Genomic DNA, 72,089 nt, shown 5'->3' with positions numbered 1-72,089 from the left:
TGAGCATTTCGGTTGCTTCAAAAATTTCAGGAAGTGTATCAAGTCTGGATGCAATGGTCACTGCTCCATCTGGATCAGTATCACCTGATGCTGGCCGCAGAATCTCCCTGGCATTGGAGATACCACTTCAAGGCCTTGGACACCTTATTGTCAGAGATGGAGGCTATTAGAGGATGGAGAATAATTAAAAAAACTATGGCCTGAGAAAAACCTAGGCCATAAACAAATGTGATATATTTTAAATCAAGATTTTCTAAGTTTATAATATATCTAACTTCATGGGTAATTGCTTGTTCTTATTATCGGATGGAAAGTTTTATGTATCATTTTTATTTGGGAAAAGGACTAATAATCAAATAAGTTGATGCCCATAACCCCAAAGGAAAATAAAGTAAGCCAAGGTATGATCAAAAAGTATCCAACCTTGGCTCATAAAAACAAAAATATTTAACCTATTTATTCAATGATTTTGTCCCCTTTAAAGTAAACTCCTTCTGATTTAACATACTAATCCCAGTGATGTTTCCAATGTTGGAAGCATTTTTAGCGAGCACCATTATTCCTCTTGTCTCATTTCTTTTGTTACCTTCTCTTTCCTCAAATCTTTCTCCTTTAAGCTGAATTTTAAGCCTAGAAAATAACAAAAAATCCACACAAAAAAAAAATCAGAAAAAACATGAGCCGTATCTGGTGAATAAGAAGCCTGCTGAAGTTTTGCCAAGAATAGATATTCCATGTTTATCCATGTTTTGCCAAGAATTTCTAGATAAGTTTTGATGCATGAGCTGGAATGTTGTAATAAATTTTCCTATCATCATTTTACCAAAGCTGTGATCTCTAGAATTGAAAAGAATTTATTTCTTAGCTTTAAATATTTTTATTTTTATGAGCTTAGGTTGGATACTTTTTGATCACATCTTGTATTTTTTTGTCATATTATAGAAAAGTAGCATTATCAAGAAAATAATGATGACTTGAATTGGATTTGGCAGTAAAGGAACAATGTAGCCAACAATACAGTAATTGGCATTCTTTGTTGAATGGCTTGTAGTGTTTAGTATGTGTTTTAACACTAAGATATAATTTATTGTAGAAATTGTTTAGTTAATGTTGATTCACATTAGAATTATAAATCTTGAATTAAAATGGTACTGTACACTTAGTACAATTTTGTCCACTTGCACTTACAACTTAATTTAATTCAGTTTATTTAAAGTAAATAAACTGAATTAAATTATTTTATTCACTTTTTAAGATGACTAATTTATTACACAACTTAAAACTTGTGCATGAAAATGCGATATGAAAATTTTGTAGTGTATGAAAAAATCTCATGCTCAACCAAGATTTTAACACTGAAGTTTCTGGATGAAAGGCAGACACTATCCCTCTATGACTGATGTCAGCGAAGCTGAAATTAGCTTTAGAAAATCACAGAAGTCTCTATAACCCACATAAATTTTATTTTATTAAAGAGGTTTGAAGCAATATGTGGAAATAATCAGGTTTATAAGTCATTTGAAATTAGTGTTCTGGCGATTGTAAGGTGCTTTGAAAATTATAAATGTAGTATTACTTATAAGATTAGATATTTTTAAATTTTAGCTCACCATGATCAACAAGCTCTACAAGAAAAAGTTGACTGCTTACGCCGTGAATTAGAAAAAGAAAGGACTTCAGCAGATAAGTCAAGACGTGATGCTGCAGGACGAGCAGAACAAGATAGAGTGTCCTTGAATCAGTTAAGAGAAGAATTGTCACGCTTGAAAACTAAAATGGAGGAAACCAGGTACTGCTTTTATTATTTTATATACTTTTATTTATTTTTTGTTAATCTATTTAACATAATTTATTATAAATGTCAAAATTATTACTGAGTTTTTAACTTTTTTTATAATTTAATGTAGTAATTAAACTGCTTATAATACATAAATACAACTTACATGTTTATATACAGTTCTGTTCACATATTACACTTTTTTCTATGGGGAAAACATTCAGTTGTTTGTTTAGAAACTTTTTTATATGATAAATCTTAAGAGATGGAAGAATAAAATGAAATATGTAAATCTTATCACAGTCTTTCTAATCTCGTATCTGTTTGATATTTGTATCTGTAGGAACAGTGGTGTCCAGTTTGCTTGGTATTGTAATTAGTGCAGTTGTTGCAGTTTAATTTGCATTCTTCTGGGTTTCTTTATTTACCAGTGTTTGCTGCTATTACATTATGCAATCTTGAGTATTTTGGTTGTGGTTCTGAAACCAACACAGTAAACATTATTTTTTCTGAAAATAGTGATAGTTTTTAGATAAGTAATTACAAAGAATACATCCAACTACAACACACAAAACAGTCATAGATACAGTACATACAATCACATCAAACAATCAGGGCCCATAAATGATAATAATTATGAAATGCAGATTTTAAACATAGCACATACAAGTCATTAACTCAACACAGTGATAAAAAGTTATCACCCAAAATTTGACTAAATTAACACCCTAAATTTCTTAGTTTGATGTAACATGAATATACACTTATTGATCACATACTAGACTAGTCTCCTTACAAGTTTATTTTATTAAGAGTATCACTGACAAAGTTGCAACTGCAGTACCAGTGAGAAGAGAATACTAGTTCTGAAATGAGTTTCAGAAAGTATATTTTTATAAGTTTAAAAATCTGATTTGGACACCATATGACTTCCTTGTACACCTATTAAATTGCATATACACATTTTTTGCTGCACCTCATTTAAACTTATTTCATTTGAAAGTGAGATACATTTCTCTAATTATTTAATGAAGTGAACAATTACACAATTGCTGAAATATTAGTTTTTATTAACATCAAATATTTATATAATGATTAATTCAACAATCTTACATGAAATATTAGGATAGAGTAAAAGTCCCTTTATTACACGTATTACTAGATCAGAAAATCTTAAAACCAAAGAAAGAATAAAAAGGAAGAAAGTGTTGCAACCAAAAAAATTATAACAGGAAGAAAATGTTGCAAACTAAGGAAGAATAAAAAGATTAAGAGAAGATGATAAATATAAAGAAGAAGAAAACATTAAGACCAAGAAAGAATAAAAATATTAAGAGAGGATGATGAAAATAAAGAGAAAGAAAATTTGAAAACTAGAGAACGTGTACACATTAAAATCAGAAGAATTATATTAAACCAAAGAGCATTTAAATGTGGCAATAAAAAACAAATAAACAAAACTATCATCAACTCCAACTTAGGGAGAAATTTATTTTCTAACAATATCAGATTGAAGACAAGAATTTGATAGAAAATATCAAATATTTACAAATATCAAATAAAAGATAAGAATTTTTTGCTACTTATTAAAGATCAGGCATATGTGCCTCAGTGCATATGTTGTTCTTGTGAGGGTCTATTTTACAGTCATTCTGTAATTAACTTTAATGTAGATAAAATTAAATAGGAATTCCAGAATAGTTAAATAAAATTAAACTACAAAAACCAAAAATAATATGATTGTAAATTATAATTTTCAATTAATATTAAATAATCAAATGTTTCACCAAATCAATTACATATACATATATGTAATAATGCCTATTAAATTGCATATATACATTTTTAAAAGTACATGTACATACATACATACGTACGTATAGACGTTATGCCAAAACTAGTCAAAATGGATTCAGGGATGTTCAAAATAGATATTTCCGTTGAAATCTGAAAACCAAAATTTTTCATGATCCAATACTTTCTTTACTTTGTGCAAGAAAGTAAAAAGCAAGTCATAATTAATTAATTTTATTGGTTTAGATGAGATAACTCTTAATCCTTTATAAAATTTGTGCTGTGACTATTTAATTCATGAAATAATACATTCTGTGTAACTATAAGATGTCAAATTGCATGCAGGTTATGGCTGTGAATTTTGGCTCCAAATCAATATTGGAGGAGTTGGGAGAGTAAGTAGTGTAAGCCTGTTTAACCTCTTTTTTCAAAACAAAAAGTTTTACATTTGAGTTCTTTTTGTAATTCTGCTTTCAAGAAAATGTTTTCATTACTTATGTATTTTAAGAATAAACCAATGACTGAAATACCTATTAGACCAAATGTGAAATATATGTGTCATTGAGTAATCAATCGCTTACATGATTTCAAATCTTATTACACATTTCAGACAGTAGCAGACACAATAATCTTGTAAATTATTAGAACTGAAACTGAAGCCGGTCACTACTGTAATTACATAGCGATTATTGTCATATCTACAACTTGCTTAATAAGAAAATATGACTATCAACATTAAAACTAAAAGTATCACTCATGGACCTCATCACTCAGATTATATCAAACAGACATATTCAATGTAAAAATAAATATAAACTGTGTAATGAAATAACCATCTTAACCAGTTTTTTAAAATTTTTATTAATTTTGTTTTTATTGTCATCTGGGTAAGTATCTTAAAAATGTTTTAAAACTATTGCTTTTATGATTTCATCACTCATAATATAATTCTTTCAATAACCATTTTTTAATTTTAAATCTACCTGAAGCGGTCTTAAAATAAATGATGTGTAACACAGCTGTCCCATAATTATTGAAGTATATATATTATGTATTAACTATGGACTACTTGCAATTTAATGGTTTAATATTTACACTATTATCGTAATATGCATTTGGCTTTGGATTCTTATCTCAAAAGTACTTCATGTACATTTGCTTTTGTTTGTTTTGTATATGTTGCATTTGTTTACATGCTAATATATGTTGCTAATGTGCTATGTGAGATTTCAAAAAGTCTAGACTTCCAAGCAAAAGTTTAATTCTATACCTTAATAAAGTGAGCTTTTTTGAAACAGTATTGTCTTGTGGAATAGTATATGAAGTTTCGTTTAATTTTTTATTTATTTATGTGCAATTTTTCATTATGAATATAACATTATTTTATACAATAAACAGACACACATTTACAGAAATAAATTTTGTTGCTTTTTGTGCAAATAAGACAAGATAAATTATTATATCAGAAGAATAGTGAGTGCATGAAGTACTTACACCTGGCCAGAAAATGTTGTACATTCTCTGCTAGTTAGTTAAAGTTAGTTTCTCCACTCTTACCTCCATTGCATATAGAATTAGGGCTTTACAAAAACATTAAGAGAATGGATTTCATTATTTGAAGAACAAATTTTCTTATTGTTTGTGACACTAAAATCAAAGAAGGAATTTATATGGGGCTCAAATAAGAACTTTGATTAGAGGTGGACAGTTCAAAGAACTGTTAAGCTAAGTTAAAAAGTCAGCGTGGAGGTCATTTAAAACTGCTCGAATTTTAGAAAATAATATATCCCCCAACTTCCATGACATTGTGGGTGAATTATTCCCTCATTCAAATATATGGGGTCTAGTATGTCCCTAAAAACTCAATTCTTAGATTCACACCTGGATTTCTTTCTGGAGAATCTTGGCACTGTCAATGACAAGCATCGGAACATTTCCACCAGCAAATCTCAGTTGTAGAAAACTGATACCAGTGATAGTGGAGTGCAAGAATGCTTACATATTATCGTTGGGTGCTAAATTTGTTCCAAATGCCAAATACAAAAGGAAAACAACTAACATGTTTTTAGGTAAGTTGAATCCTAATAAAGGCAGTTACTTTTATGTGGATTTGAATATTAGATCGTGGATACCGGTGTTCTTTGGTGGTTGGATTTCAATTAACCACACTTCTCAGGAGTGGTCAACCTGAGACTACACAAGGCTACACTTCATTCAAATTCATACATATCATCTTCATTCATCCTCTGAAGTAATACCTTATGGTGGTTCTGGAGGCTAAACAGAAAAAGATAAAAAAGGTAAGTTGAATATTGCCTTATGTGCATGTAAATTCTTTCATTTCTTTCAAATTTTTCTATGAATCACAAAAAAAACAGTGGGTAATGGAGAAAATCTAATTATATATTTAAATTCAGCATGTAAATTTCTATTATTTGTTATTTTGTTCTTTGACCGAAAAAAGTTCAATTTTGTTGCTTGTGTAAATTGATCACGCTATAATATTGACTAATTAATTGTTTTAACTTAACTTCCTAATAAAGGTTGCGAGCTGAAGAGGATAAGTCAAAATTGGAAAGTAGGATTGAAGAGCTGAAAAAAGAAAGGGATTTAAGTTTACAAGAATGTGAAGAATTGAAAGTGCAGCTGCATTTGACTGAAGATCGTGTTGATGGCCTACAAGTTCAACTTCATGAAACAACTCGCCGATTAAAAGAAGGTATTTCCTATTATACTGTAAATACTTTATGAATAAAAGTGTTAAAAGAAATCAGTTAGAATTTTCACTCTTTTAAAATGTTAGCGAATACTTACATTGCCAGTAACCTGTGATTTTTCTGAAATCTTTATACTAGAGTTACTTTATAGTTTATCATGAGCTTTTAATATATTGTTTTGATTATTAAAAATCTACAATCTAATTTTTCCATTTTAATTTACTTTCATTGTTAACAGTTATTAAATATTAATAAATTTGTTATTGACCACTAGTGTAATGGCATCTACCAATGGTTTGTCATTAAAGAGCTGATTGCAGTATGTATTATATGTACTCCACATTTATTCTTAAACTAAATCTACTTGCAGATGCTCATTTTGTTTTATCAAGATATATCTATGTTCATGTTCTAATATATTTCAAGCTTTTTATACATTACCCATTTATTCTTTTATCATCATTTATTTATTTTTTAAATAAGAATTTCAAAATAATTAATATATCCTATTAAAATTACTGAGGCTTAAAAATTTCGAATTTTTTAAACATTTTTAAGTTAAAAAATAGGCAAATGTCTGTTAATAGATGTTTATGTAAATCATTGTACTTCTTCTCTTACCTATCTTATAAAAAGGTTTTACAGATATTGGTTTTTTAAATGTTTAAATAAACAAATAATAATTAATAAAATGATAATTGTTAATAAATAATTAAGATTAAATTATTTTAATATAATTTCAGATAATGGAAGTTAAAACAAGGTTTTTGTGTTTTGTTGTTTTAAATTATGAATAATATATTAAGGCAAAAATTTCATCTACACTGTTAAATGTAAGCTTACTATAGTTTTTTACATATTCTGTTATTAGAGATTTCAGCTCTAAATCTGCTGTGAAAATTTTTTCAGCTAACTATTAAAATAATATAAATTATAATTTGCATAATCTCATTAAAAATGATTGAAAAGTAACTAATAACTCTCATGTGTGAAAGGAAGAGTATACTATTGGGTTGTTGATGATTGAAGGGCTAATCTAAATAGCCACTGATTTAAGTTAGCAGGGCTAGTTTGTTGATTATATCCATTTATTGTAATAATTGGTAAACTTTAATATTTAACTGCCTATTTTTACAATTTGTAGTAGGACATGTGAGGTAGAGTCTATTTCCTCTGCATACAGGTGCAAATTCTGAAAGATGTGGAAATCTTTGTTTCATATTTTTAATTATATCAGCTTATATAATTTCTATTTATTTGATGTTAGATTCATATTTTTATCTGTATTGAAAATAATAGCATTTTAGTATACAAAATAAGAAAACTGTTTATGCTTCATTGTTGGAAAGGTAACTAGGATACTGATGATGTCTTTGAAGAATTTCATTGAAGATCTAATTCCCCAATCAACTCATCATTTGGTGAACATACTAATGCAGCACACAGAATACAATCCCTCAACATACGAGGGAAATAATTGTTTTTATGTAGGTATATAGTTATTTTTCAAATGCAATGATGTTTTAAATTGTCAGGACATGCATACATATAATTTTCATTATTAAGATATGTAAAATAAAAATCTAAAAATAAAATCTAACCTAAAAAAATATGTTTAATAGTCATTCACTAACAAAATATAGATTACGTAATCTTATTTAGATTATATGAGATGTAAGAGTATAGTTTTATGCAGGTCCAACAATCAGTGGTAATTGGTAGGAGTAACATCTAAAATAAGAGTCGCTCCATAACTGAAAAGATAGAAATGCTGCTAAGTGATAACTTTTTGTAACAAATCTTCTTTAAAGTAATTATTCTGATTTGGTAGGCCAAATTATGTGTTTTGCTAAGAACATAAAACAATACTTAAAGATTCAGAAAAATAGGAGTATACAGAAAAACCTTTAGGCTGGATCTGCTTCTTAAATTTAAATGTAAAATAAAATCTATAACTAAGACTTTCAAGGTATTTTGTAACCTTTTGAAGAAAGCTAGTTAAATTTAAGGTGCATTTAACTCTTAAACAAAAATTCTTTCATTACACATAGATTTTCATCATCCATGAACACTCTGTTTTAATTAACACAATGGCAAAAAAACTTTTAGGAAATTAAAATTGAAAAAAATATGTACCACTAGTTGATTAGCAGTGTGATAAGTAAAGGTGAAATTAGATCCAAAACACATATAAATATAAACAATTTTCCATTGTATGTAATTAGCACTAACACTGCTGGATAAAGCATAAAGTTTAACTTTTTTAGTTGAACCCAAGAGACTAATAATAATTAATAATTTTAATTATTAATTAATTAATTTTAATAATTTTTATTAAAATTTTAAAACTCATCTGCAATCTAAATTCCATGCTGAAGCAATTACTATGTTAGTTACCATATCAACTGGTATTATATCTGCTATAACATGAGGATCACATTCCATGACCCTTAACACTCCAGTTGCATTTCCAACTAAAACTCCAGTAAGGCCATATACATTGTCAATCCAACCTGGGACAGGTTCTTTATTTGAAGCTGTGACTGAAAAATATAAAACGTTTTCATTTCGTCTTTATTCATTTGTTTTTTAAGAGTTCTTTACAGACTAATTTAAATTAAGCCACTTCCAATGATAACATTTAAGATATATATATTGGTGGTGTAACCAGTCTTGATGCTTGGTGCTATGGCAGTGAAAGCTGCAATTCAAATCATTTTACTATCCTTTTAGCATAACATTTACGTCATTACTTCAATATCTGACCATTTTCTGCAAAAAAAATTGTTACTATGCTTTTCATAAAATGGTAAACATGACAAGAATTACAGAAGCACTTACATGAGGCTGAGAATTGTAGAATAGTAGCCCAAAAATAAAAAAACATAAAATAACAAAACATGCAAATCTTTAAAATGTATTACCTTCATTGACTGCTGGTGTTACATTAATGTAACAGATATTCAAATGTTAATGCAATACGATTAAATACACTAAATAATAGGATAAAAAATTACAGTAGAAACTAATTATTTTAAATATAAAAACAAAACAAAAACTATTTTAATTAAAGAGAGTGAAGATCATTCACTTTGCAAGAAATATTAGAATTTCCGAGATTACTGTCATCAGAATCACCATCGTAATCATCATTGTCACTTTTACTATCTTATTTTAAAGAAATAATAAATGATTCCATATTATTGCCAATATTGTGCTCTTGTTGCATATATTCAGCTTCTGTTTTGGTAACCTATCACTTTACACCTTTCAACTTTTTTCATTCATTTCAGCCACTTTATTTCCCCATAGCCTTTGAACATCTTTGTTATCAAAAGTTTCAGTGTGATTTGTTATGTATCCTTTAACTTCTGAACAAACCATCTTGATAAGATTTAATTACGGGTGATATGCAGGTAGTTGCAGAACGTCTTGCCCTTTTTTTTAAAAAAAATTCATCAAACACATAAACAGTAAACTTTTCCCTGATTGCTTTTATCAATTCATACAACTGTGATTTCAGCATCAAGGAAGAATGAGGAACAGAATGCTTCTGCAACCACTTTATCATATATTCTTTTCTTGAAGTGGAGATTGGTGGTTTTTAACATGGCATTGTGATAGGATGCGTTGTCAGAAATTATCACAGAATTATCAGGGAAATTTGGAATTAATATCCCTTCATTTAAAGTAATTTTCTGCTTTCATCTGATTTCTGTAATTGCCACTTTTTAATCTTGCTTGTGAAGTTAGTAAGGCGTTTGGTATAAAACCCATTTCTCCTTCAACCTGTACTTTGAAATAGGCTGCCTTTTGAAAAAGGAACTTTCAGCCTATCACCTAAATCACTACACCACAATCTATTTATAATGTGAGAAGACAATATATATGACTCGTCGAGGTACACCATCAGCCTATTTTCAGTTCTACATTTTTTTATGGCAGTCAGATATTGAATATTTAAAACTTATGTTGCTCTGTGAGAATCTTTCTGTTATTTTCAGATTTTCCCCATCTAGAGCCTAATTCTTTTAATATTTTTTCAAACTTGTCTTTTTTCCTGAATAACCAATGGCATCTTCAGGCACTAACATCTTTTTCATTGTTTACAAATTTTTGAAATTCATGTATAGTTCATCTCACCACACACTTGTCGTTCATCTAGTCCCACTGCAGGAATTACATGGGGTTTGTATTTTTTTTGGGGTAAGAAAGAAGTCTCTGCCGGATTTTTGGCTAATTTTTCTAACAACTGCTTTTTCTTGCTCTCTGGACTTTTTTTCTGTTTTAGCCTCCAGTAATTACAGTTCAGGTGACAATGTGTCACTAAATATGGCTCCAGTTTTCTATTACTTCACTAATAAAATTCATTGTGCTAATAAAAGCATATATAAACAAACCAGTTGTTTTGTTTCAAGCTAATCATTACACTCAGAAAAATATTACACACACACACATTCTCATTGCCTTGATTTAATATAGGAGGAAGGAGAGTTACTGGAAGCTGTACTCATAAAATTTGTCTTAGAATGAAAGATGTTGATGGTTGCGTAGCCATTTCACTAGTTTGTATATTCCAAGTGACAAAGAGGTACGGAGATGTCGAGTGCAGAATTCAGAATTAATCTGAATTGTAATTGTTTACAAACTGCAAGCTACAACTCTTGACAGGGGAGTGATATATCTCAGCAAGAAAACATTTTTTACCAAGGGGCAGATTTATGTCACTCTTAGTCAAGTTAAAACTTTAGAGGATATCGCCTTGTCTGATTTGGTCTCAAATATATTATTAAATAGACCACATAATGAGAAAGCTGTGACAGAAATGGTTAGGTTGTGTAATCTATCCAATTTATAGGTTTCATTATTGCAATTAGACATTTAGACAAGGTTTGCGAGTACCCAGTTAAAAAAAGTGTTCATAAAAACTATAGAATATTATTTATTGTGAAATTATAATATTTAACTCGATTCATACAGGTTGATGTCGGTTGGGACCTTGTTGTATGACTACTTAATAATATTGCAAAATTAGAATTTATTATTGCGTAACATAAATTTAAATATTTATATTATAATTTTGGTGCTAGTGATAATAAACTTTTTCACCACTTTATATAAATATTAATTGTAGGTTTAATATTTTATATGGAGTTTAGAGGAAAGTATCCAAGAAAAAAAGGAATGATTGTTTAAGGAAGAAAAATAAAGAAAGAAATGCAATGAATATTTCCACAGAGACTAGACAACAATAATGTAGACTGTTATTAATATCCTAGTCATACAGAGAACAGAGGAACATGGTACTGGTGTGAGTGGTCAGCAGCTAAAGGTGTCTGGCCATTCGGTTTTTTTGGTATTTTTCCTGAGATGATCATTGGATTTGATTAAAATTTATATGGGACTGTTATTAAAGTATCTCTTTTGATTAAAAAATTTTTTTTAAAATCTGTTAACTAATGTCATAGTTATTATGTGACATAGATTAAAAAAAATACAAATTGATAATCTACTTTCTTGAAGTTGGTTAAAAAATTTATCAAAAAAATCAAGGATGTTACCATGACTCCACCTAATGAGTTCCTCAATAAACATTATTTTGTTTGCACCATTTTTTAAATATGTCTACCAAACCATAAAAAATTCACGATCAGTAATAAAACCACCTGATGCCCATGAGAACAGCAACAAGAGTCACAGAAGATAGCTACACTAGTAATTGAATGTATTAAGAAGCAAATTTTTAAAAATTCAGTATTTAATTAATTTAGTTCGGATCAAAATCTTAAAAAAGTAACAATTTTAAAAAATTATTGATTTTGGGCCATCTCTCAAAAAAAAGAAAAAAAATGTTTTTTTGTAAATTTATACATATTAATGTTATCTTAAAGATGTTTTCTAAACACTTCAATGCTTAGGCCACAATAATACTAACCACCTACAACTGATTTTTTTTTATCAGCATCAGGAGCAATATAAAAAACAGAGCCATGCAATAGCTCCAAAAATCGTTTCTGGAGTACACATTTTAAAAACAAAGTTGTTTTTTAAACCATATTATCTTTCAAAAGTTTAATGACATTTTGTTAGCTTAATCGAAGATGCCAAGGTATTTTTATTAGTGCACAGGAGCAAGGGGAGAGGGTCAAAAAATCTGCACACTTCAAATACCTCTTACCATGTTTTTATATTAATTAAGAAGTTTAATATTAACAGATTTGTTATAAAGTATGATTTATTTAATAAAACAAAACAGTTTTCTAGATTATGTGATGAATACTTAATTAAAAATCTTAAAAAAATAATAACTTTCTTTTATCATCACTAGATTTCAAACATTTTCGCTTAACTATTCGATTACTGAATGCTGGGAAAGTGCTTCCAAAAAAATTTCTCAAGTGATAACATACAAAGGCAAAATGAAAGTAAAGGAATGTGAGGGGATCTTTTACCAAAGTAAAATCAATGCAGGTGTTAAAAATTCACTGAACCAAAAATCCGATTACGAAAAAGTACATTATGAGCAGATTTAGGAAAAAGAAAAACATTCACAAACTAGACAAAAGTAATAAATACAGAAATTTAAAATATCCTATAGATTCTGCAATCTGTAAAATACCACCAATTCTGCATACTAGTTTAAATTGGTGTTGCAAATATACACACTCTAGGAGAATTTTAAGAAACAACTGTTTGATAATTGAATCTAGAGAGGATATTGAGGCTTTACTGGATGACATGCAAAATCAGTTTATTAATCTAGTTTGTCCCAAGTGCAAATAACAAGGAATGACCTACTTCATCTTGCAATGATTATTTTCTCAGCAATAAAATAATAATAAGAGAAAAATAATAACTTTAAAAAAGTAAATGATAAAAATTGAAGTATTAATGACTTTTATCCTGCACACTGCAAGGTCATATCTCTAAAAAAAACCATTACAACCCATAAAAAAAAATATTGAAAATTCTATCAATCCTGATTGAGATAAAGGCTTTTAATAATAAATTTTTCAAGATATTTATGTTTGTACACTAAAATTAACAAAAATTATTTCAAAATCTCGTTAATGTGGATTGACCAGTATGCCTAGAAGATATGTGAAGCTATTTATAGATTTTTGTGGATATATAAATTCATAGGATAACTGAAATCTTACCCCTTAATCATAACAAAGACAACTGCCACTTCTATATACATACTTAAATTGAAAACAAAGTAAATCATTATACAACTGTAAAATGTAAACCATTGTTTTAATCATTTCCACATAATCATTGAATAACATTACTCAACAATTTTTATTCTAATGGAAAAACAATCAGTAAGATCACCATCATCATCCTAAACATATAATTTATTAATGTTGAGGCTAAAAAAAAAAACCACGATATTAATAAATAAAAATAAATTGGAAAAGTTTGCTGAAAAGATAAATGTTCATAAAATTAATTCTGCTAGGAATGCATCATTTGTTGTTTTTTTTTAATTATAAGAACAATATTGTTATTTGTTCTTATTGACCTAGCTTTAACTGATTGGTACTTCAGCCATAAAACTTATTAGACAGAAGCAAGGAACACAGTTCCTGTATAATCCACTGATACCCTCCCCTACCAAATACCAAGTCTACCAGATGCTCTGGCTCTTTAGGTCCTGACATCCTCAAAATGAAGAACTTAGCATGTCAAACCTGTACCCAGAGAACTGATAATGGCGAAGAAGGAATATAATATAGATTGAAACAAACATTGAAAAAATTCCTGTTAATACAGATATATAAATTTGTAAATATATACTGTATATAATGTGTACATTTTGCTTTCTAGGTAAATAGAAATATGCTTCCAGAAGGTCTTTTTAATGAACAACTGTTCTGTACTTTTATTAGTGATGTTACAGATGGTGTTGTTGATTTAGTATATTGTGTTTATTAAATTATGTTTGTAAAATTTTTATTGTTTGGGTTTGCATATCTGAATTTTATGTAAACAATATTTACAAAATTTGTTGTTTTTTGTGTATTCAGTTTTACGAGTTAAATCGTAAAGCTTGATTCTATTGTGTAGTGTGCTTACATGTTCCCTACACCTATGGGATCTGGTCTGTCCAATGTAAAATTGAGTACATTAATTCTGTTAAATTAGTAAAATTTTAATTACCAGCAAGTATTTAAAAAAAATACAATGCAAGTATCTTCTTTTTTAGCCCACTTGTGCAAAATTAGGTAAATAATTAGCACAGCATCCTTTATTTATAGTATCTGGAAGATAACTTACCTGATTCCTTGCTAATTAAAACAAAAATATTTATTAAGGTAATGTGATCAAATTCTATTTTAGACAAAGGAAATTGGTCTTACACCAGAAGACACCACAGATAAGATAAAATTAATCAAGGGAATCAAGAACAAAAACATTTGCTTCACGCCACAAGAAAAAACTCACAACATGAACATTTTCAACATTAGAAAGGGCTCAAAGATCGGAACATATGAAAAAGTACTGGGAGGACTGCAAGGCCCAAACAGTCCCATTGAAGAGACTTGGTTAATGGACTGACTAAAGTGATTTTATGTGGTCATAAAAGATAATAATAATTTTCAATAGATAATTTTTTAGGAGGAAAAAAGAACAGAAATGTATTTGCCAAATTATTGACCGGTAATAATAAAAAGAAAATGGTTTTCATATGCACAATTTTTGATGAAAAAGATCACAAAATGGTTTAAAATAAATTGACTACTTGCTGAATGGTTCCATAGTTTTCTATGATAATATCTGGAAGTCTTGCTTCAGCATTTTTGGTCAGAGGCACTGGTTATACCTGGTAAAGATAAATCTTGCCTCGCAAGTTATCGTCCTATCTCCTACACCAGTACCCTATGCAAGGTGATGGAATGAATGGTAAACTGTCATGTAATGTGGTACCCAGAGAAAACTGCCCTAATTGCCCTAGAACAATGTGGTTTCCACCAGGGCATATCATTTATTGATGATGTAGTTGCCCTGGAAGCTGCTATTCAAAACAGCTTTTTATTTCAACACCTGGTTGCTGTATTTTTTCATTTTCAAAAAGCGGCATAAAAGAGAGATATCCTAAATACACTTCATGAATGGGGTGTACAAGATAATCTCCTCACATTTATCAGGGAGTTTTCTCAGTAGATGGTCCTTCTGAGTTCGACTTTGAATGATGGTATCTGAAAGTTTCACACTGGAGAACAGAGTATCTCAGAATACCTAAGTGTTACTTTGTTTGCCATAGCCATAAATAGTATAATAAATTGCATGCGAAAACCGGTTATGCGTTTCTTTATTTGTAGATGATTTTTCTATTTACATAGAATGTAGAATTAGTTACAGGTGAGAGGCTGGTTCAAAACACAGTAACCCGCTTAGAATCATGGTGTAAATCTACTGGGTTCACATTTTCTCTGGAAAAAATGAACTGCATTTAGTTTTCCCGGTTGAGGGAACATGTTAACCATCAACTGTATTTACATGTGAACCAGTTGAGTCATGCACGCAAGTTAGATCTCTAGGAATGTGGTTAGAACAACGAAAAATGTGGGTAACATATTTGAAGGAGCTTAAGGTAAAATGTCTAAAAAATGTTAGACGTGCTGAGGGTTCTATCTAATACCCAAAGGGGAGCCGATCGTATATGCATGTTGGGCTTCTACTGAGCTTTAGTAAATTCCCAATTAGACTATGGCTGCTTGGTTATTTGTTGGCGCAGGCCATTGTTCTATAGAGCTTGGTGTAGTTCATCATATCATTCATTCATCTGTATTGCCACAGCTGCTTTTCGCTCAAGCCCCATGGTAAGTCTGCTGGTGAACAGTGGTGAACCATCTCTTTTGTAATAGACAGAAGCAAATGATATGCTCCTATGTGGCTCACATTAAAGCACAACAAACTCATCCAACCTTTTATGTGGTATTCTCAAAGCAGCATGTTAATCGATACTAGGAACATCCTAAATCTACTCCTCTGCTACGCATCAGAGCTCAGTGCCTTTTCTCAGCTCTAAATATAAAATTACCTCCAGCCCTTACTGTTTCTCCATGTTATTACCCCTCTTGGCAGCCTTCTCTCGTTAATTACTGCCTTGATCTTTGTCAGCATAAAAAAAGGAGATAAATCCAGTCATCTTACAAAAAAATTTTATAATATTATAAATAGCATGAATTCTGATGTTAAAATTTATATTGATGGGTCTAGAAACATTAATTCTGTTGGTTGTGGCTTTATGGTTAGCAAAAGAACAAACATGCACAGCCTTCCCAGCATCATCAGTATTTTCATTGCAGAACTATATGCCATTAATAAGGCCTTACATTTAATTAGCTCAAAATATTGACATGCTCTTGTTTGTTCAGATTTTATGAGTGCCTGTAAGGCACTCATAAAATCTCATAAAATTATTGTCTGTGAAAAGGATTTGTGAGCTGTTGAAACTCACAAGTGTGTTTATAAAAGAATGAAAAGTAATTTTGTAGTCATGGATTCACCCATCACTACAAATATAAATGCGTTTTTGCATAATGGCACTTCCTTATGATTCCAGTAAGATTACGTAAAGTAAAGATATTTCTTATATTTTTCATAGTGTATGTCTTAAGGTTTTTCATAAAATGAAGTTTGTATTAATTTTGAAAACAGTACTCATTGAACAGAAGTAAAACAGTTAATGGTTCAGTTAAGAAAAAAATTTCATTACTAATTTAATTTCATTCTTTTGCACTTGGGAGGCACAACCAGATCTTCAGAGTCAAAATCACTTGACTCTCTAATAATACATTTACAAAAGGTCAGAAAAAATACATATGGGTGTACATATCACCCCTAATACAGTAAAACTAGATTCTGTAATAACAAAAATGCTCCCCTTTATACATGCAAAACCAAAAAAAAACTTTGGATTTTAATATTGTCATTATAAATTAGAAAATAATGCGTATTTCATTACATTATTTAAACATTTATTTATTTGTTTTATTGCAGTTTAAATTTGGAGCTGAAAATTGTACCTTCTGATAATAATTTGCCCGCCACTTGCGGATCAGTTGTGACACATTCAAATAGTGAACTATCACTTTTACCTGATCTTTTCTTTAAACCTTCTTCAAACTTGCAAGATGAAAATAATGAAACAGTTTTATTACTTCAAGAACAAAATAATGTACTAGATGAAAGCAAATATTTTTTACAAACATTTTAACTGTTATTTTTAATCATTTCATTTCATTAAATACAAAAATGTGTTCAAAGTATTTTACTTTTTTTACTCAGTCTTTAACTCAAGCTTGTTCTATAACCATTGAAGTTTAGTTTTAATGAAAATATGTTTAATTGTTCAAAAAAAAAAGTGTTCCATGGGTAATAAACACATAAATTTTGTTGTACCCAATATCTCTTCATTAATAATTAAACTGAAAGGTTTGCTTCTGAAATAAGAAAACATTTTTGTTAATTGCCTAACAAAATCAAACTTCTTTGAAGATTGTAAATGATAAAATGATCCATCACTGCTAGTGGCTGTCTGTACATGAATAGTTTAACTTGTATGTAATACTAGTATTTATGAATATTTTAATTCAGGTCACTAGTTTTTTTTCTTAATTTTTAAATATCTAATTATTTATCTTTACCTTTATATATATATATATATATATATATATATATATATATATATATATATATATATACATCCATTGTTTATTTATTTAATTAAAATATTAATTAAAAATCTTCCTTAGCTTAGACACCACTTATTTTCATAAAATGTCAGTCTTTTTCATAAGATAAAATGGTCTATCACTAAAAAATATTTCTAACTTTGTCATAATTTTAATGAAAATCAATTAAATATAAAAAAATAAAATGAATAAATATCACAATAATGTTGATAATTAGCAATCGTTATTTGGGTCCAGTTATATAATAAACAAAACACCAGAAGATTAAAATTATCCCAAGGAAGTAATAGTAACATTCTTGAGGCTTGCAAAGGCTTTCCAAAATTAAATTAAATACCATCTAACAAAAAGTGATTGGAATGTATTAAAAAATAAAACTGCAATTTTGATATAAAATAATACAGTTAATTAGGGTCAGTAATAGAAAATAATTGTATTAAAGTTATATGCAGGAAAGCTTGCAAAATTAAATTGGAACTTTGAAATTAAAAACTTGATTATTCAATTTTAACTTTTTAAAGTTAAATTTAAAATTACCTATCAACTTCAAGTAAAAAATTATGTAAAGTTAAATTTAGGCTGAATGTAAACATATTATATAAACCTAAGATATCAATCTAGTCCTTTGTATAATTTGTTCATATGCCTAATTGCAATCTTTTTGTGCTCCTACCAAAAAGAGAATCCACATTTGCTGAATAATTTGTAGTTGACAAAACTTCTGGGAAGTACAAATTACATAAGTATAAGAAAAGAAAAAATAATAGCTTAAAAAAAAATTTGGCTTAAATAAGTGTTAAATTAACTTCTGTTGTATATACAGGAGATTAATACCTACAAAAGACCATATAACTCCAATTATGTACTACATTCATGGTATTCAGTACCAATTCCAATAAAAATTAAATTTAGCTAAAATTACATAGGTAGCTGCCCTTTGACGTTAGTGAATATATCTATAGCTTATTACATCAATAGAGACGTGTTGATAATTAAAAACAAATTACAGAATGGTGTCTGGGAGATATTACATAAGGGAACAAAAGCTAGAATGTAAATATGATAGAGCCTCACATCAGTTGCATTTTAATCAGTTCACATCCTCCTATTCCAACGTCAAACTTTATTAATTTTTATTTTTAGATAGTAACAGCAGGAATATTATTTTAACAAAGTAAATAAATACATAAAAATTACAATACAGTTTACTTCAAAATAAATTCTAGACACATAATATATATATATGAATAGTAAAGCTGGCATGTAGTATATATATAAAAATACACTTATAAAAAGAAAAAAAAAACCGTTTTAAACCATATAATATAGGAATGATTAAATAAACAAAATATATTTAAAAATAAAAGTGAATAATATGAAAGCCCAAGGTTTAATATTACGATTATATACATTACTTTAGTCCATCATGCAATTACGAAAATAAGAAAATCAGATTTATACATTAACATACTATGATAACATTTTTTTACTATAAAGTTTTTCCTCCAAAAATGAGCTCAGTTGGTAGATATACTGGTAATAAAAACAAAATGCCTTATTTATACTTGATCAAGGAATTTGTTCATAATTATGCATTTATTCCAAATAAGATTTAAATTTAATTTATGTTAACAAAGATATTAAATCTAAATTACAATGATGTTTTAACTGTTTAAGAATATAGATAAAAAATTCTGCCCTGATCTCTGCTCCAAGATTAAAAGTAACACTATTAAGTTACACTGGAATTCTTAAAATTTAGGTAAAGTTGATGAAATTGGTGGTTTCATTCAGTTTTTGATCAGAAAAACTAAATAAAACAAGTTCCAGTAAAACTAAGTAAAACACAAAAAGTTGATGTCATAAAACACAATATGTTATTTTTGATGTTCAATAACTTTGTTAAATTGTCAGTAAACAAATAAAATGTAACAAACATTTATATAGAATCTAATTTTGAAAAAAATGTGTGATAGTAACATTAACTTAAGATTTTATGAAATTTTACTTTTATTGTAAACAACGTACAGCAAAATGTGGAGAAAAGCATTTCATTATAGCTTTAAGCCGAAACTAGACTCATTCTAATATTGGAGATTAATTTAACTTAACCTACATACAACCATACAATTATTTTACATTTCACCAAAATTCAAGGAAAGTTATCTATTCTAAAGAATAGATGTAAAAACTTTTGTAGTTGTCAAACTGAATTTCATTACAGCAACTTGACATACGGTACAAGTTTCAGCAGTAGGTTAACTTCAAGATAAAGAATATTTTGATGTTACATATAACATTGTTCAAAGTGAACAATAGTATAGAATTAACATAAAGATAAATAACATAAAAGATATATTATTTTAGTTTTAACATTGAACTATTGAAATGCGAATTAAAAAATACTTTGAATTGTAAATTTTCTATTCTTTAACGTACTTTGCGAAGATAACTATTGACTGATTGTCAAATATAAGGAACTATAATTATCATTTTTGTTTGAAGTATTAAAAAATACTTATACAGGTACAATCTAAAGAAAATACTCTTATTTATTTTATGTGATTGCATTCTACTGTATTTTACATTTAGCATAAATGATTTTCCAAAACATAAATGGATAAAAATCAAATTCAAAATAATTAAAATTCTAAATATATAAATTATCAGTTGTTTTGGAAACTAATTTTTTCATACAACAACACAGTGTATTAATGTTGAACTGAAATAATACTGGCCAGTTCTGATCATTGTAAACTGGAGACAAACTAAAAATTAAGTTATTATTTTTCTGTCATATATTACCTGATGTTAGTATGACATTTACACTGTTCTAGAAGTTGTCTTCTAAAATATTTGTGATTAGTTTTTAACCAGCCAACATCAATTATTAGTGTTACATAAATATTACAGAAAGTGTAGATTGTACTTATTTATAGAACACAAAATAAGAAAGAAATAATATAATGTGGTAGGTCCTGGGGAAGGCAGTAAACTTATCTGGTGGTTCTACAACATGGGGATATTTCAATGATCCTTGAAGTTGAAGGTTAAAATTTGAAAAGTAATGATGAAATACGAAGATTCAGAGCTACATTTAAAAATTGGTTCCCATATTTCAGCAAAGTTAAAAAATGGCAGGTAGAGTGTCATTCTATGCTGTTAACATTTTATTGATAGGTAAACAAGTTATATTGAATGTCAATTAATATTTATAAATGTAGAAAATACCTTTAAATTTGTATATAATATGTTGGAAAAAATGTACGATTTATCGCCAATTTAACAACGTTATTGTACATCAAACGTAAAAAAAAGTTTTTTGACCCTATTTTTGGCGTTTTACATGGGATATCTTAGAAACTAAGAAAGATACAGTTCTCGGACCTATGTTTATCGATTTCCCAGCTCAAAAACCGTAAGAAACAATTGAATTTGCCCCTAAATTGACCTTCCCAGAATTTCAGAAAGCCTTAATTTACTCGGAGGAACTGAAATTCGGGCGAAATCTTTCACTCTGTATAACTAGTTAACAAAGCGTTTTCAGACCTATGTTTACATGAACGTTTTTCTTATTTTTAGCCTCTAGAATGAGCTGTCAAAGTATTGCCCTATCCTCCTGAATTACCCTGTATATACTTATATTTAGTTAATGTAAGTCACACATTCTTATTATTAATGAAATGAAATAAGTCATAATAAATTCATATCGATAACAAAGTATAAGTTCATATTGAATACACTAATATTGACAATACAAAACATTATAATTTACTTTATAAACAAAAATAATTACTAAAAAAATAATGTAAAATGTAAAACTATATGTAGGTTACTCTTATAAGAGAACAACTGATAATAAATAATTTACAAAACAAAAAGTAAAATGAAATTTAAGATATTAAAATGTCAATGCCTTACGTTGTAAAAATACTTTAAATAAGATGTACAAATGTACATATCCACTGCAAAAAAATTAGCGCACAGTTTTAAATATAATGTCCCTATCATCGATATCAAATTTGAACTACAGATATGTTTTAGTAAAAAATTTCTAACGTTAAATAAATTCTTATTGAAATAAAGAATACAAACTAAAATGGTAACAAAATATATTGAAAAATAACTTAAAACTTAAACAAATTTTCGTTCTAGGCGTAGTGCAAATCTATATTCTTTAAACATCTTAAAGCCATAGAATTCTTTAATCTTAAATAACGCCATAGAAATTTGCAATTTATAACTTTTCTGTAATTTGGATCACTTGCCGAGAAGTGAATTAAAAAAAAAATACATGTTTCAGTCTCTATTATAAATAATTACGTCCACTGCAATAAATAGAAGGTATACTTACGTTCTGTCATCTACAGATACAGATTCAAACTTAAAAAATTGAGAATTTTAATGTAAATTTTCATCATAAAACAGAATTTTAAAGAATCTATATTATATTAAATTTTAAAAAAATTTGTATTGGCCAAAAGCCAATATTTTTAAATAAATTAATAAAGTTTTTAAAATAAAATTTAATTTAACCCTATATTATTTTGTGAACATATTTTTATAACTGCCGTGGAAAACCAGGAAATAATTTGTTTACCGGTGAAGATATATAAATTTTTATCCTTCATCTTCACCAGTAAACAAATTATCAAAAAAGAATTCAATTTAATTATAAAATTTAATCTTTAAAGATTTGCAAATAGATTTTGACAAAATTTCCTGATCAAAACCGCACTAAAGAATGGGGAATCCAAGTATAATTACAACTTTTGGTTGATTTATTAAGAAGTATGTATATAAAGATATTTAAGAGTTAAAAACCAGAGAGGAATTACTAAAAAAGGAATAAATTCAATCAAGTAGTTTAACAGGTACGACGCTTCAACAATATTATACTATATGTTGTCTGTCATAGTATGAGATGTAAGTCTGTCATATATATGAAATGTAAGAGTATAGTTTTATGCAGGTCCAACAATCAGTAATAATTGGTAGGAATAACATCTAAAATAAGAGTCGCTCCATAACTGAAAAGATAGAAATGCTGCTAAAAGTGATAACTTTTTGTAACAAATCTTCTTTAAGGTAATTATTCTGATTTGGTAGGCCAAATTATGTGTTTTGCTAAGAACATAAAACAATACTTAAAGATTCAGAAAAATAGGAGTATACAGAAAAACCTTTAGGCTGGATCTGCTTCTTAAATTTAAATGTAAAATAAAATCTATAACTAAGACTTTCAAGGTATTTTGTAACCTTTTGAAGAAAGCTAGTTAAATTTAAGGTGCATTTAACTCTTAAACAAAAATTCTTTCATTACACATAGATTTTCATCATCCATGAACACTCTGTTTTAATTAACACAATGGCAAAAAAACTTTTAGGAAATTAAAATTGAAAAAAATATGTACCACTAGTTGATTAGCAGTGTGATAAGTAAAGGTGAAATTAGATCCAAAACACATATAAATATAAACAATTTTCCATTGTATGTAATTAGCACTAACACTGCTGGATAAAGCATAAAGTTTAACTTTTTTAGTTGAACCCAAGAGACTAATAATAATTAATAATTTTAATTATTAATTAATTAATTTTAATAATTTTTATTAAAATTTTAAAACTAATCTGCAATCTAAATTCCATGCTGAAGCAATTACTATGTTAGTTACCATATCAACTGGTATTATATCTGCTATAACATGAGGATCACATTCCATGACCCTTAACACTCCAGTTGCATTTCCAACTAAAACTCCAGTAAGGCCATATACATTGTCAATCCAACCTGGGACAGGTTCTTTATTTGAAGCTGTGACTGAAAAATATAAAACGTTTTCATTTCGTCTTTATTCATTTGTTTTTTAAGAGTTCTTTACAGACTAATTTAAATTAAGCCACTTCCAATGATAACATTTAAGATATATATATTGGTGGTGTAACCAGTCTTGATGCTTGGTGCTATGGCAGTGAAAGCTGCAATTCAAATCATTTTACTATCCTTTTAGCATAACATTTACGTCATTACTTCAATATCTGACCATTTTCTGCAAAAAAAAATTGTTACTATGCTTTTCATAAAATGGTAAACATGACAAGAATTACAGAAGCACTTACATGAGGCTGAGAATTGTAGAATAGTAGCCCAAAAATAAAAAAACATAAAATAACAAAACATGCAAATCTTTAAAATGTATTACCTTCATTGACTGCTGGTGTTACATTAATGTAACAGATATTCAAATGTTAATGCAATACGATTAAATACACTAAATAATAGGATAAAAAATTACAGTAGAAACTAATTATTTTAAATATAAAAACAAAACAAAAACTATTTTAATTAAAGAGAGTGAAGACCATTCACTTTGCAAGAAATATTAGAATTTCCGAGATTACTGTCATCAGAATCACCATCGTAATCATCATTGTCACTTTTACTATCTTATTTTAAAGAAATAATAAATGATTCCATATTATTGCCAATATTGTGCTCTTGTTGCATATATTCAGCTTCTGTTTTGGTAACCTATCACTTTACACCTTTCAACTTTTTTCATTCATTTCAGCCACTTTATTTCCCCATAGCCTTTGAACATCTTTGGTATCAAAAGTTTCAGTGTGATTTGTTATGTATCCTTTAACTTCTGAACAAACCATCTTGATAAGATTTAATTCCGGGTGATATGCAGGTAGTTGCAGAACGTCTTGCCCTTTTTTTTAAAAAAATTCATCAAACACATAAACAGTAAACTTTTCCCTGATTGCTTTTATCAATTCATACAACTGTGATTTCAGCATCAAGGAAGAATGAGGAACAGAATGCTTCTGCAACCACTTTATCATATATTCTTTTCTTGAAGTGGAGATTGGTGGTTTTTAACATGGCATTGTGATAGGATGCGTTGTCAGAAATTATCACAGAATTATCAGGGAAATTTGGAATTAATATCCCTTCATTTAAAGTAATTTTCTGCTTTCATCTGATTTCTGTAATTGCCACTTTTTAATCTTGCTTGTGAAGTTAGTAAGGCGTTTGGTATAAAACCCATTTCTCCTTCAACCTGTACTTTGAAATAGGCTGCCTTTTGAAAAAGGAACTTTCAGCCTATCACCTAAATCACTACACCACAATCTATTTTATAATGTGAGAAGACAATATATATGACTCGTCGAGGTACACCATCAGCCTATTTTCAGTTCTACATTTTTTTATGGCAGTCAGATATTGAATATTTAAAACTTATGTTGCTCTGTGAGAATCTTTCTGTTATTTTCAGATTTTCCCCATCTAGAGCCTAATTCTTTTAATATTTTTTCAAACTTGTCTTTTTTCCTGAATAACCAATGGCATCTTCAGGCACTAACATCTTTTTCATTGTTTACAAATTTTTGAAATTCATGTATAGTTCATCTCACCACACACTTGTCGTTCATCTAGTCCCACTGCAAGAATTACATGGGGTTTGTATTTTTTTTGGGGTAAGAAAGAAGTCTCTGCCGGATTTTTGGCTAATTTTTCTAACAACTGCTTTTTCTTGCTCTCTGGACTTTTTTTCTGTTTTAGCCTCCAGTAATTACAGTTCAGGTGACAATGTGTCACTAAATATGGCTCCAGTTTTCTATTACTTCACTAATAAAATTCATTGTGCTAATAAAAGCATATATAAACAAACCAGTTGTTTTGTTTCAAGCTAATCATTACACTCAGAAAAATATTACACACACACACATTCTCATTGCCTTGATTTAATATAGGAGGAAGGAGAGTTACTGGAAGCTGTACTCATAAAATTTGTCTTAGAATGAAAGATGTTGATGGTTGCGTAGCCATTTCACTAGTTTGTATATTCCAAGTGACAAAGAGGTACGGAGATGTCGAGTGCAGAATTCAGAATTAATCTGAATTGTAATTGTTTACAAACTGCAAGCTACAACTCTTGACAGGGGAGTGATATATCTCAGCAAGAAAACATTTTTTACCAAGGGGCAGATTTATGTCACTCTTAGTCAAGTTAAAACTTTAGAGGATATCGCCTTGTCTGATTTGGTCTCAAATATATTATTAAATAGACCACATAATGAGAAAGCTGTGACAGAAATGGTTAGGTTGTGTAATCTATCCAATTTATAGGTTTCATTATTGCAATTAGACATTTAGACAAGGTTTGCGAGTACCCAGTTAAAAAAAGTGTTCATAATAACTATAGAATATTATTTATTGTGAAATTATAATATTTAACTCGATTCATACAGGTTGATGTCGGTTGGGACCTTGTTGTATGACTACTTAATAATATTGCAAAATTAGAATTTATTATTGCGTAACATAAATTTAAATATTTATATTATAATTTTGGTGCTAGTGATAATAATTTTTTCACCACTTTATATAAATATTAATTGTAGGTTTAATATTTTATATGGAGTTTAGAGGAAAGTATCCAAGAAAAAAAGGAATGATTGTTTAAGGAAGAAAAATAAAGAAAGAAATGCAATGAATATTTCCACAGAGACTAGACAACAATAATGTAGACTGTTATTAATATCCTAGTCATACAGAGAACAGAGGAACATGGTACTGGTGTGAGTGGTCAGCAGCTAAAGGTGTCTGGCCATTCGGTTTTTTTGGTATTTTTCCTGAGATGATCATTGGATTTGATTAAAATTTATATGGGACTGTTATGAGAGTATCGCTTTTGATTAAAAATTTTTTTTTTAAATCTATTAACTAATGTCATAGTTATTATGTGACATAGATTAAAAAAAATACAAATTGATTATCTACTTTCTTGAAGTTGGTTAAAAAATTTATCAAAAAAATCAAGGATGTTACCATGACTCCACCTAATGAGTTCCTCAATTAACATTATTTTGTTTGCACCATTTTTTAAATATGTCTACCAAACCATAAAAAATTCACGATCAGTAATAAAACCACCTGATGCCCATGAGAACAGCAACAAGAGTCACAGAAGATAGCTACACTAGTAATTGAATGTATTAAGAAGCAAATTTTTAAAAATTCAGTATTTAATTAATTTAGTTCGGATCAAAATCTTAAAAAAGTAACAATTTTAAAAAATTATTGATTTTGGGCCATCTCTCAAAAAAAAGAAAAAAAATGTTTTTTTGTAAATTTATACATATTAATGTTATCTTAAAGATGTTTTCTAAACACTTCAATGCTTAGGTCACAATAATACTAACCACCTACAACTGATTTTTTTTTATCAGCATCAGGAGCAATATAAAAAACAGAGCCATGCAATAGCTCCAAAAATCGTTTCTGGAGTACACATTTTAAAAACAAAGTTGTTTTTTAAACCATATTATCTTTCAAAAGTTTAATGACATTTTGTTAGCTTAATCGAAGATGCCAAGGTATTTTTATTAGTGCACAGGAGCAAGGGGAGAGGGTCAAAAAATCTGCACACTTCAAATACCTCTTACCATGTTTTTATATTAATTAAGAAGTTTAATATTAACAGATTTGTTATAAAGTATGATTTATTTAATAAAACAAAACAGTTTTCTAGATTATGTGATGAATACTAAATTAAAAATCTTAAAAAAATAATAATGTTCTTTTATCATCACTAGATTTCAAACATTTTCGCTTAACTATTCGATTACTGAATGCTGGAAAGTGCTTCCAAAAAAATTTCTCAAGTGATAACATACAAAGGCAAAATGAAAGTAAAGGAATGTGAGGGGATCTTTTACCAAAGTAAAATCAATGCAGGTGTTAAAAATTCACTGAACCAAAAATCCGATTACGAAAAAGTACATTATGAGCAGATTTAGGAAAAAGAAAAACATTCACAAACTAGACAAAAGTAATAAATACAGAAATTTAAAATATCCTATAGATTCTGCAATCTGTAAAATACCACCAATTCTGCATACTAGTTTAAATTGGTGTTGCAAATATACACACTCTAGGAGAATTTTAAGAAACAACTGTTTGATAATTGAATCTAGAGAGGATATTGAGGCTTTACTGGATGACATGCAAAATCAGTTTATTAATCTAGTTTGTCCCAAGTGCAAATAACAAGGAATGACCTACTTCATCTTGCAATGATTATTTTCTCAGCAATAAAATAATAATAAGAGAAAAATAATAACTTTAAAAAAGTAAATGATAAAAATTGAAGTATTAATGACTTTTATCCTGCACACTGCAAGGTCATATCTCTAAAAAAAACCATTACAACCCATAAAAAAAAATATTGAAAATTCTATCAATCCTGATTGAGATAAAGGCTTTTAATAATAAATTTTTCAAGATATTTATGTTTGTACACTAAAATTAACAAAAATTATTTCAAAATCTCGTTAATGTGGATTGACCAGTATGCCTAGAAGATATGTGAAGCTATTTATAGATTTTTGTGGATATATAAATTCATAGGATAACTGAAATCTTACCCCTTAATCATAACAAAGACAACTGCCACTTCTATATACATACTTAAATTGAAAACAAAGTAAATCATTATACAACTGTAAAATGTAAACCATTGTTTTAATCATTTCCACATAATCATTGAATAACATTACTCAACAATTTTTATTCTAATGGAAAAACAATCAGTAAGATCACCATCATCATCCTAAACATATAATTTATTAATGTTGAGGCTAAAAAAAAAAAAACCACGATATTAATAAATAAAAATAAATTGGAAAAGTTTGCTGAAAAGATAAATGTTCATAAAATTAATTCTGCTAGGAATGCATCATTTGTTGTTTTTTTTTAATTATAAGAACAATATTGTTATTTGTTCTTATTGACCTAGCTTTAACTGATTGGTACTTCAGCCATAAAACTTATTAGACAGAAGCAAGGAACACAGTTCCTGTATAATCCACTGATACCCTCCCCTACCAAATACCAAGTCTACCAGATGCTCTGGCTCTTTAGGTCCTGACATCCTCAAAATGAAGAACTTAGCATGTCAAACCTGTACCCAGAGAACTGATAATGGCGAAGAAGGAATATGGATAATAATAATAATAATAATAATGGGCGAGTGGTGAAAAAATACAATCTATCCATCAGGGAAGATTTAGACTTACCCAGAATCTGGAAGAACACTAAGGGGAAATATAAAAATTAAAAGTTACGTGTCAGTTTAGTTATAAAAGAATATAAATAAATAAATAATAAATTGAATGCATTTATAAATTATGTATTACAATTATAATATACAATTATATATTATATATATTGTAAACTATATATTAATATATATATTAAATTTAATGCACAAGAGTGGAAAAACTTGAGAATAAATAAGTCAACATGATGATGTAGTATGATTGTGCATTCATTGTAATAGCTTTATTAATGTAAAGGGGGTTCTTGCAAGTAGTCAGTGAAATTATATATTAGTTTTCTATACCTGGTACATTTCTTTGGTGAAGGAATTTGGCAAAATCTTTCTTGTTTTTTTATTAGAATTCCCTGACTCTTTTATCTAAAATACAAACAAAAGGCAGTTTAATATTATATAATTATGATAAAATTTTACATACAAACATATTAATGAAACTACTGTACAAAGTCTTAATAAATAAGCAAACCAAAACAGGGAAATAATATAATATATGAAAATAAGAAAAGACTAGAAGGAAAAAATGAAAACTAGCCCAAGAAATGAGAAGTTACAGTAAGGGTTCAAAAGAATTTTCTTTTTGGGAATGTTAAAAAATAGATCAAATAAAAATAGACTACTTGTATAACATCATCATGAAATGAATGGTTTAGTTCTTTTACTATGCATTAATTAAAATAACTATTTTATTAAAATCAGTGTGTATTATTCTATGACATAAAATTAGAAACTGGTAGCGGAGGCATGAAGGAAAATGGTGTACAATAAACAATTATCATAGAATACAAAAATAAGTTGTTGTCATAAATAAAATAATAATTTATAAAGAAAATGTAATCAAAAATAATATAGATTGAAACAAACATTGAAAAAATTCCTGTTAATACAGATATATAAATTTGTAAATATATACTGTATATAATGTGTACATTTTGCTTTCTAGGTAAATAGAAATATGCTTCCAGAAGGTCTTTTTAATGAACAACTGCTCTGTACTTTTATTAGTGATGTTACAGATGGTGTTGTTGATTTAGTATATTGTGTTTATTAAATTATGTTTGTAAAATTTTTATTGTTTGGGTTTGCATATCTGAATTTTATGTAAACAATATTTACAAAATTTGTTGTTTTTTGTGTATTCAGTTTTACGAGTTAAATCGTAAAGCTTGATTCTATTGTGTAGTGTGCTTACATGTTCCCTACACCTATGGGATCTGGTCTGTCCAATGTAAAATTGAGTACATTAATTCTGTTAAATTAGTAAAATTTTAATTACCAGCAAGTATTTAAAAAAAATACAATGCAAGTATCTTCTTTTTTAGCCCACTTGTGCAAAATTAGGTAAATAATTAGCACAGCATCCTTTATTTATAGTATCTGGAAGATAACTTACCTGATTCCTTGCTAATTAAAACAAAAATATTTATTAAGGTAATGTGATCAAATTCTATTTTAGACAAAGGAAATTGGTCTTACACCAGAAGACACCACAGATAAGATAAAATTAATCAAGGGAATCAAGAACAAAAACATTTGCTTCACGCCACAAGAAAAAACTCACAACATGAACATTTTCAACATTAGAAAGGGCTCAAAGATCGGAACATATGAAAAAGTACTGGGAGGACTGCAAGGCCCAAACAGTCCCATTGAAGAGACTTGGTTAATGGACTGACTAAAGTGATTTTATGTGGTCATAAAAGATAATAATAATTTTCAATAGATAATTTTTTAGGAGGAAAAAAGAACAGAAATGTATTTGCCAAATTATTGACCGGTAATAATAAAAAGAAAATGGTTTTCATATGCACAATTTTTGATGAAAAAGATCACAAAATGGTTTAAAATAAATTGACTACTTGCTGAATGGTTCCATAGTTTTCTATGATAATATCTGGAAGTCTTGCTTCAGCATTTTTGGTCAGAGGCACTGGTTATACCTGGTAAAGATAAATCTTGCCTCGCAAGTTATCGTCCTATCTCCTACACCAGTACCCTATGCAAGGTGATGGAATGAATGGTAAACTGTCATGTAATGTGGTACCCAGAGAAAACTGCCCTAATTGCCCTAGAACAATGTGGTTTCCACCAGGGCATATCATTTATTGATGATGTAGTTGCCCTGGAAGCTGCTATTCAAAACAGCTTTTTATTTCAACACCTGGTTGCTGTATTTTTTCATTTTCAAAAAGCGGCATAAAAGAGAGATATCCTAAATACACTTCATGAATGGGGTGTACAAGATAATCTCCTCACATTTATCAGGGAGTTTTCTCAGTAGATGGTCCTTCTGAGTTCGACTTTGAATGATGGTATCTGAAAGTTTCACACTGGAGAACAGAGTATCTCAGAATACCTAAGTGTTACTTTGTTTGCCATAGCCATAAATAGTATAATAAATTGCATGCGAAAACCGGTTATGCGTTTCTTTATTTGTAGATGATTTTTCTATTTACATAGAATGTAGAATTAGTTACAGGTGAGAGGCTGGTTCAAAACACAGTAACCCGCTTAGAATCATGGTGTAAATCTACTGGGTTCACATTTTCTCTGGAAAAAATGAACTGCATTTAGTTTTCCCGGTTGAGGGAACATGTTAACCATCAACTGTATTTACATGTGAACCAGTTGAGTCATGCACGCAAGTTAGATCTCTAGGAATGTGGTTAGAACAACGAAAAATGTGGGTAACATATTTGAAGGAGCTTAAGGTAAAATGTCTAAAAAATGTTAGACGTGCTGAGGGTTCTATCTAATACCCAAAGGGGAGCCGATCGTATATGCATGTTGGGCTTCTACTGAGCTTTAGTAAATTCCCAATTAGACTATGGCTGCTTGGTTATTTGTTGGCGCAGGCCATTGTTCTATAGAGCTTGGTGTAGTTCATCATATCATTCATTCATCTGTATTGCCACAGCTGCTTTTCGCTCAAGCCCCATGGTAAGTCTGCTGGTGAACAGTGGTGAACCATCTCTTTTGTAATAGACAGAAGCAAATGATATGCTCCTATGTGGCTCACATTAAAGCACAACAAACTCATCCAACCTTTTATGTGGTATTCTCAAAGCAGCATGTTAATCGATACTAGGAACATCCTAAATCTACTCCTCTGCTACGCATCAGAGCTCAGTGCCTTTTCTCAGCTCTAAATATAAAATTACCTCCAGCCCTTACTGTTTCTCCATGTTATTACCCCTCTTGGCAGCCTTCTCTCGTTAATTACTGCCTTGATCTTTGTCAGCATAAAAAAAGGAGATAAATCCAGTCATCTTACAAAAAAATTTTATAATATTATAAATAGCATGAATTCTGATGTTAAAATTTATATTGATGGGTCTAGAAACATTAATTCTGTTGGTTGTGGCTTTATGGTTAGCAAAAGAACAAACATGCACAGCCTTCCCAGCATCATCAGTATTTTCATTGCAGAACTATATGCCATTAATAAGGCCTTACATTTAATTAGCTCAAAATATTGACATGCTCTTGTTTGTTCAGATTTTATGAGTGCCTTACAGGCACTCATAAAATCTCATAAAATTATTGTCTGTGAAAAGGATTTGTGAGCTGTTGAAACTCACAAGTGTGTTTATAAAAGAATGAAAAGTAATTTTGTAGTCATGGATTCACCCATCACTACAAATATAAATGCGTTTTTGCATAATGGCACTTCCTTATGATTCCAGTAAGATTACGTAAAGTAAAGATATTTCTTATATTTTTCATAGTGTATGTCTTAAGGTTTTTCATAAAATGAAGTTTGTATTAATTTTGAAAACAGTACTCATTGAACAGAAGTAAAACAGTTAATGGTTCAGTTAAGAAAAAAATTTCATTACTAATTTAATTTCATTCTTTTGCACTTGGGAGGCACAACCAGATCTTCAGAGTCAAAATCACTTGACTCTCTAATAATACATTTACAAAAGGTCAGAAAAAATACATATGGGTGTACATATCACCCCTAATACAGTAAAACTAGATTCTGTAATAACAAAAATGCTCCCCTTTATACATGCAAAACCAAAAAAAAACTTTGGATTTTAATATTGTCATTATAAATTAGAAAATAATGCGTATTTCATTACATTATTTAAACATTTATTTATTTGTTTTATTGCAGTTTAAATTTGGAGCTGAAAATTGTACCTTCTGATAATAATTTGCCCGCCACTTGCGGATCAGTTGTGACACATTCAAATAGTGAACTATCACTTTTACCTGATCTTTTCTTTAAACCTTCTTCAAACTTGCAAGATGAAAATAATGAAACAGTTTTATTACTTCAAGAACAAAATAATGTACTAGATGAAAGCAAATATTTTTTACAAACATTTTAACTGTTATTTTTAATCATTTCATTTCATTAAATACAAAAATGTGTTCAAAGTATTTTACTTTTTTTACTCAGTCTTTAACTCAAGCTTGTTCTATAACCATTGAAGTTTAGTTTTAATGAAAATATGTTTAATTGTTCAAAAAAAAAAGTGTTCCATGGGTAATAAACACATAAATTTTGTTGTACCCAATATCTCTTCATTAATAATTAAACTGAAAGGTTTGCTTCTGAAATAAGAAAACATTTTTGTTAATTGCCTAACAAAATCAAACTTCTTTGAAGATTGTAAATGATAAAATGATCCATCACTGCTAGTGGCTGTCTGTACATGAATAGTTTAACTTGTATGTAATACTAGTATTTATGAATATTTTAATTCAGGTCACTAGTTTTTTTTCTTAATTTTTAAATATCTAATTATTTATCTTTACCTTTATATATATATATATATATATATATATATATATACATCCATTGTTTATTTATTTAATTAAAATATTAATTAAAAATCTTCCTTAGCTTAGACACCACTTATTTTCATAAAATGTCAGTCTTTTTCATAAGATAAAATGGTCTATCACTAAAAAATATTTCTAACTTTGTCATAATTTTAATGAAAATCAATTAAATATAAAAAAATAAAATGAATAAATATCACAATAATGTTGATAATTAGCAATCGTTATTTGGGTCCAGTTATATAATAAACAAAACACCAGAAGATTAAAATTATCCCAAGGAAGTAATAGTAACATTCTTGAGGCTTGCAAAGGCTTTCCAAAATTAAATTAAATACCATCTAACAAAAAGTGATTGGAATGTATTAAAAAATAAAACTGCAATTTTGATATAAAATAATACAGTTAATTAGGGTCAGTAATAGAAAATAATTGTATTAAAGTTATATGCAGGAAAGCTTGCAAAATTAAATTGGAACTTTGAAATTAAAAACTTGATTATTCAATTTTAACTTTTTAAAGTTAAATTTAAAATTACCTATCAACTTCAAGTAAAAAATTATGTAAAGTTAAATTTAGGCTGAATGTAAACATATTATATAAACCTAAGATATCAATCTAGTCCTTTGTATAATTTGTTCATATGCCTAATTGCAATCTTTTTGTGCTCCTACCAAAAAGAGAATCCACATTTGCTGAATAATTTGTAGTTGACAAAACTTCTGGGAAGTACAAATTACATAAGTATAAGAAAAGAAAAAATAATAGCTTAAAAAAAAATTTGGCTTAAATAAGTGTTAAATTAACTTCTGTTGTATATACAGGAGATTAATACCTACAAAAGACCATATAACTCCAATTATGTACTACATTCATGGTATTCAGTACCAATTCCAATAAAAATTAAATTTAGCTAAAATTACATAGGTAGCTGCCCTTTGACGTTAGTGAATATATCTATAGCTTATTACATCAATAGAGACGTGTTGATAATTAAAAACAAATTACAGAATGGTGTCTGGGAGATATTACATAAGGGAACAAAAGCTAGAATGTAAATATGATAGAGCCTCACATCAGTTGCATTTTAATCAGTTCACATCCTCCTATTCCAACGTCAAACTTTATTAATTTTTATTTTTAGATAGTAACAGCAGGAATATTATTTTAACAAAGTAAATAAATACATAAAAATTACAATACAGTTTACTTCAAAATAAATTCTAGACACATAATATATATATATGAATAGTAAAGCTGGCATGTAGTATATATATAAAAATACACTTATAAAAAGAAAAAAAAAACCGTTTTAAACCATATAATATAGGAATGATTAAATAAACAAAATATATTTAAAAATAAAAGTGAATAATATGAAAGCCCAAGGTTTAATATTACGATTATATACATTACTTTAGTCCATCATGCAATTACGAAAATAAGAAAATCAGATTTATACATTAACATACTATGATAACATTTTTTTACTATAAAGTTTTTCCTCCAAAAATGAGCTCAGTTGGTAGATATACTGGTAATAAAAACAAAATGCCTTATTTATACTTGATCAAGGAATTTGTTCATAATTATGCATTTATTCCAAATAAGATTTAAATTTAATTTATGTTAACAAAGATATTAAATCTAAATTACAATGATGTTTTAACTGTTTAAGAATATAGATAAAAAATTCTGCCCTGATCTCTGCTCCAAGATTAAAAGTAACACTATTAAGTTACACTGGAATTCTTAAAATTTAGGTAAAGTTGATGAAATTGGTGGTTTCATTCAGTTTTTGATCAGAAAAACTAAATAAAACAAGTTCCAGTAAAACTAAGTAAAACACAAAAAGTTGATGTCATAAAACACAATATGTTATTTTTGATGTTCAATAACTTTGTTAAATTGTCAGTAAACAAATAAAATGTAACAAACATTTATATAGAATCTAATTTTGAAAAAAATGTGTGATAGTAACATTAACTTAAGATTTTATGAAATTTTACTTTTATTGTAAACAACGTACAGCAAAATGTGGAGAAAAGCATTTCATTATAGCTTTAAGCCGAAACTAGACTCATTCTAATATTGGAGATTAATTTAACTTAACCTACATACAACCATACAATTATTTTACATTTCACCAAAATTCAAGGAAAGTTATCTATTCTAAAGAATAGATGTAAAAACTTTTGTAGTTGTCAAACTGAATTTCATTACAGCAACTTGACATACGGTACAAGTTTCAGCAGTAGGTTAACTTCAAGATAAAGAATATTTTGATGTTACATATAACATTGTTCAAAGTGAACAATAGTATAGAATTAACATAAAGATAAATAACATAAAAGATATATTATTTTAGTTTTAACATTGAACTATTGAAATGTGAATTAAAAAATACTTTGAATTGTAAATTTTCTATTCTTTAACGTACTTTGAGAAGATAACTATTGACTGATTGTCAAATATAAGGAACTATAATTATCATTTTTGTTTGAAGTATTAAAAAATACTTATACAGGTACAATCTAAAGAAAATACTCTTATTTATTTTATGTGATTGCATTCTACTGTATTTTACATTTAGCATAAATGATTTTCCAAAACATAAATGGATAAAAATCAAATTCAAAATAATTAAAATTCTAAATATATAAATTATCAGTTGTTTTGGAAACTAATTTTTTCATACAACAACACAGTGTATTAATGTTGAACTGAAATAATACTGGCCAGTTCTGATCATTGTAAACTGGAGACAAACTAAAAATTAAGTTATTATTTTTCTGCCATATATTACCTGATGTTAGTATGACATTTACACTGTTCTAGAAGTTGTCTTCTAAAATATTTGTGATTAGTTTGTAACCAGCCAACATCAATTATTAGTGCTACATAAATATTACAGAAAGTGTAGATTGTACTTATTTATAGAACACAAAATAAGAAAGAAATAATATAATGTGGTAGGTCCTGGGGAAGGCAGTAAACTTATCTGGTGGTTCTACAACATGGGGATATTTCAATGATCCTTGAAGTTGAAGGTTAAAATTTGAAAAGTAATGATGAAATACGAAGATTCAGAGCTACATTTAAAAATTGGTTCCCATATTTCAGCAAAGTTAAAAAATGGCAGGTAGAGTGTCATTCTATGCTGTTAACATTTTATTGATAGGTAAACAAGTTATATTGAATGTCAATTAATATTTATAAATGTAGAAAATACCTTTAAATTTGTATATAATATGTTGGAAAAAATGTACGATTTATCGCCAATTTAACAACGTTATTGTACATCAAACGTAAAAAAAAGTTTTTTGACCCTATTTTTGGCGTTTTACATGGGATATCTTAGAAACTAAGAAAGATACAGTTCTTGGTCCTATGTTTATCGATTTCCCAGCTCAAAAACCGTAAGAAACAATTGAATTTGCCCCTAAATTGACCTTCCCAGAATTTCAGAAAGCCTTAATTTACTCGGAGGAACTGAAATTCGGGCGAAATCTTTCACTCTGTATAACTAGTTAACAAAGCGTTTTCAGACCTATGTTTACATGAACGTTTTTCTTATTTTTAGCCTCTAGAATGAGCTGTCAAAGTATTGCCCTATCCTCCTGAATTACTCTGTATATACTTATATTTAGTTAATGTAAGTCACACATTCTTATTATTAATGAAATGAAATAAGTCATAATAAATTCATATCGATAACAAAGTATAAGTTCATATTGAATACACTAATATTGACAATACAAAACATTATAATTTACTTTATAAACAAAAATAATTACTAAAAAAATAATGTAAAATGTAAAACTATATGTAGGTTACTCTTATAAGAGAACAACTGATAATAAATAATTTACAAAACAAAAAGTAAAATGAAATTTAAGATATTAAAATGTCAATGCCTTACGTTGTAAAAATACTTTAAATAAGATGTACAAATGTACATATCCACTGCAAAAAAATTAGCGCACAGTTTTAAATATAATGTCCCTATCATCGATATCAAATTTGAACTACAGATATGTTTTAGTAAAAAATTTCTAATGTTAAATAAATTCTTATTGAAATAAAGAATACAAACTAAAATGGTAACAAAATATATTGAAAAATAACTTAAAACTTAAACAAATTTTCGTTCTAGGCGTAGTGCAAATCTATATTCTTTAAACATCTTAAAGCCATAGAATTCTTTAATCTTAAATAACGCCATAGAAATTTGCAATTTATAACTTTTCTGTAATTTGGATCACTTGCCGAGAAGTGAATTAAAAAAAAAATACATGTTTCAGTCTCTATTATAAATAATTACGTCCACTGCAATAAATAGAAGGTATACTTACGTTCTGTCATCTACAGATACAGATTCAAACTTAAAAAATTGAGAATTTTAATGTAAATTTTCATCATAAAACAGAATTTTAAAGAATCTATATTATATTAAATTTTAAAAAAATTTGTATTGGCCAAAAGCCAATATTTTTAAATAAATTAATAAAGTTTTTAAAATAAAATTTAATTTAACCCTATATTATTTTGTGAACATATTTTTATAACTGCCGTGGAAAACCAGGAAATAATTTGTTTACCGGTGAAGATATATAAATTTTTATCCTTCATCTTCACCAGTAAACAAATTATCAAAAAAGAATTCAATTTAATTATAAAATTTAATCTTTAAAGATTTGCAAATAGATTTTGACAAAATTTCCTGATCAAAACCGCACTAAAGAATGGGGAATCCAAGTATAATTACAACTTTTGGTTGATTTATTAAGAAGTATGTATATAAAGATATTTAAGAGTTAAAAACCAGAGAGGAATTACTAAAAAAGGAATAAATTCAATCAAGTAGTTTAACAGGTACGACGCTTCAACAATATTATACTATATGTTGTCTGTCATAGTATGAGATGTAAGTCTGTCATATATATGAGATGTAAGAGTATAGTTTTATGCAGGTCCAACAATCAGTGCTAATTGGTAGGAGTAACATCTAAAATAAGAGTCGCTCCATAACTGAAAAGATAGAAATGCTGCTAAAAGTGATAACTTTTTGTAACAAATCTTCTTTAAAGTAATTATTCTGATTTGGTAGGCCAAATTATGTGTTTTGCTAAGAACATAAAACAATACTTAAAGATTCAGAAAAATAGGAGTATACAGAAAAACCTTTAGGCTGGATCTGCTTCTTAAATTTAAATGTAAAATAAAATCTATAACTAAGACTTTCAAGGTATTTTGTAACCTTTTGAAGAAAGCTAGTTAAATTTAAGGTGCATTTAACTCTTAAACAAAAATTCTTTCATTACACATAGATTTTCATCATCCATGAACACTCTGTTTTAATTAACACAATGGCAAAAAAACTTTTAGGAAATTAAAATTGAAAAAAATATGTACCACTAGTTGATTAGCAGTGTGATAAGTAAAGGTGAAATTAGATCCAAAACACATATAAATATAAACAATTTTCCATTGTATGTAATTAGCACTAACACTGCTGGATAAAGCATAAAGTTTAACTTTTTTAGTTGAACCCAAGAGACTAATAATAATTAATAATTTTAATTATTAATTAATTAATTTTAATAATTTTTATTAAAATTTTAAAACTCATCTGCAATCTAAATTCCATGCTGAAGCAATTACTATGTTAGTTACCATATCAACTGGTATTATATCTGCTATAACATGAGGATCACATTCCATGACCCTTAACACTCCAGTTGCATTTCCAACTAAAACTCCAGTAAGGCCATATACATTGTCAATCCAACCTGGGACAGGTTATTTATTTGAAGCTGTGACTGAAAAATATAAAACGTTTTCATTTCGTCTTTATTCATTTGTTTTTTAAGAGTTCTTTACAGACTAATTTAAATTAAGCCACTTCCAATGATAACATTTAAGATATATATATTGGTGGTGTAACCAGTCTTGATGCTTGGTGCTATGGCAGTGAAAGCTGCAATTCAAATCATTTTACTATCCTTTTAGCATAACATTTACGTCATTACTTCAATATCTGACCATTTTCTGCAAAAAAGAAAAAATTGTTACTATGCTTTTCATAAAATGGTAAACATGACAAGAATTACAGAAGCACTTACATGAGGCTGAGAATTGTAGAATAGTAGCCCAAAAATAAAAAAACATAAAATAACAAAACATGCAAATCTTTAAAATGTATTACCTTCATTGACTGCTGGTGTTACATTAATGTAACAGATATTCAAATGTTAATGCAATACGATTAAATACACTAAATAATAGGATAAAAAATTACAGTAGAAACTAATTATTTTAAATATAAAAACAAAACAAAAACTATTTTAATTAAAGAGAGTGAAGATCATTCACTTTGCAAGAAATATTAGAATTTCCGAGATTACTGTCATCAGAATCACCATCGTAATCATCATTGTCACTTTTACTATCTTATTTTAAAGAAATAATAAATGATTCCATATTATTGCCAATATTGTGCTCTTGTTGCATATATTCAGCTTCTGTTTTGGTAACCTATCACTTTACACCTTTCAACTTTTTTCATTCATTTCAGCCACTTTATTTCCCCATAGCCTTTGAACATCTTTGGTATCAAAAGTTTCAGTGTGATTTGATATGTATCCTTTAACTTCTGAACAAACCATCTTGATAAGATTTAATTCCGGGTGATATGCAGGTAGTTGCAGAACGTCTTGCCCTTTTTTTTTAAAAAAAATTCATCAAACACATAAACAGTAAACTTTTCCCTGATTGCTTTTATCAATTCATACAACTGTGATTTCAGCATCAAGGAAGAATGAGGAACAGAATGCTTCTGCAACCACTTTATCATATATTCTTTTCTTGAAGTGGAGATTGGTGGTTTTTAACATGGCATTGTGATAGGATGCGTTGTCAGAAATTATCACAGAATTATCAGGGAAATTTGGAATTAATATCCCTTCATTTAAAGTAATTTTCTGCTTTCATCTGATTTCTGTAATTGCCACTTTTTAATCTTGCTTGTGAAGTTAGTAAGGCGTTTGGTATAAAACCCATTTCTCCTTCAACCTGTACTTTGAAATAGGCTGCCTTTTGAAAAAGGAACTTTCAGCCTATCACCTAAATCACTACACCACAATCTATTTATAATGTGAGAAGACAATATATATGACTCGTCGAGGTACACCATCAGCCTATTTTCAGTTCTACTGAAAATAGTTCTATTTTTTTATGGCAGTCAGATATTGAATATTTAAAACTTATGTTGCTCTGTGAGAATCTTTCTGTTATTTTCAGATTTTCCCCATCTAGAGCCTAATTCTTTTAATATTTTTTCAAACTTGTCTTTTTTCCTGAATAACCAATGGCATCTTCAGGCACTAACATCTTTTTCATTGTTTACAAATTTTTGAAATTCATGTATAGTTCATCTCACCACACACTTGTCGTTCATCTAGTCCCACTGCAGGAATTACATGGGGTTTGTATTTTTTTTGGGGTAAGAAAGAAGTCTCTGCCGGATTTTTTGGCTAATTTTTCTAACAACTGCTTTTTCTTGCTCTCTGGACTTTTTTTCTGTTTTAGCCTCCAGTAATTACAGTTCAGGTGACAATGTGTCACTAAATATGGCTCCAGTTTTCTATTACTTCACTAATAAAATTCATTGTGCTAATAAAAGCATATATAAACAAACCAGTTGTTTTGTTTCAAGCTAATCATTACACTCAGAAAAATATTACACACACACACATTCTCATTGCCTTGATTTAATATAGGAGGAAGGAGAGTTACTGGAAGCTGTACTCATAAAATTTGTCTTAGAATGAAAGATGTTGATGGTTGCGTAGCCATTTCACTAGTTTGTATATTCCAAGTGACAAAGAGGTACGGAGATGTCGAGTGCAGAATTCAGAATTAATCTGAATTGTAATTGTTTACAAACTGCAAGCTACAACTCTTGACAGGGGAGTGATATATCTCAGCAAGAAAACATTTTTTACCAAGGGGCAGATTTATGTCACTCTTAGTCAAGTTAAAACTTTAGAGGATATCGCCTTGTCTGATTTGGTCTCAAATATATTATTAAATAGACCACATAATGAGAAAGCTGTGACAGAAATGGTTAGGTTGTGTAATCTATCCAATTTATAGGTTTCATTATTGCAATTAGACATTTAGACAAGGTTTGCGAGTACCCAGTTAAAAAAAGTGTTCATAAAAACTATAGAATATTATTTATTGTGAAATTATAATATTTAACTCGATTCATACAGGTTGATGTCGGTTGGGACCTTGTTGTATGACTACTTAATAATATTGCAAAATTAGAATTTATTATTGCATAACATAAATTTAAATATTTATATTATAATTTTGGTGCTAGTGATAATAATTTTTTCACCACTTTATATAAATATTAATTGTAGGTTTAATATTTTATATGGAGTTTAGAGGAAAGTATCCAAGAAAAAAAGGAATGATTGTTTAAGGAAGAAAAATAAAGAAAGAAATGCAATGAATATTTCCACAGAGACTAGACAACAATAATGTAGACTGTTATTAATATCCTAGTCATACAGAGAACAGAGGAACATGGTACTGGTGTGAGTGGTCAGCAGCTAAAGGTGTCTGGCCATTCGGTTTTTTTGGTATTTTTCCTGAGATGATCATTGGATTTGATTAAAATTTATATGGGACTGTTATGAAAGTATCTCTTTTGATTAAAAAATTTTTTTTAAAATCTGTTAACTAATGTCATAGTTATTATGTGACATAGATTAAAAAAAATACAAATTGATAATCTACTTTCTTGAAGTTGGTTAAAAAATTTATCAAAAAAATCAAGGATGTTACCATGACTCCACCTAATGAGTTCCTCAATTAACATTATTTTGTTTGCACCATTTTTTAAATATGTCTACCAAACCATAAAAAATTCACGATCAGTAATAAAACCACCTGATGCCCATGAGAACAGCAACAAGAGTCACAGAAGATAGCTACACTAGTAATTGAATGTATTAAGAAGCAAATTTTTAAAAATTCAGTATTTAATTAATTTAGTTCGGATCAAAATCTTAAAAAAGTAACAATTTTAAAAAATTATTGATTTTGGGCCATCTCTCAAAAAAAAGAAAAAAAATGTTTTTTTGTAAATTTATACATATTAATGTTATCTTAAAGATGTTTTCTAAACACTTCAATGCTTAGGCCACAATAATACTAACCACCTACAACTGATTTTTTTTTATCAGCATCAGGAGCAATATAAAAAACAGAGCCATGCAATAGCTCCAAAAATCGTTGCTGGAGTACACATTTTAAAAACAAAGTTGTTTTTTAAACCATATTATCTTTCAAAAGTTTAATGACATTTTGTTAGCTTAATCGAAGATGCCAAGGTATTTTTATTAGTGCACAGGAGCAAGGGGAGAGGGTCAAAAAATCTGCACACTTCAAATACCTCTTACCATGTGTTTATATTAATTAAGAAGTTTAATATTAACAGATTTGTTATAAAGTATGATTTATTTAATAAAACAAAACAGTTTTCTAGATTATGTTCTTTTATCATCACTAGATTTCAAACATTTTCGCTTAACTATTCGATTACTGAATGCTGGGAAAGTGCTTCCAAAAAAATTTCTCAAGTGATAACATACAAAGGCAAAATGAAAGTAAAGGAATGTGAGGGGATCTTTTACCAAAGTAAAATCAATGCAGGTGTTAAAAATTCACTGAACCAAAAATCCGATTATGAAAAAGTACATTATGAGCAGATTTAGGAAAAAGAAAAACATTCACAAACTAGACAAAAGTAATAAATACAGAAATTTAAAATATCCTATAGATTCTGCAATCTGTAAAATACCACCAATTCTGCATACTAGTTTAAATTGGTGTTGCAAATATACACACTCTAGGAGAATTTTAAGAAACAACTGTTTGATAATTGAATCTAGAGGATATTGAGGCTTTACCGGATGACATGCAAAATCAGTTTATTAATCTAGTTTGTCCCAAGTGCAAATAACAAGGAATGACCTACTTCATCTTGCAATGATTATTTTCTCAGCAATAAAATAATAATAAGAGAAAAATAATAACTTTAAAAAAGTAAATGATAAAAATTGAAGTATTAATGACTTTTATCCTGCACACTGCAAGGTCATATCTCTAAAAAAAACCATTACAACCCATAAAAAAAAATATTGAAAATTCTATCAATCCTGATTGAGATAAAGGCTTTTAATAATAAATTTTTCAAGATATTTATGTTTGTACACTAAAATTAACAAAAATTATTTCAAAATCTCGTTAATGTGGATTGACCAGTATGCCTAGAAGATATGTGAAGCTATTTATAGATTTTTGTGGATATATAAATTCATAGGATAACTGAAATCTTACCCCTTAATCATAACAAAGACAACTGCCACTTCTATATACATACTTAAATTGAAAACAAAGTAAATCATTATACAACTGTAAAATGTAAACCATTGTTTTAATCATTTCCACATAATCATTGAATAACATTACTCAACAATTTTTATTCTAATGGAAAAACAATCAGTAAGATCACCATCATCATCCTAAACATATAATTTATTAATGTTGAGGCTAAAAAAAAAAAAACCACGATATTAATAAATAAAAATAAATTGGAAAAGTTTGCTGAAAAGATAAATGTTCATAAAATTAATTCTGCTAGGAATGCATCATTTGTTGTTTTTTTTTAATTATAAGAACAATATTGTTATTTGTTCTTATTGACCTAGCTTTAACTGATTGGTACTTCAGCCATAAAACTTATTAGACAGAAGCAAGGAACACAGTTCCTGTATAATCCACTGATACCCTCCCCTACCAAATACCAAGTCTACCAGATGCTCTGGCTCTTTAGGTCCTGACATCCTCAAAATGAAGAACTTAGCATGTCAAACCTGTACCCAGAGAACTGATAATGGCGAAGAAGGAATATGGATAATAATAATAATAATAATAATGGGCGAGTGGTGAAAAAATACAATCTATCCATCAGGGAAGATTTAGACTTACCCAGAATCTGGAAGAACACTAAGGGGAAATATAAAAATTAAAAGTTACGTGTCAGTTTAGTTATAAAAGAATATAAATAAATAAATAATAAATTGAATGCATTTATAAATTATGTATTACAATTATAATATACAATTATATATTATATATATTGTAAACTATATATTAATATATATATTAAATTTAATGCACAAGAGTGGAAAAACTTGAGAATAAATAAGTCAACATGATGATGTAGTATGATTGTGCATTCATTGTAATAGCTTTATTAATGTAAAGGGGGTTCTTGCAAGTAGTCAGTGAAATTATATATTAGTTTTCTATACCTGGTACATTTCTTTGGTGAAGGAATTTGGCAAAATCTTTCTTGTTTTTTTATTAGAATTCCCTGACTCTTTTATCTAAAATACAAACAAAAGGCAGTTTAATATTATATAATTATGATAAAATTTTACATACAAACATATTAATGAAACTACTGTACAAAGTCTTAATAAATAAGCAAACCAAAACAGAGAAATAATATAATATATGAAAATAAGAAAAGACTAGAAGGAAAAAATGAAAACTAGCCCAAGAAATGAGAAGTTACAGTAAGGGTTCAAAAGAATTTTCTTTTTGGGAATGTTAAAAAATAGATCAAATAAAAATAGACTACTTGTATAACATCATCATGAAATGAATGGTTTAGTTCTTTTACTATGCATTAATTAAAATAACTATTTTATTAAAATCAGTGTGTATTATTCTATGACATAAAATTAGAAACTGGTAGCGGAGGCATGAAGGAAAATGGTGTACAATAAACAATTATCATAGAATACAAAAATAAGTTGTTGTCATAAATAAAATAATAATTTATAAAGAAAATGTAATCAAAAATAATATAGATTGAAACAAACATTGAAAAAATTCCTGTTAATACAGATATATAAATTTGTAAATATATACTGTATATAATGTGTACATTTTGCTTTCTAGGTAAATAGAAATATGCTTCCAGAAGGTCTTTTTAATGAACAACTGCTCTGTACTTTTATTAGTGATGTTACAGATGGTGTTGTTGATTTAGTATATTGTGTTTATTAAATTATGTTTGTAAAATTTTTATTGTTTGGGTTTGCATATCTGAATTTTATGTAAACAATATTTACAAAATTTGTTGTTTTTTGTGTATTCAGTTTTACGAGTTAAATCGTAAAGCTTGATTCTATTGTGTAGTGTGCTTACATGTTCCCTACACCTATGGGATCTGGTCTGTCCAATGTAAAATTGAGTACATTAATTCTGTTAAATTAGTAAAATTTTAATTACCAGCAAGTATTTAAAAAAAATACAATGCAAGTATCTTCTTTTTTAGCCCACTTGTGCAAAATTAGGTAAATAATTAGCACAGCATCCTTTATTTATAGTATCTGGAAGATAACTTACCTGATTCCTTGCTAATTAAAACAAAAATATTTATTAAGGTAATGTGATCAAATTCTATTTTAGACAAAGGAAATTGGTCTTACACCAGAAGACACCACAGATAAGATAAAATTAATCAAGGGAATCAAGAACAAAAACATTTGCTTCACGCCACAAGAAAAAACTCACAACATGAACATTTTCAACATTAGAAAGGGCTCAAAGATCGGAACATATGAAAAAGTACTGGGAGGACTGCAAGGCCCAAACAGTCCCATTGAAGAGACTTGGTTAATGGACTGACTAAAGTGATTTTATGTGGTCATAAAAGATAATAATAATTTTCAATAGATAATTTTTTAGGAGGAAAAAAGAACAGAAATGTATTTGCCAAATTATTGACCGGTAATAATAAAAAGAAAATGGTTTTCATATGCACAATTTTTGATGAAAAAGATCACAAAATGGTTTAAAATAAATTGACTACTTGCTGAATGGTTCCATAGTTTTCTATGATAATATCTGGAAGTCTTGCTTCAGCATTTTTGGTCAGAGGCACTGGTTATACCTGGTAAAGATAAATCTTGCCTCGCAAGTTATCGTCCTATCTCCTACACCAGTACCCTATGCAAGGTGATGGAATGAATGGTAAACTGTCATGTAATGTGGTACCCAGAGAAAACTGCCCTAATTGCCCTAGAACAATGTGGTTTCCACCAGGGCATATCATTTATTGATGATGTAGTTGCCCTGGAAGCTGCTATTCAAAACAGCTTTTTATTTCAACACCTGGTTGCTGTATTTTTTCATTTTCAAAAAGCGGCATAAAAGAGAGATATCCTAAATACACTTCATGAATGGGGTGTACAAGATAATCTCCTCACATTTATCAGGGAGTTTTCTCAGTAGATGGTCCTTCTGAGTTCGACTTTGAATGATGGTATCTGAAAGTTTCACACTGGAGAACAGAGTATCTCAGAATACCTAAGTGTTACTTTGTTTGCCATAGCCATAAATAGTATAATAAATTGCATGCGAAAACCGGTTATGCGTTTCTTTATTTGTAGATGATTTTTCTATTTACATAGAATGTAGAATTAGTTACAGGTGAGAGGCTGGTTCAAAACACAGTAACCCGCTTAGAATCATGGTGTAAATCTACTGGGTTCACATTTTCTCTGGAAAAAATGAACTGCATTTAGTTTTCCCGGTTGAGGGAACATGTTAACCATCAACTGTATTTACATGTGAACCAGTTGAGTCATGCACGCAAGTTAGATCTCTAGGAATGTGGTTAGAACAACGAAAAATGTGGGTAACATATTTGAAGGAGCTTAAGGTAAAATGTCTAAAAAATGTTAGACGTGCTGAGGGTTCTATCTAATACCCAAAGGGGAGCCGATCGTATATGCATGTTGGGCTTCTACTGAGCTTTAGTAAATTCCCAATTAGACTATGGCTGCTTGGTTATTTGTTGGCGCAGGCCATTGTTCTATAGAGCTTGGTGTAGTTCATCATATCATTCATTCATCTGTATTGCCACAGCTGCTTTTCGCTCAAGCCCCATGGTAAGTCTGCTGGTGAACAGTGGTGAACCATCTCTTTTGTAATAGACAGAAGCAAATGATATGCTCCTATGTGGCTCACATTAAAGCACAACAAACTCATCCAACCTTTTATGTGGTATTCTCAAAGCAGCATGTTAATCGATACTAGGAACATCCTAAATCTACTCCTCTGCTACGCATCAGAGCTCAGTGCCTTTTCTCAGCTCTAAATATAAAATTACCTCCAGCCCTTACTGTTTCTCCATGTTATTACCCCTCTTGGCAGCCTTCTCTCGTTAATTACTGCCTTGATCTTTGTCAGCATAAAAAAAGGAGATAAATCCAGTCATCTTACAAAAAAATTTTATAATATTATAAATAGCATGAATTCTGATGTTAAAATTTATATTGATGGGTCTAGAAACATTAATTCTGTTGGTTGTGGCTTTATGGTTAGCAAAAGAACAAACATGCACAGCCTTCCCAGCATCATCAGTATTTTCATTGCAGAACTATATGCCATTAATAAGGCCTTACATTTAATTAGCTCAAAATATTGACATGCTCTTGTTTGTTCAGATTTTATGAGTGCCTTACAGGCACTCATAAAATCTCATAAAATTATTGTCTGTGAAAAGGATTTGTGAGCTGTTGAAACTCACAAGTGTGTTTATAAAAGAATGAAAAGTAATTTTGTAGTCATGGATTCACCCATCACTACAAATATAAATGCGTTTTTGCATAATGGCACTTCCTTATGATTCCAGTAAGATTACGTAAAGTAAAGATATTTCTTATATTTTTCATAGTGTATGTCTTAAGGTTTTTCATAAAATGAAGTTTGTATTAATTTTGAAAACAGTACTCATTGAACAGAAGTAAAACAGTTAATGGTTCAGTTAAGAAAAAAATTTCATTACTAATTTAATTTCATTCTTTTGCACTTGGGAGGCACAACCAGATCTTCAGAGTCAAAATCACTTGACTCTCTAATAATACATTTACAAAAGGTCAGAAAAAATACATATGGGTGTACATATCACCCCTAATACAGTAAAACTAGATTCTGTAATAACAAAAATGCTCCCCTTTATACATGCAAAACCAAAAAAACTTTGGATTTTAATATTGTCATTATAAATTAGAAAATAATGCGTATTTCATTACATTATTTAAACATTTATTTATTTGTTTTATCGCAGTTTAAATTTGGAGCTGAAAATTGTACAATTTTAACTTTTTAAAGTTAAATTTAAAATTACCTATCAACTTCAACTAAACAATTATGTAAAGTTAAATTTAGGCTGAATGTAAACATATTATATAAACCTAAGATATCAATCTAGTCCTTTGTATAATTTGTTCATATGCCTAATTGCAATCTTTTTGTGCTCCTACCCAAAAGAGATTCCACATTTGCTGAATAATTTGTAGTTGACAAAACTTCTGGGAAGTACAAATTACATAAGTATAAGAAAAGAAAAAATAATAGCTTAAAAAAGAATTTGGCTTAAATAAGTGTTAAATTAACTTCTGTTGTATATACAGGAGATTAATACCTACAAAAGACCATATAACTCCAATTATGTACTACATTCATGGTATTCAGTACCAATTCCAATAAAAATTAAATTTAGCTAAAATTACATAGGTAGCTGCCCTTTGACGTTAGTGAATATATCTATAGCTTATTACATCAATAGAGATGTGTTGATAATTAAAAACAAATTACAGAATGGTGTCTGGGAGATATTACATAAGGGAACAAAAGCTAGAATGTAAATATGATTGAGCCTCACATCAGTTGCATTTTAATCAGTTCACATCCTCCTATTCCAACGTCAAACATTATTAATTTTTATTTTTAGATAGTAACAGCAGGAATATTATTTTAACAAAGTAAATAAATACATAAAAATTACAATACAGTTTACTTCAAAATAAATTCTAGACACATAATATATATATGAATAGTAAAGCTGGCATGTAGTATATATATAAAAATACACTTATAAAAAGAAAAAAAAAACCGTTTTAAACCATATAATATAGGAATGATTAAATAAACAAAATTTATTTTAAAATAAAAGTGAATAATATGAAAGCCCAAGGTTTAATATTACGATTATATACATTACTTTAGTCCATCATGCAATTACGAAAATAAGAAAATCAGATTTATACATTAACATACTATGATAACATTTTTTTACTATAAAGTTTTTCCTCCAAAAATGAGCTCAGTTGGTAGATATACTGGTAATAAAAACAAAATGCCTTATTTATACTTGATCAAGGAATTTGTTCATAATTATGCATTTATTCCAAATAAGATTTAAATTTAATTTATGTTAACAAAGATATTAAATCTAAATTACAATGATGTTTTAACTGTTTAAGAATATAGATAAAAAATTCTGCCCTGATCTCTGCTCCAAGATTAAAAGTAACACTATTAAGTTACACTGGAATTCTTAAAATTTAGGTAAAGTTGATGAAATTGGTGGTTTCATTCAGTTTTTGATCAGAAAAACTAAATAAAACAAGTTCCAGTAAAACTAAGTAAAACACAAAATGTTATTTTTGATGTTCAATAACTTTGTTAAATTGTCAGTAAACAAATAAAATGTAACAAACATTTATATAGAACCTAATTTTGAAAAAATGTGTGATAGTAACATTAACTTAAGATTTTATGAAATTTTACTTTTATTGTAAACAACGTACAGCAAAATGTGGAGAAAAGCATTTCATTATAGCTTTAAGCCGAAATTAGACTCATTCTAATATTGGAGATTAATTTAACTTAACCTACATACAACCATACAATTATTTTACATTTCACCAAAATTCAAGGAAAGTTATCTATTCTAAAGAATAGATGTAAAAACTTTTGTAGTTGTCAAACTGAATTTCATTACTGCAACTTGACATACGGTACAAGTTTCAGCAGTAGGTTAACTTCAAGATAAAGAATATTTTGATATTACATATAACATTGTTCAAAGTGAACAATAGTATAGAATTAATATAAAGATAAATAACATAAAAGATATATTATTTTAGTTTTAACATTGAACTATTGAAATAGTTGTTCATAAAGTAGTTGTAACAGAATCAGGGAATACTGCTGCGGTTATTGAAAATGAAGCCACAAGCGCAGCCATTGAACCTAATGATTCTGATATAATATAAATGCATTACGATCATTAGTTGTGCATAAACAAACAAATGAGAAAAATAAAAATTATAAATACGGCTTCTTTTATTCATATCCTTGACAATCTAAACTTAAATATAATAAAAAAATCCCTTTCAGCACGCCGGAAGACTGAGGTAGTTTAACTAGTGCAAAGTAGGGGATAAAAAAATTTCTACCCTAAAGTTACAACAATGATTGCATCTTATAATTCCAGCAACATCCCCTTCATTTTGGTCATCCCTTACCATAAGGGTTGGTCATATCAAAAATTGCTTAAAAGATTTTATGTAACGTTTAGAGGAATAACGACAACTTTAAACCGATTCGATACTGTGCCTTTTAAGGGAGATGATTTTTTGGTCTTTGAAACCCCCATTTTTTCCATCCCCTGGGCCGATGGTCAGGAATATCAAAAAACTTTAGATAAGTTTTAGGCCCTTATCCAAAGAATAGTAGGAACTTTAATGAATTTGATATTTTACTTAATAAGAAAGTTATAGCGATATTGGTTTTTTTTTCGAGAAAGCCCCGCCCATTTTCACCTTCGTCTGATTTAGCCCATGTTCACAAAAAGTGAAATACATAGATATAGATATGCTAAAGGCAAAAATATAAACATTTACCAACAGAATTCAATAATGCTTCTTACCTTATGATTATTGTTTTTTTGTAATAGTGCTTTCAAGGATTTCCCTCATCATCAGTTATAAAATTAAAAAAAAATTGTTATGCAACTAGCTACACATATGATACTGTACTCAATTTTTTTTAAATTTTATAATATTTAATATGACAACATATTTTTACACGTTTACAATTTTATTCTGAATTTAATGTGCGATTGTTTAAAAGAAAAAGTTTAACTGATGATGAGGAGAACCCTTGAAAGCGCTATTATGAAAAAAACAGTAAGCATAAGGTAAGAAGCATTATTGAATTCTGTACTGTTGGTGGTAAACGTTTTTTATACTATTGTCTTTGGTTTAATTAGTACAGGAGAAAATATGGACAAATACAATAACAAAACAATTGGTTTTGCTAATATATATATATATATATATATATATATATATATATATATATATATATATATATATATATATACACACATTTTTTGAACTTTTACCATTACAATAGGTAGCTTTTCTTATGAAATATACCTAAAAATAAGTTTTTCAGATAATAAAACTTTTTCCAACTACTTGTCCCGTTTAAACAATATTAGACTATTTTTGAATAGTGTTGTATTCTACATGAATAGTAGACCTTGATCGTTTTGTATTGAACTTAACTGAACTCTTAAACAAAATTTAATTAATAAAGTGAAAATTGAATTTAAAAAAATTGTTTAATTCAATGTTTTTCACTCACTGAAAAAAAATTAAAAAATTATAACTTTTTTAAACCGATATAAACAGACAACCCCTTGTGTCTTTCTGCATAATTTACAGCCAAAACACCTGGTAAGAATCTTTATTGGTTACTGAGAAAACTAAAAATGTACATTACACATAACGCAAGTTGCATACATTACATGTACGCAAACTAACCGTATTTTTAGATTTAAAGGTAAAAGTTATTTCAAGTGTAAACTCTGTCTTTATAAACCTTTACAAAACCCCTTTACAGAGTTTACACTTGAAATAAACAAAGGAAAATTTCTCTCAATAAAAGTGAAATTTCCCGACTCTACAAAGAAATATTTTTGAACTAAAAAAGTTGCAAAAAACAAAATAATTACAAAAAAAATTGACAAATGCTTCCAATGAAAACATTTCTTCAAAAAATTTTCTAGTCACATTTTGTAAGAAATAGGATAATAAACAAAATGACAAAAAAGTAATTAATTTACTCCACCATATAGAAACTAAACTTAAGAGTAATTAAAAATGGAGTTTACTATTGAGATGTAGTAGATGCGACTCCACTCTATAACAGTTAGCAATTTATGTAGCCGCTTAAATAAAATTATGATTTACCGCAATATTTTAACAAAACCTTCCAAACCGCTGAAACTTAACGTAACAATGGAAATTAAGAAAACAAAGACATTCATTAGCAGAAATCAGCTAAAATAAAAAAATAAGATCATACAACCGATTAAAAATCTATAACAATTGATAACACGAAAAGTGAGAATACAAACTGAAAATCTAGAAATATTTGAAATAACACAAGGTGTAAGGCAAGGATCCACACTTATTTATAATGTGCTTTATAATTCTTTAAGACGTTCAATTATTACAATCTTGATGTGTTTTATATTCAAATTAAATTCAGCCTCAACTATAAGTGTACATTTGTAATTTAAACATTTTCAACGGCTGTCATCAGACAACATATTTTTTCAAGTTTTTACGTTTTTGTAAAAGTGTAATAATTTTTAATTGTTTGTTTACAATTCAATTATTTAGTACATCAAACACCATTAACAATTGCAATCTTTGAACGATTCAAGGAAGGTGTGCTAACAGTTTTTGGTCCTCCAAACCAGATACTAAATGTAAAACCTAATAAGACTAATAGGAGATTGTGTTAATTTTTGTACATGCGAGCATTAGACAATAGCTATGTAATTGGATGTCAGACTCAACGTTGTCGAGTGTCAGCAGTTTAGTTAATGTCGCATAACATCCCTATCAACATATCAAAAAAGATATGTTGATAAAAAAAAAAGATACACCTCAATAAAGATCAGTGTTCAACTGTATACCTGCATGGTTCTCCTTGACACTGATACAGTGTCTAATTAAAAAACACTGAGGATAGAATGTACAAAAAAAACTCTGCATGATGTTTTGAAAGCAAATTAAAATACTTTAAAAAAAGATAAATTTCTAGTGCGAGGTGCAGAAAATGAACTCAAATGTATACCGCATAAAATGATCAAATATATAAAATCCTTTAATTTAAAACTGTGGCATGAGACTAATAAAAAAAAAAATTGGAATATTTGGAAGGAACTTCTACTTATATAATAAAGAAAGAATAAAATTATATATTAATATTAACATCATGTTTCGATATTTTATTTCTTCTGTACTTTAGAATCCTTATTATAACTACTGAATCAAGTTTCCAAACAACAAAAGTATATTAAATGTAAAACACACCATAAATTAATATTTTATGTGATCAAATTGTTTTAATTGGAATATACATTTTTTTACATAAATTTTATGTTTTTTTTTTTAAATTTGAGATTCAATTGTCATATTTAGCTTCAGAAAATTTGCTGTCATATGCTTCTTCAATACTGAAATTAAAAAAAAAAAAAATTAAATTAAAATAATTAAATTATTTTTCATTTAAAATTTTTATAAGAATATACAAAATAATAATATACAAAATCATAACAATTCTTGCCGTTGCATTGATTAATTAATTAATTAAAAGGGACACTACCATGTCAATCACAAAATATTTCAGTACCTGTTTTCCTTAAAAGGAGCTGTGATAGTAGCTAGCTATACTGTGATTGAAATTCTTTATAGAATTTACTACAAAACAATCACAAACCCTAACCCATCATATTACGATATTATTAATATTCAATATATCATATATTACATCATATTCAATAAAAAAAAATCAATAATAGTGTTTGTTATCTTGGCATCCCAACCCTGTAGAGGGAAGACACCAAAAACCTTGTGACGTTACCAGTCGCCACACCAAACCCTCCGTTCCTAGCCCTGAGGGGCTTTACTGGATGTCGTCTTTTTAGACCCTCTGATTACATCATCTCACCGTAATCAGCCAGGCCTCAGTCAGGATGCCACCGATGTAAAAGCCCCACATCAAATCAAACAATACCAATATAACCGTGGCACGATGCCAATATGCCTACCTCCAACCAATCCATGCCTAGGCCGGAACCCTAGCCACCCGGGATCCTGCTGTGATCAAATACCTCGACTAAACTCCCTCTGCAGACCTACAAAACTAACCGTCTGTTGACTATGGTGTCTGAATGTGTGTGAGGATGTATTCCCCTTCCAAAAGTAATACACACCAACTGTATCAAGAAGGGTGGGTAAGCCAGAGGTGGTTTAGTCTGTAGTGTGCAGGAACACATACGCATTTAATATCTTGCAAAACCTCAGGCGCTCGTTAATTGGGGTTCTCTTTCACCACTAAAAAAAAACCATACTGAAAAAAAACTAAGAAAATGGCTCAAAGAAAACTCAGCTACTACAGAACACTCCTCGCGGATCATCCAGTTAATATGGAGATCCAGAAAGGAATGTATTCTCTCAAGTTCCTAATAGCTCGTGAATGTTCAACCTCGTATTGAGACAAACATACTGGAAGTGCTCCACTGTATCATCAGTCCCAAAATCCAGGCATTGACTCGAATCCACCAAATGAAACCTAGCCAAACTATCCCGAAAGGCACAATTCCCAGAGAGAAATCTTGTGATATACTGATTGGGGGTAAACCCATCTAATCGCACCTACAACAGACACTATAGGAAATATACCATTCGTGTAGCAACCTGTGTGGGATTCGTCCCATCTGACCTGCCAAGACACAAGACCTCAGGTCTTCCATTTCCTACTTTTATTCTGATGTCAATGGGTTATTTACCTTGGAAATGCAGTGTTCCTTACGCTCATTAGCCAAGATATCTTGGTTTGACTCCGGCTATAACAGCCTGTAACAGCCAGAAAGAGGAGTCGCTGGGCCCATAGCAAAATGTCTGCATAATACCTAAAAGCCAAGCGGTGAGCACAGACAGGTGCAGCATATAGGACTTTGCCTCACCGACACCACACCTTTGTAAAGGATACACACAGTATGGTAATTCAACCCCCAATCGGGATGAATGACTTGATTCTATAAAAGGCATAGGCATTTTTTGTACATACTGTAACATTCCTTGAACCGAAAATTCTTATCAAGGATCACACCCAGGTACTTTTGAGTCTTAACATACTGAACTGGGGAGACGAGTCATCTCAACCCTGTTATCTGAGAGAACAACACCAGTAGTAACCAAAAATGATCAAAAATGGTACTGTTTAGAAACACATTACTATAATTGCACTATTTATAAAATGCTGCCTGGTTTGTTTTAAATTTATAGTAATATTCATTTCTATTGCCACTTGACAAAAAACGCATATTGAAATTACAAATAACATTGTTTTTTCTTTAATTATGTTTTATCCTTGTCAGTGAAATAATTTCATACTTGTTTCTAGTCTTTCCTTGTGCATAACAGATAAAATTACATACCATATTCTGGCTTTCTAATCCTGAAGAGATTTGTATTATTTATGCCCTCTTTTTTTTAAATGATAGATTTGTGTGTGAATTTATAATAATCGATCTAACAAGAGAATAGATAAGTATGAAAGCAAAGAATAGGTATTATTATTAGTACTTTTGTAAATAATAAATTATCATGAGAAAAAGTTGATTACTAATGAAATTTTGTTGATACCGCAAAAAATTATAATGTACTATCTTGTTATAAAAACAAAATGCAATTTCACTAACCTGATTTTTTTTCAAATGAAACACTTCATTTTTCACCTCTGAATTTAAATTTTGTTTCACTAAGGAGAATAATAAATAAAGTTTCTTACACCCAAGTTGCTTAAATATTGATAAATTTTTATGCCTGTAAACACAAAGAAAAGTTAAATTAGAATGATTGGACATTAAAAATAAAATAATCTTAAATGCTAAATATATTTATCTATTTTAAGCAAGCAAATTAATCCCAACGCAGATGTTATTTAACAAAAAATTAAATATGTTGATACAAAATCATATATGATTTTATACCAGTAACTTAAGTTTTAAGTTACATTTTATAACAGAATTGAAATCACTTTAAATAAATTTACTTTTAACATCTTTTTAAGAACTGATTTACTTTACATCCAATAAGAAAATGTCCTGGTGAACCTGGTGTCCTAGAGAGCCAGTGGTCTCTATGATCAGTGGAAATAGCAAAAGTAGGGCGAGAATTAAGACAAACCTAAATCTGTATCAACACTGTATAAAATTTCTCTATGTTGAGAATTGTTTTTCCTATTACACTACGTATGATATTTGACACTTGACTGCACTTTCCCACAAACCACTAAAATGAGGAGATGGAGGAGGAATAAATGACCAACTAATTCCTGGTGATGTAGAAAAGATTTGAATATTTTGTTTTAAATTTGTCTTGATCTTAAAACATAATGAAAGTTAGCAGAGTTATTAGAAAATATATTAGGTATACCTCTTATGTGAAATGAATCTTTTGAAGGTGGAAAAAAATGATTGTAAAGTCAAATCACAAACTAACTCTTAAATGAATAGCCTTAGTGGCTGCTAAACATATAAAAAGCGGTATGCAAGCCTTATTCAATGTTTTAGATCTTTGTCTACCATGACGAATTATAATTGGGCCACTATAATCTAATGTACAAGAGAATTTTCAGGAAGGAATCACTACCAGGCGTTAATTGACAAAGCTGTTGGAATTGAGTTTTGCATCACATCTAAAGCAAATTAAACACATGAAAGATTGACGAAATGATTCTTTTAGCATTATAATCTAGTATCTCTGTCGCAACGAATGATGTGTTAATTGTACACGACAGTGTAAGAGTTGACAAGTGTTCAGAGTTGAACACTTAAGTGTTCAAGTGTTGACAATTTCAGAATTTTCACTCAGATGTTAACGATAGGATGTTTAACGTGATTGTAGGAGAGAACGTTAAAGTCTGCCTCATACACAGATTAGACCTAAATCATCCAAAAATGGATCTAGTGAACTAAGCTTTGTTTATCAATGACCTGGTTCGTTATCTCATTGAAATACATGGACTGTGATTGATAACTCCTTAGTAGTTAAAAGTACTAAAATTACATTCTCAGACAGTTTAGAATTAATATGGTGAATGAATCAATCAGAAACTAAATGTTCGTAACAAAGTATGTAAAGATGAAAATCTTTGTGTTCAATCATATAAGATGAGATATACATGAAGTTAATATAGTTTTTACGCCTTTCTAATAAGCATTCAGGATTTAAATTATCATCATTAAATGTAATATTACAATCTGAATAATAATCCTAATAATCATATTATAAAATATATGAGGAATAATAATAACAATAAAAATGATAGATTTGATTTAAGGGGAATGTATATAATGAAATGTAATAAGATTTTTTGGTAAAACTAACAATCTTTTTAAAAATAATTATGGAATGATAAATGCTTAGAGAAACAGAAAGAGAGGTTGTTATTTGGGTTGTACAATACATACATTAAGAAAAACATATAAAATAAGAGAAAGTAAGATCAATTACAAAAGGACACGATATGAGGGAATGTGATGGGAAAAACAAGCTGAGAAAATTAGGGAATTACTAGTATGGAAAAGTTGGAAAAAGAGAATCTGTAGAAGCAAATAATTTGAAGTGATCGGAGAAAATGATAAGACTGTAGGAATAATGGTGGCAAGAATACGAGCAAAAAAAAAACTCTGGAGATGATGGATAATTAAGATGCACAGGATGTATGCAAGAAATGTGAAGTGGTGAGTAACAAGGAGGAATGGAAGCAGGAGACATTAAAATGGGGAGATACGTAATTCAACACCTAATCCATGACCTGGAATAAAGGATTAACATGAAGAAGAAAGTGCATAGTAAAATATTAGTAGCTATTTAATAACACTTTAATAAATATATGTAGCTTTTTTTTAAAATTTAAACAAGTTAAAAAAGTAAGACATAAAAAGTTGTTTTCTATAATCAAAACAACTTCCCAATTAATTGGAAAATCATTTAAACAAAAAAAAAAATCATTTAGAAAAATAAATTCCATTAGTCTTCTAAAATATGTTTATGATTAGAGAATTGATAAAATTAAAAATTAAGAGAATTTAAGGAAATTTCAAGAAACAAGCTAACAATATATTTGCGTAAACAGTATATCACAATTCTTGTTTAAATTGATTTCTAACATCATTCATGGAATTACAATGTGTCTTATATTTTAATTATTTTCTTTTTCCTTAAAGTAAAATTATTACAGAATAATAATCGTTTTTATTAAAATAATTCATATCCCCATTATAAAAGTATGATAAAGGAATAAAGAACCTAAAGTTGAAGAGAAAGCATTGAATCCAATTTTAAAATGAAGTGAAGAAAGGAATCAGATACACTAGAATGAAAAAAATATTGGGAAGAAAGAAAAACGAAACATCAGAAAAATAAACTGTTAATTGCAAGCTTATGCGTAGTCAAAAGAGACTAGAATGCATTAAAAACACTTCATTGCAATTAAGGGGCAAAGGTTACAAAAAATGGTTCTGGCATTGTAAAAAATGAATGAAATGTGGAGGTTTGAAAGTTGATCATAATCATATTTCTAAAATTTCCTAACCAAACAACCCAACAAGTTGAGAAAATTATTTTGATATTTTCAAAATGTTTCAACATGTTTATTAATGTCTATCATTTTGGAGGTCTTACTTTTGTGGCAATCAGTAGTAGCACATGTTCCACATGGTGAGTTATAGGAGGCAAGTAGAGGCAGCTTGTAGGGAGGACCGGACTTTAGATTTTACATACACTATAGTTTTTAATACAGAAGTTTTATATTTTTCGGTTCTTTCTTAATTACTGATGTAGAAATTTTGAAATATTTAGTTAAGAATATATATATATATATATAGGAAATTATCTTTTTAAGGTAAGAAAATATACATATATGAAATTATATTTTTAAATTAATTGATGGAAATTATTATTATAGTTGATATAATGTAATCTTTTTGTATTGCTTCAAGAAAATTGATTGAATCATTGTACCTGATGTTTAGATATAACTAAATATACATAAAGAATTGCATATACACACACTTATATGCTCAATTAAACATCCACTAACATTTTTGCAGGTTTTATATATCAATTTTGAGCTGGTTTTAAATATGGCAGTCTGTATGTATATATATATTAATTATATCCAATAACATACAGTGCCAGAATTAAATAATATACTTCATAAGTACCATATTTAAATATGAAATATATATTTCTAATAAATTACAAATATATTAACATTTTAAAATAAGTATTAAATTGGTACTTTATTTATTTCCAAAATAAATTTTTGTTTAAATTTGTCAAAATCTTTATTAATTCAATATTCATTCCTTAGTAGATTGAAATTCATGACTGAAAAATTTAGAAAAATATAAACTTAATAGTCTTGATCGTGATTCCTAGACTTTATTAACAGTTCAGGAAAAAGAAACACAATGCATTTAAAAATTAACTACATGAACAAGGTGAAATAGACCATATCTATAAAAGTTGAGATAATGAAAAAATAAAAAAAGATATAACTGTGTTGCATTAACATTTAAAATAATATTTTGTTAATTTCTTTTTATTTTTTCAAATTGTCACTTGGTCCTTTAATTATAAAATATCAGATTGGTAAATATTCTCTAATTTGAATTACAATAAAAAATTAACAATTCACAAAAATAGCAATTCATACATATGAATATAACATTTTGTGGTAGAGTATCAGTAATCTGAATGATAAATATCTAAATATGATAAAAAGTGTGACCTGATTTGAAAATAAACTTTAAAGAAAACCTTAAAAACTTTTAATTTTTATTAATGATAACAGTGAAATTACTTTTTTTAATCCTCAATAATCACACATACTTCCAATTTGAGTAAAAAATAACACTTAATTACACATAGTCAGAAACTGTGTGTTTTTATGGCATAAAACATTCTCTGAAAGATGAGAAAAGATTGAAAATGAGTGCCATCATCAAGAAGGTGTCTGACAAACGAGAACATTGTTGCAATTTGTTACCATTTGATGACTGACAATTGCTTCATCACTGATGAAATTGCTGCTTAACTTGAGATCATTATGGCAGTATGCAAAAAAATCATTCATGATGAGCTTGGGTACAGCTAAGTGTCAACTTGTTGGGTTCTGCTCCTTCTCTCAAGGAACCAAAGAAATGATGCTTGTCTCTTGACATCTGCCAATGACTACTGAATTAATATGAGATCAAGGAGAACCTTTTTCTAACCATTTTCGTAACAGTAAAATTCAGATTATGACAATCAGGGAGCAGCTAGTTTTACAGATGCTCAACATAATCGACTAAGATAAATATGGAAAGCCGTTGCTGAACAAAATATTCCAAATGAACAGGATGTCAAGAAGCATATGTTAGAAGCCATTTCAGTAAGAAAACAACAAAATTGGAAAATTTAATGATGATATGCGCATTGGTATGTAGATACTGCAAATGTTTGGGGATGAACTATAGCACAAATGTAAAACTTATATCTACAATGTGTAATAACGAATTAAAAAGTTTATGTGCTTACCGTACTTTACTAAACATCACTGACAGTAAAATCAGATTTTGGAATAAAAGGACTAGTGCTAATTTTGTACTATAATTTTATTATTTTTGATTACTTAGAAAACGTATATGTACATTAACATTAACAATGAATTTAATTTAATTAGAAGATATTAATTGGGAGAGTAATGCCAATGATACTGACAACACATAAATGATATGTGCATCATTATGAGGCGAGGAGTAGCACTAGTGCACTCACTTTTTTTTATTTGAGGTTAGTATTAAATTTTAACTATATATACATATAAAAACATGCTTTAAAAATTAAAAACAGTTATAATTTGTTATGGTCTGACAGACAGGTTTTCCCTTGTGCACTGTGGCACCAGAACTACTTCCTATACACTAGGCCAGCCAACATATTAAAAAATATAGGTAATATTTGATATGTTCTTAAAATTAATGTGAACCATTTGTTTTCATAATTATTTTAGTTTATCATCAAATATTTTCTGAAAAAGTATTTGTATCTCATAAAATCCACTGTGTAGTACATACTTGAATTTTAGTTGAGGTTATGTTTGATCGCTTACAAAACTGTATGCATTTATATTTACATTTACAGCATGTTTTCTGCTGTCATTCTGAAATTTATTCATAATCTTTGCTTTTTGAATTTTATAAATTTCATTTATTATATTTCTTGAACAGCTTTGTTATAAAATATTAAATTTCTGCCAGATGACATTACTGCCATGGTAAACATACCTTTGGCAATATCATTAAATAGTGATGATGAACTGGAAACTGTTTTCTAAAACAGTTTATGCCTGCAAAGCCACATAGATGGGGATACAAAATATTCATTCTTGCTGGAATAAGGGGCTTTGCAAACAAAGTAGAATGAGACTTAGGACCAAGTGCAAATATAATTGTAAGATTCTCGAATGATTTCGAGAACTATCACTATAAGCTATATTTTGAGCAAAAAATTTTATTATGAGCAAAATGCCTTGTGGGTACTCTGAAAAGTGCACTACTTCAATTGAAGTAGTAGAGATATCAGCAGTAGGAAAAGATAACAGAACTGTTATCTTGGCCTCAAAATTTGTAGAAGAACCTAAAACATCAGTAACAAGGTATGATAGAAAAGAACGCAAAACAATTAATGTCGAATGTCCCCAAATAGTTACTATATACAATAAACATATGGGAGAAGTTGACTTATCAAACAGCATTATAGGTATAGGAATAGTTTAAGAAGCAAAAAATGGTATTTTAGGTTGTTTTACCATTTACTAGGCTTGGTAATTGTAAATTCCTGGTTGCTGTATAAAAGGGGTTGTTCGGAAGGAGGTGAAAAAACTAAATTAAGGCTTGCTCAGTTTCTCACAGAAATCGGAGTAGCCTTATGCAAGTACGGGGAACCCATCACTCCATCAAAAGGTCAAACACGAAATGAAGTTGAAGAACAGATACGACTAAACAACAAAAAGGTCCAGCTGCTATAGCACCACCAAGAGATTTGAGACTGGATCAAACATCATACTGTCTCCTCTTTTGTGATACATGTCCCGCTTAGATCCAAACCAATTTTTGGGACATGGAAGTAAAGCAACGTGGGGAAACATTTGATAAATAATTTTTCTATTATTTAGGATGCATTCTGCGTGTAATATAAGTTTTTTTATCACAAATAAAAAAGTTATGCAGTAAGGGTTATTATGTCTGGAAAGTGATAAAATACAAGAATTTTCTTCACAAATAACTCGTTTAAGTAACATTATTTAAGTTTTTTGTTTCATATTACTGACACTCTACGTTACTTTTTAAAAATTTTTCATTTTAATAATACTAAGGTTTTACTACGATAACTATTATTTCTTTCTAATTCTATAATATTAATATATATAAACTTATATAGCACACACTTGATAATTTGTATTTTTGTATACATTATAAATGTATACAGGTTTAGCAGTAATATATTTCTAACTAATAAGTATTATTATACAATTACAACAATGTTTGCATATCAACAAAATAACATGTATTGCCTTCTTTTTACTTACAGTTAAATAATATAATAATAATATATATTAAAAAATTAACAAATCTATAAAATAAGATTTAAATTATATTTTCTGTATTAACAAAAATGTTTTTCATGTACAAATAAAAATATTATAGGTGAAATATTATTATATGGCCATCAATTAATACATTTTTTTTATTGGAATATATAAAAATTGATTAGCAATCTTTTTTATCATTTGAAATATACTGACAGTATATATTGTCTTGCAAAAATTTTGAAATAATTCAGAATTAGCTTGAAATGCTATAATAATTATAAAACTCATATAGCATTGCCATTCTATTAGATATTTTCTGAATTTATTTTAATTTTTAAATATTAATAAACAAAATTATTGATGTTTTTATAAAAAAAAATCAAGAATTACTGTTTATAGAATGTGCATATCAGAGCACAATCTGCTAGATAATTGATTAATTGTTATAGAGTATCAATTTTTAAATGCTCACCCAATATAAGCATGATTATATTAAATATTACAGAATAACATTTACCTGGTAAAAAATCAATGTGATTTATGACTTTCTTATTTTAAGGATACCTAATTTTTATACACCTCGAGATTTGTTAACTTGTAAGAAATATACAGTTGTCTAAGAAAAAAACATAAAATACCCGTTCATTATTAAAAAATTTCAATTTCTTTTTTCTAAATAATAAAAATAGTTTGATCAATTTCTGATTTATTTTTTATGAATTAAATGAAAATATTCATTCATTTAAATATTTCTATTATTACTGTAATAAAAATAAATTAACAATTTTGATCTTTAAAAAGTAGCTGAATATCAAAGGCTATAGTATTTTTCGGACTATTTTCTGGGGTTTTATTGTTTACTTTCAGAAAAAGACAGAAAGGTGTGATTTTTAACAATTTATGTTCCTGTTTCTTTCAAAACCAGACATCTACGAGAAGTCTATTTCAAACACGGACATCTGTCCAACGAGTCAATGGCAGATTAGAATTCCTATTGACAAAACTTCATTTCATAAAATCGAAATTATCTTTTTAAAAAAATAATATCCAAAAATTAAGTTTTTAATTTTTATAATTGAAATAGTTTAATTAATGGTCTTTATTCACAAAATTATACAATAGAGAAACTCAAACTTTTTGACTTTCAGGAACAATGTAAAAACACATTTAACAGGTTGACTGCTTTGAGATTTGATTCTGGATCTTAAGTAATATTTGCAGCTGGCTATGAGGCCCATTTTGATGTCTCAGTCCAATAGTGATTTCAAACTGTTGTTTCTAGTGCACGAAAAAACATCATACTGTCATAGAGCAAATCATGATCATTCAAACAGTGGGATGCCGATTTTCATGAGGTCCAACTACTCGAACTGTTTACATATCCATATTAGGCAATTTAAAAAAAATGCTTCTTAAAAAATCTAAAATAATATTATTCTTGTATATTAATTTTTTTATTTTGCTTGACTAACTCACCACATAAGCTTGAAATTGTACATGAGAGGTGGAAATGGGATTTTGTAGCGTATGAAAAATATTATGCCTGACTGAAATTTGAACCCAGACCCTCCAGATTAAAGGCTGAGAATCTACCACTCCAACATTGAGCCTGGCAATATTTCAAATAAATTTTAATAAAGTTTTGCTTCAACAGGAATTGTATTTTTATCAATCTTTGTTCTTCTGAGTTTTAAACTAACGTTTTTGTAATTTGTTTAGCCACAAAACATATGTAAACTTAGGTCTGTATTAAACTAATTTTAAAATTAACATCTGAAAATAGTGAAGAAAACACATTTACTGGTAGGCAAGAATATGATATAATGACTTATTGCTAGGATTGTCAAGGTTGCCAAATGAAAAACCTCATTAATGACTACATCATTATGAATGGTTGGAGGGATAAAAAGTACGTAATTCTATACAGATTCTTTGATTAAAACAATTATATGGTCTTGCGCTCATAAACAAAAATCAACATTACAGCAAGTAGAGATTGCAGATCTTTTTTTAAGACGAAATAGTTTTTAAAGGTATATTTCTGATTAATGACTAAGTTTTATTCTATTAAACAAACTGTAATTTTTTCAATTTTTTTATAATTTTTAAGAAAGTATATTTTTATGATGCATAGTAATTTAACTAAATTACTCTTCAATATGTTTTTTTTTTGAAAGCTTTATAGATATGTTTTGCAGGAAAAGAATGTGAAATAAATATTACACATATGCTCACATTAATAAATATGATTTAACAAAAATATTCATGAAATGAAAATTTTAAGCAGTTATAATGTACATGGATGATTCAAATTCCTTTTCTTCATCTCATTATTGGAGCAATGGTGAATTATATTAACCACCTACATGAAAGTAAATGAGAAAAAATAGGTGTGAAATACTACTTGGTATGCTCCACTATGCAAAACAGCTCGAGCTGATGACAGGCTTTATAATGTACAAGAGGTGATTGATGCTATTTTAGCAAATTATAGAATGATATAGTTCTAGAAATCAGTGTTTATAAATGAAAGCATGGTACTATTTTTAAGTTGAATTTTCTTCAGATAATATTTAAAAAGCAAATGCTATATTTATAGCATAAAAGTTTTTAAATTTTGTGTTAAGGATTTACTTCATTTTACTTCAATATAAAGTATATTGAAGTAAAAAAAAAATGTCAAAGACAGTTTTGAAAAAGTAATTCTAATACTAGCGGAATCTTATCTTGGTTATGATCAAATTCTACATACCAACAATTGATACTGAAGTGTTCAATTTGCTAAACATCTATTAAATCGTAGAACACATTTAGCTGACACGATAAGAATAAATAAAAAATCTAATCCACCAGATGTCACAGAATGGAAACTGATATTGGATGACTGTGTTGCAGAGAAAAATGAAAACAATGTTATAATTCTCAAGCAGTAAGGTAAAATAGATATCCTCGTAATCATACAGTTCATGAAATTTCCTCACGTAACCGATAAAATTGTCACAAATCAAATTTGACAAAAACAAATTACAAAGCTTGCAGCAGTGATATATTTTAATAAAGAGAAATGTTACAGACCTATCAGATCAAATGATGTCATGCAGTAGCCCACTTAGAAGATCAGTCAAGCAGTACTAGAAAATAGTTTTTGATCTTTTAATCACAACCAGTACTGTAAAAGCATTATGTATTCATTACATTGTCATAAAAAAGACAATAAAAAAATTTAAAGAATAAATAGTATTATCATTATTTGGACCACATTCATGAAGAAAATGTACTGATAAATCAGTAAAGAGACTAGATGTAAATGATATTATAAAAAAAGTTTTAACTTGTGGCAAAGAAATGTAACTCAAGTTAAGGCCCAGAACATAGTACATTCCAGTATCAGGAATGTACTACGCATATGTGTGTGGGCTGTGTTTTTTCTACAACACTATTACGTTGAAATAATCAGATAAAAAGAACTTGTAAATAGATTGTTTTAAAGAGATGTACATAGATCCCCCTTAAATATTTTTAAAAACTGCTACATTCATTAGAAATATTGTATTATAAGATTCCTTTTGAATTTGTTATTACAAGGTAAAACAAAAAGGTGAGTATATAGAAATATTGGATGCAAATTTTTTCCACGTGTGTTGTAAACCATATAAATCTAAATAATTTCAGATGTGAAGTGAAATAGTTTTTTCCTTACTTCATTCTTGTAAACAAAACAGTGTATTGTAAATTATAAGACATCAATTATTCCTAATTCATTGTATTTATCATTTTTTGAGGTTATCAATTTTATGTCTCTCTTCTTTTATTATAATTACACTTTTTTATTATAAAAATAACACTTTTTTTAATTATAATTACACTTTTTTATAAAATTTATGATAGAATGAAATTTTGTATAGAAAACATATACACAGAAAAAGAAAAGAAAATGTTATAGCATTGCAGATTTGGGTGTTGCAGTCAACCTGTTAAATGTACTAAGTAGTTTTACAACATATATCTAGTATTAAAAGAATAAAATATTTTCAAAAAGAAATGAACCAAGTACAGCTTTATGATAATAGGAAATTCCATAATCCTGAGGGATACATACGTATTGCAGCTACCACAAGACAAATTTAACAATCAAGAAGTTCATCTTTTATAAGCTTACTGTACTGTAATTGTATTAAATGTGTTAGAAGGTATTTTAACATACTTCTTAAAGGGCAATTTTTTAAAATTTTTTTCTTCTAAAATTTGATCGGTAGAATTAAAAAATTTAACACACAATATGCACGCATGCGTGCACCCACACACATATACACATGAGCATGTGCACACAGAACACAAAAAAAAATTAACTATAATTTGTTTTATCAATGCATGCCAATAATATCAATAACTTAATACAATAATAAATAAAAAGTTAAAGTTATTTAAATTACTGCAGTGCAATTTAATTAATTTTATGGATATACATATACTTTATACGAATGATAACCTACAATTTCTTAATAAAATATAAGATAATGTAGTGGGCGAGGGGTGGTGTGGTGGCCAGTAATGTCACAAGGTGGGTGTCTTCTGTTATGGGGTTGGGATGGTCTAGTGGTTAACTCATCGTTGCAAATCAGCTGATTTCGAGGTCAAAAGTTATAAGGTTTAAATCCTAGTAAAGACAGTTACTATAACATTTGATTTGAATACTAGATCATGAATACCAGTGTTCTTTGGTGGTTGGGTTTCAATTAACCACACATCTGCGGAACGGTCGACCTGAGACTGTACAAGACTATACTTCTTTTACATTCATACATATAATCCTTATTCATCCTCTGAAGTAATACCTTACAGTGGTTCTGGAGGCTAATCAGAAAAAGAAAGGCATTTCATTTACATTAATTTTTTCTTAATACAATTCAATCATATTTAATTGTTGTAAATAAAAATACATCCACTAGTATGATTTTTAATATCTTGTTTGAAAATAAACTGATACTAAAGAAAAACTTGTTTTTGAGCTTTCATAAGAAAAGTTCAGGGCTTTCCCAAGCACCTATTTAGGTGGAGATAAATTTATTCAACTTTCCATGACTTTAACCCACCGGGTTGGTCTAGTGGTGAACACGTCTTCCCAAATCAGCTGGTTTGGAAGTCGAGAGTTCCAGCATTCAAATCCGAGTAAAGTCTTTTTACATGGATTTGAATACTAGATCGTGGATACCGGTGTTCTTTGGTGGTTGGATTTCAATTTACCATACATCTCAGGAATGGTCGACCGGAGATGATCAAGACTACATTTCATTTACACTCATACATATTATCCTCCTTCATCCTTTGAAAAAATGCCTTATGGTGGTTCCAAAGGCTAAACGGAAAGAGAGATTAAGAGAGGCTATATTTACAAAGCAGTTGTTAAATTATTCAACAATTAAAACAGGGTTTTCAGTGTTTGTTCCATTTTATTCCAGCTGAAGAAAATAATCTTTGGCAATGTTGTGGTTTCTTTCTTAGTTTACAATTTTCCACATTGCTTTGGTCTTATTTTGAGCATTATTTATCATTTTGGTTGTTGCTTTCTTTCTTAAGCTCTTTAAGTAGAGGTCATATTTTTTTACTTCAGGAATTCTTTCACTTTGTCCTCTTGTGATACAATGAAAAGGTACCTTTGTTGAGCTTGCAAAAAATGTTCCTTCTACAATTTTATTTCATTATCAAAATGAAGAGGGGTTTTCATTTTCTAGAAACAGTTTTTTTTTAAAGCGTATACAATATCTAGGTTATATGTGAAGATTTCTAAGAAGATATTGTAAACAATTTCTACACATGATGAACTGTAGACATTATCCCACAATTGTTTCTTGAAGAGATATTTAAGCAATCTTATGTTATCATTGTATTTTCTTTGCTCGATTGTAATCCTGGTGATATCATTCCTTCCAATATCTATGGAGTGGATTTGTTCTGCAAATCTGAGATGTAAGTAAAAATTACTTAAGTGTTCAGCTATAGAATGATCGGTGCAGTTCATATCTATAGAAGTTCTGTTATGTAGAGTGATTTGTGTGGGTGGTAAGTCAAGCCTGGTGATGTTTGAGCTGGGCTCAAGGTAGTTCATGTTGATATCCCCCATCACAATAATTTTTTTCTTCCATACAGGCAAGCTTTCAAGAACTTCTGTGATTACATCTTGGATTCCTTCAGTTACCTTGTGATTTGTAAATTTCAACTATGAAAATGCCACTCTTATTAATGATTAGTTTTACGGTACAACCTCACAGGTAGGCTCAATACCAAGGGTTTTTGAGTTGTGACTCTCTATTATGTTCAACAGCTCTTGACTTACAAATATGCCAACGCCTCCTTTTATGTGGTTCTGGTTATGTAATATTCAATGAGGACATAGCCACATATACATTGTATTAAAGCATTACATATAATAAATTAAGTTGAAATTATAGTGTTAAAAAATTGTATAATCAAAAAACAGGATTTAAAAACAGCATTTATCCAATTTTTTTTGAATTTGCACAATTTTTCTTATTTTCAACATGAGTTCTTAATGAAATCTCAAAAAGTATAAATAATTTAGAAGACTTTATAAAATTCATAAAAATGCCATTAAAGATCTTTAAACATGAAAAAATGTAAGGAGATGATGTTTGTATCAACATATTATTTATTGAGTTTTTATGTTTGTACATACGTGCATTATTTAGCCTAAAAAACGAAATTAAGTTGTCCGAAATTAAGATTATCATACAAGGAAAGAGAGAAAGAAATATTGACATCAAAAAATATAATATTAAATTATTTCCAAAGATCTGACCATCCATAAAGACTAGCTTAATAAAGAACTGTCAAATAATGTAAAATAGTGTAGAAAAAAATGCCTTTCAGCATGCTGAAGCAACATTTTGATCATCCTTTGCTGTAAGGATTGGTCATATCAAAAATTGTTTAAGATAAAAATTTTAAGTAATATTTAGAGGACTAACAACCACTTTAAACCGATTGAATACTGTACCTATTAAGGGAGGTATTTTTTTTTTGTCTTCAAAAGCACAGTTTTTCCAAGTTTTATAAGATAATTGTTTTAAAGTTTATACACTTACATTTTTATCCACTAAAATCCTCTATGAAAACTCAAACTTAAGCACAAAAATTACAAATAACTGTTCCTGACAAACGAAGGAATGAACCCAGTTCAAAAGTGCAAAAAGTATTCTGTGAAAGTTATATAAAATTCTATTAGTTTCAAATTTCATCGTTTGAATTTTTTTGCTAAAATATAGTGTTAATTAAAAAAATGTGCTTTTACAACAAGAGAAACAGGTTTATTTAATTTGTTGTCCTATTACTAATTTTTGTAAAGCGTATGAGCAACGGAAACTAAAATAAGTTTATTTTCTAAATTTTGTTAAAGTAGGTTATATCAGTCACATGTAATCTTAACAAATAATAAAAAAGACAGGAATCCAAATAACGATGCATTACTGTTAACATAAAAATAAATTGCATGTGCAGTACAACTTGAAGGTGTCACAGCATTTCACCCAAACAAAACCAATTCTAAAGCTAGCATTTACAATAAAAATTTATAACATATTTTTTCAATACACTACAACATAACAACACATACACATCATTATTTAAATAAGAATTAATTAATCTATTTATAATAGAAGTCCTCAGCAAGCTATATTGATATAAATATATAAGAAAAAATGTAGTTTTTAAAGACCTAAGAAAAGCAACCCACATACATACAAATCCTGAAAAAAATTATTTTTTTTAGCACCGTGTGGTTTTCATAATTTTCAGCAAAAATTCAATGAATAGGCAGCTTTATCATATATGTAAGTTACAATGGTAAAAACAAGAAAAACAAATATGCAATTCTGCCATTAAATAATTATCTACAGAGTACACACTTTTTGAATGTAAATAATTTTTTAGGACAGCTTTAAATTAATACTACTGATACTTAAAGTGCCATTTGGAAAGTATTAAACAATTATATTCTTGAATAAAAAACGCCTCTATCAAAAGAAGTTAGTCTGCGATCCGATACGTAAGTTTACTTTTTTATCCTTTGTTAGTTGTGGACAATCTGAGATCTTAAGAGATTTTATATTTTTTTTAAATTTATGTAGGTGACAGCTCTGAACTCCCCTATTGGTTGGCCTTGAACCATGTGCTCTTTAGTCACACTCTTGTTATGTTCATTGTACTTAGCAAGACTGTTCTGGATCTGGTCGACTCCCACTATTTAAATCATAGGTTTTTTAACTTAATATTTAGTTGAATTTTAATATATGATTTTTATAATTATTTCAGAAAAATAAATAATTTTGATTTTATGTTATAAATAATATTATAATAATAATTAACATTACAATAACAGAAGGGAAAGTGCTTATCTACTCTCCAGTCTAATAATGATGACATGTTAAAAAATAGGGCTAGAAGAAAAAACAACAGCTATTGTTGTTTTATAGCAAAACTA

The sequence above is a fragment of the Lycorma delicatula genome, chromosome 2 (assembly GCF_047948215.1).
Source record: "Lycorma delicatula isolate Av1 chromosome 2, ASM4794821v1, whole genome shotgun sequence".
Lineage (NCBI taxonomy): Eukaryota > Metazoa > Arthropoda > Insecta > Hemiptera > Fulgoridae > Lycorma > Lycorma delicatula.
This window is presented reverse-complemented; position numbering follows the sequence as displayed.